The sequence below is a fragment of the Mirounga leonina genome, unplaced genomic scaffold (assembly GCF_011800145.1).
Source record: "Mirounga leonina isolate KUSES-001 unplaced genomic scaffold, KU_Mleo_1.0 Mir_115, whole genome shotgun sequence".
NCBI lineage: Eukaryota > Metazoa > Chordata > Mammalia > Carnivora > Phocidae > Mirounga > Mirounga leonina.
This window is the reverse complement of record NW_023270268.1, coordinates 102,633,684-102,699,322: the sequence shown is the minus strand read 5'-3', so window position 1 is coordinate 102,699,322 and position 65,639 is coordinate 102,633,684. Positions and strand designations below refer to the sequence as shown.

The 65,639-nt window shown below is 38.7% G+C and overlaps 1 long non-coding RNA gene across 1 annotated transcript; it reads right to left on the bottom strand.

Annotated features, from left to right (window-relative positions):
• Positions 1–12,202: 12,202 nt before the first annotated feature.
• On the bottom strand, positions 12,203–38,716 carry LOC118007134. The gene is made up of 3 exons (XR_004678275.1): positions 38,142–38,716; positions 15,082–15,166; positions 12,203–12,357 (listed from the first exon to the last, which is right to left on the bottom strand). It is a non-coding gene; the product is annotated as an uncharacterized LOC118007134 (long non-coding RNA).
• Between the last annotated feature and the right edge of the window lie 26,923 nt (positions 38,717–65,639).

The window sequence follows — 65,639 nt, the reverse complement described above, 5'->3', positions numbered from 1 at the left end:
AAGAAAGGAAGAAAGGAAGAAAGGAAGAAAGGAAGAAAGGAAGAAAGAAAGAAAGAAAGAAAGAAAGAAAGAAAGAAAGAAAGAAAGAAAGGTTCTTTTCTAAGTAAGTCCCTGTGGCATTCTGTCCTATCTAAAGAAACTGAGCCTTGTAGCCCACTGCATACATATGCAGGAACTAATCTAGGGGAAAGGGGGAAATTCTGGGATGGTTTGTGAAATTATCTAAAAGGCAGTGAGATCTTTGAGATTAAAAGCACTGGTATTGTTATGATTCTCACAATAAATTAGAATTAAAACCTAGAGTCATCTTCATTATAATCATTATCACTTAGTACTTTGTATCCATGGATATTAAATACTAAAAACTCAAACAACAGCTTCAAAAGATGTAGCTCCTGTCCTGAGACAACTAACATTTTACAGATGTGCTTAGGCCCTGGGCTTGGGGGTTGGATGGGAGCCCTAAGAGAACATGACTGTGCTGGTTAATGTAAACAATAATACAATAAATGAACAGCATGAGTCCCCATTGAAGGCAGTCTCACATAAAAGTTTAGTTTCTTTTAAAGACACAATAGGCATTCTTTTACTATGACATATAACAGATTCGGGACAATAGAGCCTTAGTTTTGTTTGATATATCAAAAAAGAAAGGTATAGAGGTATAGAGCCTTGAACAGCGATTCTGGATAATGTATGAAGTACTTGAGACAGTAAATCACATTTTAATGGGATTTGTAATGAAAATGCCATGGAAGGATAATAGTCTAAGGGTCTCTGTCATACTATGTAACTAACAGTAGTAATTGTCGGTGATTATTTCTAGAGTCAATGCCCTATAAAAGCATGACATGCAGAAAGAAGTGTGCAATCCTGACATTATCCTTGGTAAAAGGCTGGTATCCAATACTGTGTGCCTGGCAGAGGGAAGAGCAAGTATATGAATATTTAGATAGGAAAGAGAGGAAATCATTCCATTTCTAAGACATTTTTTCCTGAATTTCTTTTCAGAAATAAATACTAGAGCTCTACTGCCTGTCCAAATACCTAGTTGCTGTCTATGGGGGAGGAGGGAGGAAACACTGCCTTGAAAATGGCCATCAGGTAAAGTCATATAAGTTAGGCTTGGCTAGAAACTTTTTTTTTTTTTTTTTTTTTTAGTTTTTCTGTTTTTAACCAAAGGAAAGTTTATTTTTCTGATGGTTTTATGGACACTGTTTTCTGCAAATATCATCTATAGCCCTGGCTTTCATTTTACATTCACTAGAAACAATTCCCACTTCATTTCACAATCATCAAAAAATACAAAGTGTCTTTTGGATTCACTAAGGGTTCCCAGTGAACTGATAAGTTCTAAATGAGTCTCTAGTAGTATCTCATTAGGTCAGTGAAGCTATTAAATAGATGACATTTAGACTGAACCAAAGAGCCAGAGCATTACAAATCCCACTTGGATTAAAGTTTCCAAGAAAGCATTAGTTAACCCATTCCTGAGTATCATCCTTGCAGAAGAAAGCTCACAGCTGATGATTCTGTGGTGGATTACCTCCAGCCCCTGACAGGAGACTAGGCCCTCAGGGCTGTGTAACTGAGTGGGCCTGTGGAGTCTCTAGGTTACTATCCACCTTAGAATTCTTAGACCAACCCTGAAATGTTCAAAAACAGGCAAAAGATTTCAAGAGAAAAAAAGCAAACAACTCAATATTAGAGACAAGACTATTTGTTAGCTAATCCAAGTGAATTCTTATTTTACTCTTAATATCATTGAGTAAGACTAGGTATTATAGGATGGAATAGTCCTAGCAGTCATCTTGCCAGTGCATATATAAGCTGTAAACACTAGATTTTTCATAAAGCTTAAATATTCAGCTTGGTAATTACAGTAATTGCATTGTTCACTCAAAGGAAAATTTCCATTAATTTGTCTTTCCATGTATGTTTGCCTTCCTTTTGTGCCATGGTTTTGCAGTGAGAAATCTTCGAAACAGTGCAATGCCTAAATACTGGAATTAAGAATTTAATTCTGCTCACTATTTCTCATTTTGTTATTTTCCCCATGTATTCCAGATATTCACTGTAATGCTTTTTTTTACCAGAGCCTTTTGAGAGCAAAAGGCAGGCTCCCATTTCCCAGCATTTAGTCACACAGTTTGATAAATGTTAAATCATCTTCCTGTTCTAAATAAACATTTGTTGTGTCCTAAATATAATTTAAAAATCCCATTTCATCTTATTATGAAGCTGACATTTTCAACATTTATTTTGTATCAACTATAAATTTTAAAATCACAATCCCATGGAGCAAATAGGACATGTATATAGTTTATTAGAATACAAAGTCAGCAGGCGTTTTTAGGAAAATCCAAAGTCCTTCCTTGTTCTAAGGTAGGAAAGCTTCAAACTGGTTGAGGAGCTCAAGATAGCTCACTAAGAACATCGAATTTGAGACAGGATTTGGAAACGGATTCGATTTCAATGCAATACTCTCTATGTATTTCATTTTTCTTATTTTGTATGATAAAAAGATTCAAACATCCTATCAAAAGATACAAAACAAGAAAGCAGGATTCACAGGTTTTATCTGGCCCTCTGTGGATATACAGCATTCATTAAAATTGTATACAGTTGATTCTATTTTTCACATAGCAGTATCACAAGATGAAGAGATCATGTTCATAATTATTGGGAAACAGGTACTACAAACGAACAAGTATTACCTTTACCTAAATATGCACTCCGTTGGCTGACTTGTTAGTTTTCAAAGAACATCCTGCTAATCTTTTATTGATTCCATTATCCCCAAAAAAAGAAATCTCTGACTAAAAGTGCACCTTACTGAAATGAGCCTGAAATAGAAAGATTTGCATGAATGGCCTCATCGAGACCTGCACACTAGCCACAGGCCAGGGGAACTCTATCACAATAATGCTGCTTCCCCTAGTTTCTGCTTTCCAATCTCACAAAACTCCAAAGTTACTGACAATAGCATTTACTGCAGCAAATTTATTATGCCCTTTAAACTCCCACAAGTCGGATGTACAGTACACGATACAAACAAAATATACACTAGACGTGTATTTACCTCATCCCAGAATGTCATATCCATTTTAAATATGATACCTCAGGGTTCCTAAGAAGACAATCAGGAATCAGAGGATGTATCACGCCTTATCTTCCCCCACATCTTAGCTGAGTAATCTCAGAGAAAGCTCAGTGGGGACATTTATTCAGCACAAAAATGTTCTGAGTGCCTGCTCAGAGCCAAGACCTGAAAATGCAGCATGAACCAAAGAAGCCGAAAACCCCCTCTTCCCATTTACACTCCAGTGGGGGGAGCTGACAGCAATCTACGTGCCTAGGTGAGGGTGCACAATGGGTACACATACAGCACAGCGGAAGGTACGATGAGCTGCAGAAAAAGCAATCTAAGCCAGGTAGGCAGGCAGGTGTGTTATGGCCTAGACAGGGCACAGGGCTCTCAGTAACGGGCTCCCTGTGTCCCCACACTGCAGAAAGTGAGAGAGTGGGCCTGGAACCCTGGGGAAGAGCACTCCGGTCAGAGTGGCACACTTTACGATGTAGGCAGAAAAGCAGGACAGCCGGGGGGCCAGGCCAAGTGAGAAGGCTGGGTGGGGGAGGTAAGAGATGGGGTCAGAAAGGAAGAAACAGATGTCACCACCCACTCATATTTGTATTTTGTTCTTTTTCATGTACAGTCTCACTAGTGTTACATTCTTCCAGACTCTCTTTACTTCTTTCGTTGTTCTCCTTCCTGAGTACAAAGTTTAATTAATCTGCAGTGAATATGAAAAGGTCTGAACTCATCCAGTGTGAGGGCAGAATTGGTAATGAGATGGAAGGAAACCACTCATTTATTCCATCTCTGCTTAAGCTTTGGGCAATGGGCTGCTCCCTTTTCAGGAGCCCCTTTCAAATTCCTGCCTCCTAGGCCCTCCCAGACCCTCAGCTAGTCATTCAGGTTTTGCAATCCAAGAAGAATATGTTCTCCAATACATCATGGCCCTGCATCTTTGGAAACCAGCCAGACTAACTAACCCAGAAATGAAAAAAAGACCTGTCTTGCATGGTATATACTTCAAAGACGGGCTGGCCCAGAGCAAAATGGAGGAGGAATTCAGAGGCCTCATTAGGATGGTGACTCTGCTCTCTGAAAAGGAGCCACTAGCTACAAATCATCAGAATCCTGCTCTTTCTGCTCCCTGTCAAGGGAGAGCTCTATTCCATTACCTGCACTGGACAGTGAGCAGGAATGGTGAAGGCAACAGGGAAAACAGTCAGAAATCCACCTGCCCAAATGCCACGAATTTCTATGTAAAAGAGAGACAGGAGATTTTTAAATAAATTTTAACGTGGATAGAAATGCAAATTTGGGGGCACCTGGGTGGCTCAGTCGGTTAAGCGGTTAAGCATGTGCCTTTGGCTCAGGTCAGTCATGATCCCAGGGTCCTGGGATGGAGACTGCATCTGGGCTCCTTGCTCAGCAGGGAGCCTGCTTCTCCCTCTACCTGCTGCTCCCTCTGCTTCTGCTCTCTCTCTAATAAAAAAATAAAATCTTTAAAAAAAAGAAAAAGAAATGCAAATTTTATTTGTGTTCTATTATCAGGTTTATATTAGATGACCCATACACAGATTGGTCATATAGCTTCAAATTTGTTTATACAAATGCTTGGGTCAATAATAGAGAAAATACTACTGTAGGAAAACATTTACAAAAAATGGATTACAGATGACTAAAGACCTAAAAGATAATAAGTGAAGCATAATAAAATATATATAAAGAGGAATAAAATAAAAAGTATTACATAATAGAAGTTAGGAGGGCTTCCTTAAATAAGATTCAAGTGCTTAAAATGGTTAAGTATTTTAAAATTAAAAATTTTAAGCATTTTAAAATTAAAATTTTTAAATTTGTAATCATAAAAGGCTCTGTTAACAAAGTTAGAAAACAAATAACAGATTAGGAGAAAATATTTGCAATGTATGTAGCAGTAGAAGGATTAGGAATCAGAATACATATGAAGAACTCCTACAAATCAGATCACTCATAAAAATGGTAAGGGGAAAGAAATATGAATAGATCATGGAAATGGAAATAAAGAGATGCTCAACTTCTAGTAATTAGGGAAATATAACAAGATACAAATTTTTAGTTCTATTAACTAGCAAAATTTAGAAGGTTTCATACTATTCAGTTGTGGCAAGGCTGTGGAGAAATGGACAAAGCTTTTGAAGGATAATTTGATAGCATCTATCAAAATATAAAATATGCCCCTTCCTTTACCCAGCAATTAAATTTCCAGGTTTTTTTTTTTTTTTAATCTAAAGTGATGTTAGTACAAGGAGGAAAGAGTCACATGTAAAGATGGGCGTATTAGGAGTCACATGTAAAGATGCAGTTTTGCTCCTAATGGTAATAAAATGGAAATATCCTAAATGTCCATCAATAGGAACATAGATACATAAACTATGATGGAACCCATACTCTGGATACCATACAGCAGTTTTTTAAAAATTAAGGATATCTTTTTATACCCATGGTTTTCAACTGAGAGCAATTTTGCCCACCAGGGGACATTTGGCAATGAACATCTGGGGACATTTTTGGTTGTCACCACTGGCAGAGGGGGAAGTGTTACTGGCATCTAGTGAGGAGAGTCACAGATGCTGCTAAACATTCTACAATATATAGGACACCTTGCCTCCAAAGAATCATCATACAGTCCCAAATACCTACTGTGCCAAGGTTAAGAAACCTTGCTTAGGTAGAAAGAACTCCAAGTCACCATGTTAAGTGAAAAAAACAAGCCAAACAACAATACATATAGTATTATGCCACTCTGAAAATACAAAATATAGGGGCACCTGGGTGGCTCAGTCGTTAAGCCTCTGCCTTCGGCTCAGGTCATGATCCCAGGGTCCTGGGATCGAGTCCCGCATCGGGCTCCCTGCTTGGCGGGAAGCCTGCTTCTCCCTCTCCTGCTCCCCCTGCTTGTGTTCCCTCTCTCGCTGTGTCTCTGTCTGTCAAATAAATAAATAAAATCTTAAAAATATATATATATATAAATTTAGAACTCTACACATATTTGTGTATAAATATTATTTATCGGGAAGAGTAGATATTAAAACAATAGTGTTTAACTTCTGGTCAGGGAGGAAACTAAATATAAAATAAAGGAGGCAACAACGCTTTATGTTTTTCTGTATAGTTTGAAATTTTCTCACCAAGTACATTTTAAGGTATTATCCATGTAATTAAAAGAATAAAATTAAAAATACAGGAGCAATATCCCACTCATTCTAAGAGCATTGAATAAAGTTCTCACTTTCTCTCCCGAGCTTTGGAATCTCTAACAAACCATTCCCTATTCTTGTGTTTTATAGTCTGAAAAGTGGTGATGGTGTTAACATTTGTTTCAGTAATGGTTATGATTTAAAAGTACTTTGAATTCCCTAGAATACAGCTGCTCCTACCGGCTGAATTATATTCAGCCCCAAATTCAACCGAGGTCCCAACCCCGGTTCCCTCAGAACAGGTCTTCAAAGAGGCAGTGAATTTAAAATGAGACCATTAAGGCAGTACCCTCATCCCACATGGCTGGTGTCCTTGTAAGCAGAGAAGGAAACACCAGAGATACTGCACCCAGAGGAAAAGCCCGCGAAGACAGAGAGAGAAGGCGGCCATCTGCAAGCCCAGGAGAGAGGCCTGAGAAGAAACCAAACCTGTGGATACGTGGATCTCGCACTTTCTAGCCTCCGGAACGGTGAGGAAATCGATTTCTGCTGTTGAAGCCACTCCGGTCTGTGGTATTCTGTTTGGTGGCCCTAGCAGACTAATGCTGTTGCTGTATAAGAACACAGCAAGAATAAAAGTATCTGCTGGTTCCTCTCCCATTCTCACTAAGAAAGTGAAAGGCAACAAGCAAACACAAGTTACTGAGCTGGTTTCATTTCTCAACTGAGATGACTACAGCAAGTGAAAGCAAATCCATACCTCTAGATGGCAACAGGGCTGCATTCCTGATCGCTGCCACTACGAAGTTATTGTCAAAGATCTCTGTGACAGACCCTCCTTCCATTCCCTGTGTTCCTTCTCCTCTCCCTACCAATCACCCGCTAGCATACACACCCCGGGCTGTACATCTGCGCTCACAGACGTCACACAGTCTGATGCCACAGCATACGGTAAAAACGGGAGAACTGAGATCAGACATGAATTTGAGTCAAGATGACAGGGAACTGATCACTGCTTTTCTCCCCTTTATATTTCCCATATATGAACGGCTCCTTCTTCACAGAATAAATAAGAGGAAAAGAGCAGTGGAAATCAGAGGTTACAGACCTACAGATCTGATTCTGGCATCAGATCGAAGGGCAAGAAATATACTCTAGGTTAGTTAAAAGGGAAGCCAGGTGCCACGTGGAACCCTGGAAGGCCACCCCTCCAACCAGCCTTGCCAATGAGGGGTGACTATGGAGGAATAAAATGGCAGGCTTTGACAGAGGGAGGGCCTGACATGGTACCTCACGTCCTCTGTAGCCTTGGTGTGACATGTAAGTAATCCAGAAGCTTCCTTTGTCCCAGAGGGAACAGCTGATGCTGCTGCCTAGAGAGCTCACCTGCTAGGGTAGCACAGAGAGAAAAGTGATACTGAGGAAGGGAGCCAAAGGGCCAACTATCAAGCTGGGGGAAGTGGGAGTCATCACCAAGGGAGTCATCACCAGAGCATCAGAAATGTACAGGTGGGGGGCACCTGGGTGGCTCAGATGGTTAAGTGTCTACCTCCAGTTCAGGTCATGATCTCTGGGTCCTGGGATCGAGCCCCATGTCGGGCTCCCAGCTCAGCGGGGAGTCTGCTTCTCCCTCTCCCTCTGCCTCTCCCCCTGCTCATGCTCTCTTTCTGTATCTCTCTTGTCTCAAATGAATAAATAAAATCTTAAAAAAAAAAAAAAAAGGAAATGTGCAGGTGGGGAGGGGAGAAATGCTAGGAACAGCCTAACCATTTAGAGCCCACTGCACTACTATGCTGAGAAAACAGTAGCAGACAAGTTAATGACAGAGGCAGCGAGGAAGACGTCTCTGCCCACACACAAGCAGAACGAGACACCTTCCCCCAGAGGCCTGGCTGGACCAGAGCTTCCTCCCGCCCCCAGTCCACTACTTCCCACCCATCGCAGCAAGTAGGACTTAGTCTCCTCCTGCACCGACCTCCCTTCCTGGGAAGGAAGAGATGGACGTGGTACCACCTGAAAGGAAAGAAACAGCCCTGATAGTGAGGTTGAGCTTTGAACAGATGGAATATTTATCTAAAAAAGGCTGTTATAGCCAGAAGAGACTTAATTATTGCTAATGATCAAGTTTAAGTTTTCACCTCACTAGCAAAAGGGGGTCATGGTGCCTGATAAAATCAGTTAGAGAAAAATCTCAAAGCTTCTCTTATTCCCCTCGTGAGTTGAGCTGCATGTTTCTACTTTCCCTTCTCATGTTTTAGACAATTTTTAATAAATAAAGGATAAATGTGAAGGACGCCCTGGCAGCCGACTGAAGAGACAACTTTATAAAATGGTGGATGCGTGCAGCACCCTGGCAGCAGGCACGTAGCCAAGGGTTACGATGCGTGTGTGAGCTGCAGGCCCACAGAGTCATCCCCCTGCACAGGCTGAGGGTGGAGGGATTCTGGCAGGGAACGAAAGAAAAGGAAAGACCTGGGCATCCACATCCCAAGAGGAGCCCCTGAACCTTAGCTTCTAGACCACCACTGACAGACATTAGTTTGTTGTTTTGGCTGCTTTATCAAGAGAAGTGCGAAGAATGTAAAAAAGAGGACACAAGAAAGGTTTCCCCCCTTCCTTATAAAAATAACTACGTATTTGCAAGGCACCCTTCAATATTCCAAGGGTTAACTGGGCATCTTGCTTGATTTGCATGCTCCTAACTTCCATTTGAATATATCATTATTGCTGTAAGTAGATGCAGACGCTTAAATTAATTTTATTGTTAATGCCTCAAGGCATTTTTAGGAAAAGTGCACAAAGCTTTTAAAAATCCAATAAATTACACAGAACCCTAATTTTAAACTTTGCGTTATACCTTCAACTGAGGAAGGACATAAAGTGTTCTTAAATTTAGATCTTGCTTTTATCACCAATTCAATAAGTATTTGACTTACTAAAGTGGACAAGACACTCTTGGTATGTTATTTATGTGCTAACAATCCCTCATTAGTTGGAAAAATAATTACATATTGACAAAATTGATAAGAAGCTTATAAACTATCTTATCAATCTGCAAATAATGATAACTTGTAGGCTATTATGTTCAGCAAACACCAATAGAAATGAAACTTTCTTTGGAACCATTCTATAAAAATGTCTATTCACCCACTCTACCCTCTAGACACAGACTCCCTGACTGCAACTGTCAGCAGAAATTTCCTCAATTCAGTTAATTATGCCCAATAACATTTGGGGGAGATTAAATAAGTATTTCATAAAGATAAACAAAAATGGAGAATGACTAAACATACACTATAAATTATAGAAGAATAATTGTATACAGCTTAAAATTCAATTTATTCACTTGTAATCCACATGAGACCGGCCTTCCTTTCTCTCCTCTCAAATGTGCCCTGGGGTCAGGCTTGATACGTCCCATCTCCACACACAAACGTAACTCCATATATAATGTCATTTTTACTGAAGTGTCCATGTGGAAATGAAAGAAAGTGTTCTGCCCTGTAAAACATAAGAAATGCTCTTCTTTAACCTGCTTTTGTATCACTCTCAGCTTCCTCTCCTATTAAAGTGCCTGGAACTCTTCTCTGCATCTGCGAACCCCTCTCAGCTCACAGAACTATCTCCCCCAAGATATCAATCTGCTTTCTTTAAACTGGACATTTTGGTTCCTCCTTAACTTCCCCAGTTTGTATCCTTACCCATCATCCACCTCAACAAAATAAAGGTCCTCCTAAAGGGTGTACGCTCATTAGAACTCGAGAGAGGTATTAAAAAATAAAGACATACCAGAAATTTTAAGAGTGAATTTGAGCATTTATCACTTCCAACAGGGCAGTGCCAAACGGGAAGTGGTTCAGGGACAGAATTACAGAGACAGAGAAAGTGCAGAAGCAAAGAAAGGAAATCCTTTGATTGGCTGTAGCTTAAAGCCTAGTTAGCAGTTTGTGATTGGTTCTCCTTAGCATTTTTTGTAACTTTGAGTCATTTGCAGATTTAGATTTTGGCTTGCTGACCTAGGCCAGTAGGCATTAGAGCCAAATCAGTCCAATGGGCTCTTTGTTAAATTAATTTCACAGGAGCTTTTGAATAACAAATGCTTTGTGACTGATACTAAAGCTTAAGATTCTCTCTTCCTCAAGCACACTCAACTTTGCACTCCCTCAGCTATAGAACAAGCAGCCAGGTCCTGGGCTGAGCATCCAGCTGTTCCTCCTGGGGAATCCGGGAAGCCAGAGGAAATGACACAACACTACTCTGCTTTGGCTTCTGGTCCCTGGTAGTCATCAAATTCTCTTTATCTGCAGACCCTGTCTGCATTTAATACTGATGATACCTTCCACCACAAATATCTAGTGGAATGGTCCCTTTTTTCTATCAATGCCAATACAATTCAAAAGAAATTTTTAGTCTCTTTATTACAGATGGCAAAATTCATCATTTCAACATGGTCTCCTCCGACTGCATTTCTGTGACTTCGCTTTCTTCCCAAACACTGCAAAATCCTGACTGCAAGTGTTTATTACCTGAGAAAATTTCTCTCAGCTCTGCATAATCTCCTCTGTGAGCCTCTGTTTTGTTTTGTTTTGTTTTTTTCCTTTTTTGCTGTATTACATCCCTTATCCACTGTAAGCCGTATCAGTGGAAGGATTTTTATCACACTCTTGCTATGGTAGAATTTTCAGGTTGCATTCACACAGAAAGAAGTTCCTCTCCTTGATCGGTTAAGATCTCTGTGAAATATTCTATTTGTCCGCATGAACTAATCCCTGAAAGAATCACTAGAGGATTTCTCTTTTGCTATTTCATCCCACTTGTGGGATGCTGAGGCCAGAGTCACCAATATTCTTGGGCCGAGTCAGGGTGGGGGGGTGCCTCCCCCTAGCGGTCCACATCAGTCATCCCAAATAGCCCAAGTTGCCTCAATTTGGTACAAAGCAAATACACACAGAAGAACTGAAACCATGGAGATAAATACTGATATTTATCACTCCTAATATAAAATCAGAGAGAGCTACTAGGCTAATTACCTTCTAATTATTGCTCTAAAACTAATGGGCGTGGGCGAAAGATCCTCCAAGCTGAGTGTTTCACTAAAAACTAACAGTTTCAGAAGACTTCTTATCACTTTGGAAGTTTGTTACTGACATTTATGCCAGGATTCCCAGCAGCGGTGTACCCCTGAGCTTCTTGGAACCACGCTCTTAGACACTCTTTAAAACTGACCATCCTATACTGCAGGACCCAAACAAAAACAGGCTACTCTTAAGAAGTTCATTCAAATTTTCAGTGCTTTAAGCCCTGCCCCAGAGTCAGCCTCAATTAGTTGTGTTTCTGAATACCATTCCATTTCTCCAACTCCCAGCTGTTTTTCACTGCCTAGTTTTCCATTAACAACCTTCAATCATTCAACATTGAGGGCTTTTACAAAGTACTTGAAGTTTTACATAACTGTCAGAAGCAAATGAATTTTTTTTAAAGAACATGCTTCGTAAATGCCCTTAAACTATTTCATCTACAAACATGGCTCAATTGAAGATGTTTCAATAGATACAGAATTTCAGTTGTTCCTGCTTTGGTGACTTTAAGCTCTTGGGCCACATAGTTTTCCTCATCAAAGAGCTTGCCTGCCAAAACAGTTCGATCCTGGTTCTCCCCTCCCCTGCCCAGGATAGAATCCTTAAGTAGCAAAGGAGCATTCCATTTTCATAGCTACAAATATCTGCTTAAGCCAAATACAGGAGCATACAATGCAGAGCTGGTGGTAAAGCTGGAAAATTATGTACAGGTGAACACAGCTCTTTGTCCCAAATCCTTTTTGTCAGTGTCAGTGTCAGCTGTGACCGTGGAAGGGTCATTAAAGTGCACGGCGGCTACTAGTCTTGATGGCAGACGTCTCAGAACAGAAGTAACATATTTTACTCATCCGCCCAGAAGTTCTTCTCTTCAGAAATCTAAAGAGAGCACTTTCATGAATAAAAATGTATTCTGAAACTTTTGTTTCTTTCCCAGGGGGCAAGCACACCTAGCCCAAAGAGGACAAAGGAATATATACCTGCAGATTTGTATTCAAGTTTCTACAGCTAAATGGAATCCTGTTGGAACCTGAAGAAATCAAGTAGTGAATATTAAAGAATATCTTCTGCTTTGTTTTTTTTTTTTAAAGATTTTATTTATTTATTTGACAGAGACACAGCGAGAGAGGGAACACAAGCAGGGGGAGTGGGAGAGGGAGAAGCAGGCTTCCCACTGAGCAGGGAGCCCGATGCGGGGCTCGATCCCAGGACCCCAGGATCATGACCTGAGCCGAAGGCAGACGCTTAATGACTGAGCCACCCAGGTGCCCCGCTTCTGCTTTGTTTTTATTGTTCTATGTTTTATAAGTCATTAGCATTTGATGAGTTTAGTTAATAATATACGCTAATTTTTGCACAGTCTGATCACACAAGCTTTAATGAAACTGTAAGTCAAGGCAGATATTATCAGCCTTGTAGAGCACATTGTTTCCATCTGTCTTCAGGTCATTTCAGCACAATATGGCAGGTGCAATCACAGTAAACAGTCCCGGATGGAAAAGAGAAACAGGGACGTGTTTCTCATTAATAGGAAAAATATCTTCTTTCTCCCTTCTTCAGATTACATAAAAATGTTTTATCTCTACTTTCATAGCATTTATTACTTATAAAAAAAATAAAAAAACATTTATTACTTATTTATGGAAGCAGTACCATCATATAAGATTTAGAAAATAGAGAAAATATTTTTTAAAAAAGAAAACTATCTATGATCCTGGTACTAAAATAACCAAGATCTCTGAAGCTAGACAGAGCTGGGTTGAAATCCTGACTGTCATGAGTAGATGTGTGACTTTAGGCAAACTGCGGACTTTTCTATGTCTTAATTTTACTCATATGCAAAATGAAGTTACTAATCAATGTTTAGGTATAATTCTCAAGTGAAGAATCAAAGCCTGATTCTCCTCTGTGTTAAAACCAGTTGGCCTGCATATGCATGCACTGGCACCATAACATAATATAATGAGTCTTAGGAGAAAATGGATATCCTAGCACAAACATTTTATTGCTGCCATTTACCCAATCCCTGAAATCATAAGTGAAGGCTGTTAGCTCAACAAGTGATACAATCTTTAACCCTTGAAATGTCAGGGTAGCTGACTGGAGAAGAGCAACAAAAGCAGAAGAATGGCAAAGGCAAATTCTAGAAACTGTGGGCTCCAATCATGCTGAGTCTTTTAGTTCTGCATTGGGGAAAATGGCTCCTCTCCAGTTCCTCAGGGAAAAATCACCGTGACTGGAACTCAAGCTCGAACAAAAAGACTACTCCATATTACTGAGGCAAAATGTTTTTTCTTATGGGAGCCTGAAGGTGTTAAGGAACAGACAACCTAAAAGCTACAGAGGGGACCAATCACTGGTAGGGATTTTGACGTCCACACATACTTGGCCAGTTTATACTTTAAGAACCAGGCCCAACAACAGCAGTTATCGCATCTCCTCCGAAAAAAAAAATTCTTAAAATCAGTTACATTCACTACATGTACATACTTAATTTCTTCCAGTACACAATTTACATGTCTCCAAATTGCTGACCTATGACTTACAACTTCTAAAATGATCTCCTGAAACTAGTCATCCAGGGAATCAGTCCTTGACTGTGGAATTTTCTAAGTTTCCCCAAATAATCTCACTGGGCTCCTGTGAAGATTAAATATAAGACCCTCAAAGTGCTCAGTGCTTTGCCTTATCCCATTCATTTGTTTGTCTATACAAACTAAAATTCTATTGTATATGCAGCTGGTTTTCTGGGTTTGTTGTTATTGTTGTTGCTGTTATGTGTTTTCTTTTTTTTTTTTTTTAAGATTTTATTTATTTATTTGACAGAGAGAGACATAGCGAGAGAGGGAACACAAGCAGGGGGAGTGGGAGAGGGAGAAGCAGGCTTCCCGCCGAGCAGGGAGCCCGACGCGGGGCTCGATCCCAGGACCCTGGGATCATGACCTGAGCCAAAGGCAGACACTTAACCGACTGAGCCACCCAGGCGCCCCAACTGTTATGTGTTTTCTCTTACATTAGAAAAAATGTCCTGTGCTTTTAAAACTTCTTCAAAAATATTTTTAAATTCTACCTAATAGTCCGTCAATGGAAAGGGTCACAGTTTTTCTAACAATATACTTATTGTTGGAGACTTTGGTAGTTCCCAATTTTTTATATAAGTAATACTGCAGTGAACATTCATTTAAAGAAGTCTTTATCTGCAAATTTATTGCTATATGTCTGGTTATTTCTTTCAATTTCTACTTTAATACAATCGACTTACAAGATTTTCTAAAAACCACACAAAGCCAAAGAAAACCAAAATGCAAAAAGATGTAATATATTCTTTGGAAAGTTGTATGACTTGTTTTCTATTCACTCAATAAATTTCCAACTGAAAAGAAAAACAACAATCTAAAAATTTAATTTCATTTTGTGGAGTAAAAATATGCTCAATTTAATAAGATTTTTGTTCAAACAAGATAATAACTTTATATGCCACTAATTTAAACCAGAACATACTTTATGCAGCAAAACACTGCAACTGCTATTTTTCTCTTGCATCATAGAAAATCAGATCTTCTGTCAAGTCATTCAGAGAAAGGGTGAGGTCAATGTAGTCATCTGCATAAGACTGTGTGTTTATTTTCTTATGGCATTTGTGATATCATGCTAGTTGACAGCAGATTAAAAGCTAACCCCATAAAGTCCACAGCCACAAGCCTACGTTAGCAAGCAGGCTCCAGAATCCATCCATAACCATGCTTCTACTTACCCAGAGGTCCTCCTGTTGATCTAGATCTAGATATAACAGAAATTTATGATCCTCTTCCTATCTGGTATTCAGTCACAGCCCTAGACTAACAAGAAAAGGAAAGGACTAATTGGTAGGCATTACTTAGAAGAAAATGTTTTAAAATCTTGTCAGAATTTAAATTATGTATTCTTGAATAATACTAATACCAAAGTCCATAACACAACTATGAAAATAATCATCAACCACTTTTCCAGAGAGAATATTAATTTATATCACATGTAACCTAAAGAATACTAATTTAATTTAAATGCTTATGAATAGTTTTGTGAAAGAATTCTGTTAAGAAGGAAAAATTGAAAATGGGAAGAGAAAAGATAATAATGCTGATGTCTTTTTATTAGTCTGTGCTAAAATACAATTATAATAATGGACTATTGTGAATCTAAGAAAACAACTAAATATAATCTCTATATAAAACAGCTTATTTTCTTCCTAGCTGTGTGAAGACAAAGGCACCTCTAGTAACCTCAAAGAGGTTTTAAATTTGGTCATAAATGAGCACTTTACAGAATTTCCTAGTGAATTACATTTGGCAATGTGCCAAAATGGAATAGCACACTCAAAAAATTATGTATTAGAATATATTAATTTTCCATTTAATATTTATTAAGAACCTACTATGTGTGCCTAACAATATGCCTGACATTAAGGCCCCAGGGAGCTTAATATATATTGTGAAAGTAAATTATTTCACCAGTATGATAATCATAAACTCGAGCATTGTAGCCTGGTAAGATAGATCTGTCTCATCAGACCAATTTTAAAGTTTTTCAGAAGACTTTAAATAAACATTCTCCAATAATTTACTAAGAAAACCTATTCGGATAATGGGTTTTGACTGGTTATGTTTGGAAGATCTAATTGCAGAGCACCAGAGAGAAAACTTCCAACTATTTCAAGGTTTTTGCCACGATTAGAGTCAAGAAGAGTTTGAAAAAGACAAATATAAAACAAAAAGCACAAAAAAAAAAAGGCATTCTTTGTTCCATTTAAAAAAAAAAAATCTGAAGTCATCTGTAATTTGGAAGGTCTGAGGTTGAGTTTGTTTGGGGAATACAAAGCAGCTTAAGCAAATGAGGACTGCTGAACCTGGTTTGTGGTAGTACATCATCCGAGCACAGTGCAGTAAACAGAAGATAAAAAAAGATGTGGTCCTTACTCTTAAAAAAGCTTTCAATCTATCAAGACACAGAAGTTTCAGAAGTTTAGAAAAAGGGGAAAAGTTGAGGAAAAGTAGCCAAAAAAGGTTCATTCAACTTTAAAGGTGAAGAGATGAAAAAGAATAGGTGAGGCATGAGAGATACTTCAAGGTGACGATGAACAAGGCAAGTGCAGGGAGGTAAGGGGGGCAATCTGATGTGATGGAGGTGTGAGGGGCTGAGGCCAGCATGCTAAATCCCACAATTAGAAAGGCGGACATAAAAAAAAAAAAAAAAAAAAAAAGGCAGACATCATCAAGAGAGGAGGCAGAAAGAGCAGTAGAGGGCTTACAGAATGTTGCAGGGTGGATATATGTGTAAACTGGGACTTGAGGGCCCACCCTCACATATCAGCATGTGAATGAGACCCACAGTGGTGTTTTGAGGCACAATACTCAAGCTTCTACTTCTATTTAATAGTTTTTCCACAAATATTTGTTGAGCCACCTAATTTTTTATTAAATATTCTTTGGGGTTCCTGGCCCCAATTCCAACATGTCAGGGGGAGCTTTCCCCACACCCAAAAACAGTCTCAGATACCAGCAAGGTATCCATAACTTAACCCGGTTCTGATGCTAGTCACCTGGAAATAGCATCAGATTTCATGGGTGAAGGGCTCAGTCCTACGAGACTGGCCCCCACGACCCTCCTTCAGATGGCAAACACAAGCCAAGCTTATTACTATAAATCAGAAGTTCCCACAACCCCCTCCCTGGGTTCAACTAATTTGCTAGAATGGCTCATAGAACTCAAAAAAACATTTTACTTAGTAGATCACTGGTTTATTGTAAAAGGATGTAACTCAAGAACTAGCCAGGTATCAGAGATGCATAGAGGGAGATATGAGAAAAAGGCATGGAGCTGCAAAGCCTTCTCCAGACATGCCACTCTCCCTGAATCTCCACATGTTCACCAACCTGGAAGCTCTCCAAACCCTATCCTTTTGGATTTTCGTGGATGCTTCATTACAGTGATTACATCACTGGCCACTGGCAATTGGCTCAACTTCCAGGCCCTTTCCCTTTCCCAGAGGTCTGGGGCTAGAACCAAAAGTTCCAATCCTCTAATCACATTGTTCATTGTCCTGGGATCCAAAAGTCACCTCATTAACATTAAAGAAACACCTCTGTCACTCTCAACACTGAGGAAATGCCAAGGGTTTGGGGAGCTGTGAGTCAGGAACTGTGGATGAAGACCAAATATATAGGAGAAATATGTTTTGGTCATCTGGATGGTCACATACACATTTTCCTTATAAATCACAACACTGCAAATACTTATAGGATAGGGTTTATAACCAAATAAACAAGTCCAATATTTTTCTTCTGGCGGCTAGCCCCACACCATCATCCTGAAATGTCCAGGAATCCTCTAAAACATTTACAGGGATTTAAGACCAACAGTTTGTACCTCTTATCTCAGTGGACAGAGTTCAGATGTTTCCCTTGAAGCTGGCCGACGTCCCGACCCCTAGGGGGAACCTGTTGCTCCTGTCTCAGGGCCTGCACACTGTCCATATTGTCAAAATGTCAGGCTTCAGCACACAGCTGAAATCTAGACTTTCCTGTGATATCCCCATTTCATGACTCTGGCCTTAACTGCATGAATAAAACTGATGCAGGGAGAAGACTGGCCCTCCCCACCCAGGGCTGCACACAGAAAAGGGTGTTCCAAACTGGACTAGAGTTTTTAGGGTCACAGGAACAAGCCTGACAGCTACATGGTGGGATTGGGACAGATTTTATGGACTGTCAATTCATAAACTCCAACTCACCTTCTGCCTCGGAACTCTGGATGAGGCACGGGGCAGTCCCCTCCCCAACTGTTATCTGTACCAATCTTGTGACTTCTATTAAAAGACTTGTTGACTTCCTTGAACCCAGGACTTGTTCACAATCACCCTTGTCTATTCCAACAGCATCAGTAATATTTCATCTCAGAGATAAGAGGTTGCAGAGTTTGATCTCTCAACTCTACCTCTTCAGAACAACCAAAGGGACCTGAACTCATGCAAATTTGCCCGCATTTTTCCAAATGCCCTTCAGTTGCCACATTTCAATAGCTCCATTAAAAAATGTAAATCCCGGGCGCCTGGGTGGCTCAGTCGTTAAGCGTCTGCCTTCGGCTCAGGTCATGATCCCAGGGTCCTGGGATCGAGTCCCACATCGGGTTCCCTCCTTGGCGGGAAGCCTGCTCTCCCTCTCCCACTCCCGCTGCTTGTGTTCCTGCTCTCGCTATCTCTGTCTCTGTCAAATAAATAAATAAAATCTTTAAAAAAAAATGTAAATCCCACTTTACCAGATACTTGTCATAGTTAGGAAAAGACAAATATTTTGATTGGTAGCTAGAGACAGAGAGAGAAGAGAGAGAAAGAGCAGACACAGAGACTACTGAAATCTTAGGTTGTTATTACACTGATTCTTTTCTATCACGTTAACAATGCTTCAACAAATACAATTTAAAGTTAAATGCAACTAATTTGGTGACTATAAAAAGAGTCTACAATTGATTGGGGCAATAGCATGTTGAATAAAAACATTTATTGTCATTTCATAAAAACTGGCATTTACCACTCAAGTGTTCCCAAATGGATGCTGAATAGATCTGACATATTTTTAAGGTAATTTACTCCTCAGGCTTAATATGTAGATGTTTTCAATTATGATAAAGCATTACAAAATATTAAGTGCTTGTTGGCTAATCTTTTCAGGACAGTGACAAATGAAATATGATGCAAATATGTCTTCCCAAATTAGAACAAAAATAAAGGATGCAATTCAAAGAGTGAGGGAAAATTGGCATATCTTAATGTTTTAAACAGAATCCTAATATTTTCTGCTCAAAATCTAAAATTATGATAAAAACAGAAATTTAGAATGGAGTATTCAACTATCAATATAGGTGAGTATAAAAGTCTACAAATCACCAAAGATTTTACCTATATCTAAACATCTAAACTTAATATTAAAGTAGGAAGTGATTTAATACTGAGAAAGGGACAGGAACGGTTAGGCTGCTTGAGCCCCTCAGGACAAACTGAATACAGCTGTGCAAAAAGTGTCTCAAATGTTTCCAGTTTCCAGGCCACTTAATATAACATTCTGGTGTATTGTTTGCTTTTTGATAGCAAACAAGATAGACTGATTGATTGAGTCACTCACAGGTATTCATTCCTTCAACAAATATTTATTGAAGGATCATCATGTCAGACACTGGGATAAAGGATTCTCTCACATCACTTAACTGAAATTCAACAAGTATTCTCATGTTATAATGAGGATTAAATGAGTTAATATTTGTATAGTGTTTAAAACAGTGTGGAGCACACAGAAAGTGCTATATCAATGTTTGTTAAATAAATTATGTTGAGGAGTCAGTTGTAATAGGATCTTTGTACAAGATTTTGGCATAAGAGTTAGTGGTAGGGGCCTAAAATACCAGCCATGGAGCTGAGTGCAGGAAACACCTAAGTCAGTATGTGCCCATAAAAAACTCACCTGATGGCGAATTTCTGTGGAGAAATAAATATTTTATGGGACTGGAATAACAGATTTTACATTGCCTATAAACATTTATTTAGCATGTACTTCTGAAACACTACATACCAAGAGTCCTGTCTAATTGCTTTACATATAATAACTCATTTAATTCTCACAGTAACCCTATGATATTACTCCACTTTACAGATGTGGAAACTGAGGCACAAAGAGGCTGAGCACCTTGCCAAAGTCATACAGCTAATAAGAGGCAGAGCCTAGACTCATACACAGGTAGTCTGGCTCCAGAGACCAGGTTCTTAAACCTCAAGTTAAAATGTGACATATATGGGCACCTGGGTGGCTCAGTTGGTTAAGTGTCTGCCTTCAGCCGAGGTCATGATCCCTGGGTCCTGGGATCGAGCCCCGTGCCCAGGTCCCTGCTCAGTGGAGAACCTGCTCCTCCCATTCCCTCTGCCCTTCCCTCCTCCTCCGCTCATGCTTTTTCTGTCTCTCTCTCTCTCTCTCTCTCTCAAATGAATAAATGAAATCTTTAAAAAAAAAATAAGTAACAAAATGTGACATATGAAGGGGCTGGCATTTATTGGGATCCTCACAGGCTCTGTCTCCCTGAGTCAGAACTGTTCTGTGTGCACTGGCTCACTTGTCATGCACTACCATAATGGAAAAAACAGTAAGCACAGATGCTACCCTACAAGATGGAAAAGATTTTGAAATACCCCTTGAGGGGTGCCTGGGTGGCTCAGTCATTAAGCATCTGCCTTCAGCTCAGGTCATGGTCCTGGAGTCCCAGAATCGAGTCCAGCATTGGGCTCCCTGCTCCCCAGGGAGCCTGCTTCTCGCTCTCCCTCTGCCCCTCCCTCCTCCTTGTGCTCTCTCTCTTGCTCCGTATCAAATAAATAAAATAAAATCTTTAAAAAAAAAAAATACCCCTTGAACATACAGAAAGTCAAAAAGGAGAACTGGGGATAAATGGGAGTCTGAAGTTAAATGAGTCTTAAATTTCACAGGATCATAACTAATCACTTTTGGTATTCACATATATTTTGCAAGAAGACTTAGAATCCTTTGAGTGTTGGTGAAGAACACAGTAAGCATACCTATATCCTCCTCAATTGAACAGAGGATTATTCCAATCTCTTTGCCCTCATCCCAGCACCCCCACCCTACCTCAAATTGGTCCACCACAAATAAGGACATATAAGCAAACTAAGACCACAGGGGTAGTAAGTACCAACTACACAAAACACAACTTTCCACACAAGAGAAATTGCAACAATTGTGGTGGAACACTTTTGAAAGTTATCTGCAACTTAGAAATCCTGCCTAAGGCAAAGGATGCAGACTTTTTTCAAATAGCCCAAGATAAAAATGAATTTTTAAATATGATAAATTTATCCCCCATCCTGAAGACCAAAGAGACACTTCGGCAACTTACCAAGAACAATTAAAGCTAGAACACTGTCAATAATTTCTCTGCCTCAGAGAGAAAGATCAAGAAAGACCCAACCCAGTACCTCTCAAGGACATGGTGCAATTTCTCAATTCTTCCTACGGTTCAGCTCTGATTAGTGAAATAAGAGTTTAAGAGCGCAGAGGCTTTCTAAAATGTTTGCAATCACAGATCCTGCCAACTGCTGCTACCCCATTAGTTGAGTACTTTTGCAAGCTTCTAAAGCGGGGATGTTAGCTCCTGGTTTGACAATAATTCAGTGAACAGAAAAACTTCAATATGCTTTCTGCCCAAAATGGTCAAAACAGACACAGAGGTTTCAGGAGCCTGATGCCTGAGCCTCCCACAACTGCTCAGACAAACCACTCTATCAATCATGATTATTTGGTGCCCCCCTCTGGCCTCTCTGCAGCAATTTTATTTAGCTCCTCTAAGAAACTGAACAAAATTTCTAAACAAAAGTCCAGAGTGGAATCACAAAAATCTGCCTGTGAGAGAAACCTCATTTTTGTCTGCACTTACAATATAATTATTCCCATTCTCCAAGGCAAAGGAAAATCTGTCAGGGCTAACTGTGTGCTTTTAAATTCACAATGTACTTAAGGTGATATAATTTTGCTTTATGTATTTTTAAACATCCCTCAAGGAGCTAGAGAACTCTATCAGTTCCTCACAGTTAAGATTAGGCTACCTAGGCTCCCTTCAGAAGAGTAAGACAATTTACTTAGGAGAAACCATTCTGTAAAACAGACAGCCTTAGGACACTGGGCAGTTAAAAAAAAAAAAAAAACCACTGGGCAGTAGAAACCTGTATCAAATATCAGGTTAAATAATATTATTAATTAATACTTATACAATATAATTCCCATCATTTCAAGCTATTCACTAGTCTTCCCCCAAGTCCTCTGGGGTTCTTAACTAAAGAGACACGAGTTGTGTCTAGTCACAGAAAGCTTCTAGTGAGTCTCTTCTCTGTATCCAAGGACTCCTTTGCTATGGCCACTCGTGGGAAGACCACGCTCCTTCTGTTAGGTTAACGTGGTCTGACTTCTTTTGGGGACAGCACACACATTGGTTTCCAGTTTATGCCACTGAGGAGCTGGGCAAGGGGACAGGGCCATTCATGCTCATAGTTAGAGCTGAGCCAGTGCACGGGCTGGAGATAAGGGGAAGAGATCATGCCCCATGGGGTTTCCAGAACAGTGCTAAGAGTGTCAGATCCTGACAGGCAGGATGACAAGGGGAAGTAAAGCTATAAAGGAGCCAAGGAGGCTCCTTGTGGGTGACAAGAAGGTTATCATGGAGGAAGGCTAGGTACATGGTTGGTTTTAGGTGTTAGCGGCAGTCCCTGACGTAGCAGGCATGAAGAAGATAGACCTAAGACACAAACAGAAGATTCCCAGGAAGCCCTAATTCTTCTCTCCTTTTTATTTATTTATTTACTTTTTAATTGAAGAATAGCTGACACACAAAGTTACATGAGTTTCAGGTGAACACCACAGTGATTCAGCATATGTGATGCTATGCCCACCATAAATGTAGCTCCCATCTGTCACGTACAACGCCATTGCATGACCAGTGACTCTATTCCCTGTGCTGTCCCTTTCATTCCCTTGACTTATTCATTCCATTACTGGAGGCCGGTACCTCCCACTTCCCTTCACCCATTTTGCCCATCCCCTCACCCCCTTCCTCTGGCAACCATCAGTTTGTTCTCTGTATTTATGGATCTTTTTCTGCTTTTTGTTTACTTATTCAGTTTTCTCAGATTCCAAATGTAAGTGAAATCAAATGGTGTTTGTCCCTGTCTGACTTACTTCACTTAGCATAATGCCCTCTAGGTCTGCCCATGTTGCCACAAATAGCAAGATCTCATTCTTTTTTTATGACTGAGTAATATTCCATTGTGTTTATTTATCACATCGTTTTTATCAATCCATCTATTGATAAACACTTGGGTTGCTTCCATGTCCTGACTGTTGTGAATAATGCTGGAATAAACATAGGGGTGCATATATTTTTTTCAAATTAGAGTTTCTGTAAATAGTAGTGGAATTACTGAATCATATGGTATTTCTATTTTTAATTTTTTGAGGAACCTCCATACTGTTTTCCACAGTGGCTGTATCAATTTACATTCCTACCAACAGTGCATGAGGACTCCTTTGTCTCCACATCCTCACCAACACTTAAATTGTCTCTTTTATTCTAGCCATTCTTGATAGGTGTAAGGTGATATCTCGTGGTTTTGATTCACATTTCCTTGATGATTAGTTATGTTGAACATTTTTCCATGTGTCTGTTGGCCATCTATATATCTCCCTGGAAAAACGTCAATTCAGGTCCTTTGTCATTATTCAGATTATTTGCTTTTTCGGTGTTGAGTTGTATAAGTTCTGTATGTTTTAGATATTAGCCCCTTATCAGATACATCATTTGTGGGTATCTTCTCCCATTCAGTAGGTTGCCTTTTCATTTTCTTAATAGTTTCCTTTGCTGTGCAAAAGCTTTTTATTTTGGTGTAGTCCCAATTGTTGGCTTTTGCTTTTGTTTCCCTTGACTGAGACATATAGAAAAATGTTGCTAAAGCTGATGTCAAAGAAATTACTGTCTAAGAGGTCTCTGGGTGGCTTGGTCAGTTAAGTGTCTGACTCTTAATTTCAGCTCAGGTCTTGATTTCAGGGTTGTGAGTTCAAGCCCCGCATTGGGCTCCATGCTGGGTGTGGAGCCTACTTTAAAAAAAGAAAAAGAAATTATTGCCTATGTTTTTTTCTAGGAATTTTATGGTTTCAAGTCTCATACTCAGGTCTTTAAACCATTTTGAGTTTATTTTTGTGTGTGGTGTAAGAAAGTGGTCTAGTTTCTTTCTTTTACATATAGCTGCCAGTTTTCCCAGCACCATTTTTTGGGAAGACTGTCTTTTCCCCACTATATATGCTTGCCTCCTTTGTCATGAATTAATTGACCATGTAAGCATCAATTTATTTCTGGGCTTTCTATTCTGTTCCATTGATCTATGTGTCTATTTTGTGCCAATATCACACTGTTTTGACTACTACAGCTTTGTAGTATATCTTGAAATCTAGGATTGTAATACCTTGAGCATTGTTCTTTCTCAAGATTACTTTGGCTATTGGGGTCTTTTGTGGTTCTATACAAATTTTAGTATTATTTGTTCCAGTTATGTGAAAAATGCTGTTGGTATTTTGATTGGGATTGCATTGAATCTATAGATTGCTTTGGGTAGTGTGGACATGTTAACAATATTAATTCTTCCAATCCATGAGCAGGGAATATCTACCCATTTGTTTGTGTCATCTTCAATTTCTTTCATAAATATTGTATAGTTTTCAGAGTACAGGTCTTTCACCTCTTTAGTTAACTCCTAGGTATTCTTTTTAGTGCAACTGTAAGCGAAACTGTTTTCTTAATTTCTACTTCTGCTACTTCATTACTAGTGCACAGAAACACAACTGACTTCTATGTATTAATTTTGTGTCCTGCAACTTTCCTGATTTCATTTATTACTTCCAATAGTTTTTTTGGTGGAATCTTTAAAGTTTTCTCTATATGTCATCTGCAAAGACTGACAGTTTAACTTCTTCCTTACCAATCTGGGTGCCTTTTATTTCTTTTTCCTATCTGATTGCTGTGACAAGGAACTCTAGTACTATGTTGAATAAAAGTGATGAGAGTGGACATCCCTGGGGTGCCTGGATGGCTCCATTGGTTGAGCATCCAACTCTTGGTTTTGGCTCAGGTCATGATCTCAGGGTTGTGAGATGGAGCCCCACCTTGGGCTCCACACTCAGCATGGAGTCTGCTTTAAATTCTCCATCTTTCCCCCTCTCTCTGTCCCTCTCCCTGCTCATGTTCTCTCTCTCTCTTTCTCAAATAGATATAAATAAATAAATAAATAAATAAATAAATAAATAAATAAATAAAATCTTAAAAAAAAGTCAACATCTTTGTCTTATTCCTAATTCCTAATCTTGGAGGAAAAGCTCAGTTTTTTAGCATTAAGTATGATGTTAGCTGTAAGCTTTTCATACACGGCCTTTATTATGTTAAGGTATGTTCCCACTAAACCCATTTTCTAATTCTTCTTTTCTTGCCCTTTATTCAGAGTTCTGAAATTCAGGGACTTCCTGGATTGGAACATGCAACTGTTTCTTTCTTCTAAGTGGTAAAAAATAAAACTGAAAAAGTCTCTGAGGAAAAAAAGATCAATTAAATTTTAGTATTAGGATAAGGAGCAAACCATGGGCACAGCCACAGTACTTTTTCTGAAACCTATGATGCAATTAAGTTTATACTCAGTAAACATTCTCATTTGGGGAAAAAAAAAAAAAAATGGCCCAAGGAAGAGTGATAAAATTAATCCAGTGAGGACTTGGCTTTAGTACTATACTAGATCCTACAGAAAACAAAAGACCAGATGGGCAGGAGGCTACATATGCACCATGTACTCACTAAACATTATGAGTATCACAGTTAAAAAGCCGAAGATGGTTCTACTAAGAATAGTTTTATTTTCCCTCAATATCATCTTTAAAGCAGTACCTGGTAAAATTATCCAAGGAAATGACAACTTAATAAATAGTAGTTCCCAGTGGTGAACTACTCACTACAAAAATATTTTCTTGGGCAGATGAGATTAACTGAATCAGAAATCCATTGACACTGAAGTCACACAACCAAATTCCCTATCATAGCACTTATCACATTGTGTTAGAGTTGCTTAATATCTTCATTTAATTTGTAGATGGTATAATGTTTACCTTTTTCTCCCCAATGCCCTTCACAGAGTTCAACATATAATAGGTCTTCAAATAATGTTTTCTTGGACTCAACTGAATGTCCCTTTACGGTCATTTTGCTCACTGATTTAATAAGGAATAGTACACTGCAAATACACATTCTACTCTTTCATAGCTGGGTGTTGTTTTTAATTTAATAAAGGAGGGTCTGATCTGGGAAATACTGTGTTATTTTAGGTCAAATATTTTAGTGCCATCTCAGAAAAAAGGTAGGAATCCTGGGCCAGGTGGACAGCTCCAAGTGTCCTGTCAATGATCCTATTCTAGCACCCACAATGGGGAACAAAATTTATTATTTTACATTTGTCAAATGAAAAAGTAAAAATATAAAGCTATTTAAACTGTGAATACCCATAAAAAAGGAAAAATATTATAATCCTCAATCTTAGGTTTTAACAAGGATTTCAAAAGAGTTCTCTAATACTTCCATGTCTTCTCTGGAAAATATAAGTGAATATGCAGTAACAATTTCTTCCAAAGTATACATATAGAAATCAACAAACACCCTTTATTTGTGTCACAATTGAAACAGTTGGGGGGGGGTGCCTGGGTGTCTCAGTTAAGCATCTACCTTTGGCTCAGGTCATGATCCAGGGTCCTGGGATTGAGCCCCATATCAGGCTCCCTGGCTCAGTGGGGAGCCTGTTTCTCCCGCTCCCACTCCCCCTGCTTATTCATGTGCTATCTCTCTCTAATAAATAAAATCTTAAAAAAAAAAAAGAAAAGAAAAGAAAGAGTTGGCTCATTTAATCAGACAATTATTTGAGTTTGTCTGTTTTCCACCTACACAGTCTAGTATGGCAGGACAGACAAGACCCCAACAGGCAGGTTGAAAAGAATGCTTTAGTTCTATCTGATTGAGTGATCCTCTTCCAACATTATGTCAATACTGAAGGGGATAATAATGAGTCAGATAGTTTCAGGTAACTCATCTCCTGCCATCCTTTCTACCCAGCAAGTAACATAACTCACCTGTCTTACGTGCAAAGAGGACACACAGCCTTGAATCACGAGTAGGTCCAAGAGCAGACACGGTGAGGCCTCTTAGAGCAGCCCTGTCATATCCAATGGGCAAATCCGTTCCAGATGACCAACAGCCCCTCAGTGCCCAGACCAAGAATTCCAATACTATTCTCCTATCTAAGACATATTGCCTATGGGAGCACAGATATTCTTAGGAATGATAACAACTATAAAATCATGTTTGATTTGATTCTATTTTCTGGCTTCCTGCTCTATGATGTTTGTACCAAATCAACCATCACCTTTTGTAGGGGAAGAAGATGTCTGCAAGACTGAAGATTTCCTTATCTCACTGCCCTTTCTATGTTGAAATTAATAAGAAAAGAAACCTTCAGTCATTAAAATTCTTCATGCAAGCACAGTCTCTTCCTGCTCTCCACTTCACACACTTGATCGCCTGTGAACGATTGCAAACGTGTAAGTTTCCAATCTAACTTCCTCAGGAGAGTCAATGCTACTGTCTATGGCATGGAAACTTCCTCTCTTGAGACATTTTACACAGTTCCGAGGATGCAACAAATCTCATTTAGGAACAGCACACCATCACCCACATATTAACTTGTCACCCTGAGTAATAAAGTTCACAAACTCCATTTCATTTTCTTCTTCACCATGTTGCCTGATAATATAAAAAGGTGTCACATCCCTTTGATTTGTAGCTTGTGTGTTTGTGAAATAGCATCTCCACAAACAACCTGATGAAGTCAAGGAAGCTGGATGACTTTTTTTCTTTAATGCCCAGGTCTATTTCCCAGTAAATATTTATGTGCATAAACATAAAAGTGTTCAATGAGGTGCAATCTTGGTAATTGCACAAATAGGAAAAAGTCAAAGCATGATTGTTCTGAGGTGGGTAGGATTTCTAGACTCACTGCCTCTATTAAAAGCAGTGACCCCAATGACGTAGGCAGGTATGGCATTTCCAGACCTTTCAATTACTGAGTAAGATATCAAAAAATACCACATTGGTCATATATAATTGAAAAGTAGCTATCTGCTCCTCCACAGCTTTCCTTAATTTAGGTGTCTTTTGTGATGTGCAAAATATATTTATACTCGATCTACTTTAACAGCCTGTTTTCTAATGAACATATTTGTGGTTCACTCTGACAGACACTTCACTACCAGTCATTCTTTCACCAGCATTATATGGGGAGAAAAGAAGAGCAATCAATCACAGATGCTGTGTGGATTTCTAGCAACCATGTCTGCAGATAAATAATGGAGACTTTGTGTGTGTGTGTGTGTGTGTGTGTTGAGATCATCAGCTGTTCTCCTCATTATTCATCATCTTAAATCTACTTGGGAGTATCCTAGCCTCTATCAAAGATATGATAAAATCCGACACTTTTTCCCTGAAATGACCACAAACACAGTTTTTTGTCTATAATTCAAAGGGCTCACAGACTTTTAATTTCACCAATCATGGATGATTTCAGGTTAAGAATCTCTGTTCTAGGGTTATACCTACGCCTGATTTGAAGCCATCACTATGGCAGCAGTGTGGGGAACGGGTTGGAATAAGCCAAGAAAGGCTGCAGTGCAGGTGTGAAAGGTATTTGCCATTTGCATCAGAACAGTGAGCAATGAGGGTGGTTTGACCAGGGTACAGGCAATTGGAAGTAAGAAAACTAGGAAATAGAATCAACAAAACATGAAGACTGAAAGGGTTTTCTTTTTTTATATCTAAATGGAAAAAAAAAAAATTTAAACCTTAATCCTTGGGGCGCCTGGGTGGCTCAGTCGTTAAGCGTCTGCCTTCGGCTCAGGTCATGGTCCCGGGGTCCTGGGATTGAGCCCCACATCGGGCTCCCTGCTCAGCGGGAAGCCTGCTTCTCCCTCTCCCACTCCCCCTGCTTGTGTCCCCTCTCTCGCTGTGTCTCTCTCTGTCAAATAAATAAATAAAATCTTTAAAAAAAAAAAACCTTAAGCCTTAGTCACATCTGATAGCAAATAAACAAGACAAAAATATCAAGTGGAAATTTGGTCTTTGAAAAATGTTAAGGCATGTATTGTTGTGTCTTTATTTTACATGAAACTAAGCTGCTGAAAACTAGTAAAAAGAGATTCCTGCACAGAATTTTTTGTAGTGATTGGGTAGTTTGGCTATGTGATTTTTTCCAGAATTCCTAAAGAAGGCTCGTTTCCAGTTCATCCACAGGCTGTGTTCTGCAGAGGTGGCAATGCCAACAACACATTCTATTGCATTTATAGTGACCAGAAAGGACAAATTCAAAGAAAGTTTATATACAAAGAGGTTAGATCCACAGGCCTTTCCCAGCCACCCCTCCCAACCTGGTGGTTATCTGCACCACCACCATCCCTCCTACCACCCTCCCTAAAAGATGAGAGGCTTATTATCTGGAGAAATCAACCCTGAATGCTTCAGACATAACTAAGGTGTAGGAGGTGGGGAACATGGAATAGACAACAGGTAGAAGTGAAATTTCACAGTGAATAGTAATCCCCAGCCCCCTTCTTCTAGAATGCCACAGGCTGGGCTTAAATCCTCACCCAGGGCAATATATTAGAGGATTCCTCCATGCCCCTCCCAAAAAATCCAATAGTCCCAAAGAGAAGACACCACAAATTGGAAGGCTCCTAATGAAAAGGCTGAGTCCTCTCAGAATAAGCCATCAGCAGATAAGCCACTCCAACCCAAGGCTTTCAATCAGCTTTCTATTGCCTCACTCTTAATATTAAACAGCCAAGTAACACCAGCCTTGAGAGAATCCTCTAACAGGAAAAATAAACAGAGCAAAGTATGACTACAGAGACAACAAAGACAGTGCAGGATAGAATAAAGTGTTTTTAAAAACCTATCATTAACATTTTCTGAGAAATGAGTTTATATTAATAACAAAGAGTGCCATTGAAAAGGAACAATGGGAGACAAGAAGTTCTTTAAAATTAAAAATAGTAGGGGCACCTGGGTGGCTCAGTCATTAAGCGTCTACCTTTGGCTCAGGTCATGATCCCAGAGTCCTGGGATCAAGCCCCGCATCGGGCTCCCTGCTCTGCGGGAAGCCTGCTTCTCCCTCTCCCTCTCTCCCTGCTTGTGTTCCTTCTCTCGCTTTGTCTCTCTCTGTCCAATAAATAAATAAAATCTAAAAAAAAAAAATTAATTAAGAATAGGATAGTTAAAATTTAAAACAAATCAATGAAAGGAAAAGAGAAAGATTCTGTTGTGTATTTCAGATAGTATGCCTTTTTGGGTTGTGTTTGATAACTAAGAAGTTAAATACCTACAAGACAATAAAAAATGCATACAATGGTCTCTGCCTCTCCCTCCTGCCGCAGAGCTCCTAAAACCCTAGTAATTTCTTGTGACAGAAGTACCAAGAGCATCCTTTTTTCCTAATATTTGGTCTTTGATCCCAGTTCCTGATTCGGGGTTCATAAAAGCCTTTAGTTTCCTGGGTGATGCAAATGTCTTTGGTTCTGATCAGATTCTGGATGGCTCCCAGATGGGAACTGGTCACTGGAAAAACCACACCATGACTAGAAGCTTAGAATTTTCACCCCCAACCCCTCATTCTCTAGGAGGGGAAAGAGCTGGTAATGGAGTTAATAACTGATGAGCCTACATAATGAAGCCTCCATAAAAATCCCAATAGTAAGGTGCCTGGGTGGCTCAGTCGGTTAAGCATCTGACTGTTGGTTTTGGCACAAGTCATATCTCAGGGTCATGAGATAGAGCCCTGAGCCCTGCACTGGGGTCTGCGCTTAGCGAGAAATCTGCTTATCCCTCTCCCTCCTCGTCTCCTCCTCCCGCTGCTTGCATGCACATATGTGTATGTGTGTGTGTGTGCATGCGTGCACACTCTCTCACTCTCTAAAATAAATAAAGACTTTTTAAAAAAATTCCAATAGTATGGGGGTTCAGAGTGTTTTCCAGTTGGTGAACATGTCGATGTACCAGGAAGGTACACCCCAATTCCACAAGGACAGAAGCTCCTGTGCTTGGGACCCTCCCAGACCTAGTCTAGCAAATTAATCAAACCTGGGAAGGAGGTAATGGAAACCTCTGGTTTATAGCCTATGAGTCAGAAAGCACAGGTGACAACTTGAACTTGTACTTGGCATCTGAAGCAGGATGGAAACAGTCTTGTGGGACTGAGCCCTTAACCTGTGGGATATGATGCCATCCCTGGGTAGATAGTGTCAGAATTAAGTTGCAGGGTGCCCTGATGGTGTTGTAGAAAATTGCCTGGTGGGGGAAAACTCCACATATTTTAGGACCAGAAGTGTGGTCAGTGTGGTAGTTGTGTAAGAGTGAAGGAGAAACATAGGAGGTAAGGTAGGGGTTTTTTCCTAATACCCCACTCTATCCATCTCTATCAGCTGCACATTTTATATGTTATAGGAAGAGATCCTCAGGACAGCAGATTGTATATCCATAATTTCGATCTTTAGTTCTCAGATTCATGTGCCAAATGAAATTCTTAAGAAAATATTCTGTGGTTAATTCTACACACTTACCTCCCAGCTGGACTGTAAATTTCTGGAAAATAGAAGTCAAATTTCCTTGGTTTATACCTAGTATTTCACAGTACCTAGTACATTTTTGGCCATAATTAGGTGCTCTAAGAAATCCTTTTTTGAAAATACACTGAAGTATTCCAAACATCTCCAAATCTTTGGGGACAAAAGAAACAGGGGAGAGATGTTCTAATGAGTGTTAAATATATGATGGTGGATCTACTAAAAGAATAAGAAAAATCATCACTACTTTTGAGTTAAATAATGGCAGTTAATTAGATGTGGAAAATTAACACATTTTATTTCAAAGTGAAAACAACAGAAACATTTGACTAATATAATTGGCAAAGTATTTACGATAGTCACTAGAGCATTAAGATAGATGCCATGAGTTTTTTCTAATACAGTACAAAGAATCTTTATCAGTGGCCTACCATGTGCTAAACACTGTGTTAGACATGTCTGAGATAAAGATGCAGAGATGAACAAAACAAAGTTGTCTCTCTTCAAAGAGCACAAAATGTAGCAGGACCACATTAAAGTAGACTATGGTAATCCCTACAGATAAATTTCAGCCCACAGGAAAAATGGAGTTGAAACAGGATTTTAGAAGAAGTCAATATAAGCACTCTTGAAGAACAAATCAGGAAAACTGAAGGGAAAGTAGTATTCTGAGCTACAGTGATAAACCATCCTTATTTGCCTGAGGCTGAGGGGCTACCTGGCAAAGAGGAGACTTCAGGGCTAAACCTAGGTAAATTCTGGACACACTGGAACAGTTGACTATCCTATTATAAGCAGATGGAACAACCTCACTGAAAGGTAAAAGAAAATATAGATATTTGGAGACCTAAAGAATTCCAGAGTTCCAGAGTGTACATAAAGGAGACAAGCAGAAAACAAAAACGGAGGGAGCTAATATTTCTAAGGGGCACATGTGCCACATAAACAATTTGGAGTATAATTCTAAATCAAAGGAGAACCACTGATGGGTTTTGCTGAAAGGAGTGAAATGTTCTGATTTGTCTTTGGAAGGATCATTATGAATGCCCTGTGGAAGATAAATCAGAAAACTAAGACAAGGGGGAATTGAACTGGTTAGGAAGCTGCTGTATCAATTCATGAAAAAAAAAAAGACAGAAATATGGTAACTTTACCAAAAACATAGAGATAAATTCCAGAGATATTTAGGCAATTGAAACAATAGGATTTAGCACATATATGAAGCATCAATAATGACTCCCATGATTCTGGTTTAATAGCTCAACAGATGGAAGTTTCATTCATCAAGAATGGCAATAAAAAAGAAAGAACAGACTTTAAGGTGGAGACACTTGGGGAGGGGAAGATCATGAATTCTGCTTCATTTGCTGAATGAAAGAGTCCCATAGAGGGTCCTAATCAAAGCAGCAGCAGGAGAATATTTTCAGTATAGTTCTTGTGCCCATGACTGAGCTTTAATACAGAGACAAATAGAAACTCCAAGCTAGAATGGTATCAAGGAATAAGGGAGCAAAGAGTTTTAAGAAGGAAACGATGGGTCAGTATCAAAAGCTTGCAAAGAAATCAAAATAATGAGTCTGAAATGTGTTAAAAGATCTTGGTGATTTGGAGCAAATTAGAGACCTTTTCCAGAGCAGGTTGAGCGAAGAGATGGTGACTAAAACTTTACAACAGTGAGTAAAAATGCCAGAAAGCAGGGAAGGAAATTATAGGCTAATCTTTCAAGAAGCTTGGCTAAAACAATACAACATTTGGCTCCTGCTTCAAAAAAGTGACATTCTTTTGGAAATTAAGAGTCATCTAGACTCTGCCAACAAAGTCAGCATTTTTAGGCATCCCCCAACCCTTGATCATATCTGTGGCTGTAAAATTCTACATCAATAAAATGTGTTTAATGACAGACCCCCCAAAATAAACCTATCAATTTTTGCATCAAATTAATATATATGATAAATCAAGGTTATGTTTAGTTGAAGCTTCAACTTTGCTAAGAAAAAAAAGTAGCATTGCTTAATGGGGTATCCTAGGCAGTGGGAACTGGTTTCTACTACTGAAAACAGTCCATGAACAACTCTAGAGGCAAAAATGAATTTTCCAAGTGATTTATGCAGCTTAAGGTCTAAAATTTTCACAGTACAATAAACTCTGTGGAGTCCTAGTCAAAAAACAAAGTACAATCTGTAAAAATGGAAACAACTGACCTTTATTTCTAGAGATAGCAGCTCCAAGTATCAAATGGGATTTTTCTCCAACCTAAGTCACCAGAATTATACTTTCGGTAAATTGTCCCCAAATCTGCCCTTATGATAATTACAGAAGTCTGAGGAGGCTCAGGTATGCTGTGATAACAAACAACCCCAAATTTTTAATGATTTAAAGAGAAAAGATTTATTTCTTATGTTACATATCCGTAACAGCTTAACCAGGCGTTCTGCTCTTCTTAGCCATTCAGAAACACAGACTCACAGAACTGCCACCATTTCAAACATCACAGAGCAAAATGCCTTGCAATCAGCCAGAATAACAAATGTCATCTTTGCTCATAAATATTTAGCTAGAACTACTCACGTGGCCCAAACCTAAACATAAAAGGACCGCAGAATTAGGGAATTCAATCGTACCATGTACCCAAAAGGTGAAGAGACAGACACACTGGGAGAATTTTGTTAATGACTACCACATATATTATACTGATTAGACTCACAATTATGTATGATATATTTTCAAGTTTTATAAGTCCTGTGTGGGGACCACCCTTCGTGTATTCTTTCTATGTCACCATACTAACATCTTACTTTATCGACTCACATGTCCTAATCAAACCAGAAACTCTCAAGAAATCCAAAGCAGAGTTTAAATATTACTCTAAATGGGGTTATTTGTACACACTAAAAGAATAATCACACGCAAGGAAACATCATGTTTTTAAAGCGTTAACAGAAAAATAAAATTATTTTCTATAAGGATAATTGGATACCATGTTGTTCGGGAGATGCAAGTTCTACATTTCACTGGCAAATGAGTACCCTTCTTTAATAAAGGGCTAATCAGGATTTATTCTTCACTTGGGAAGACAGAAAGAGAAGGGAATGTTTTCATGGGCTGCTACTGCCACAAGCCTTCTCCCTGAACAATTCCCTCTAGCTATATTTTTAATTGATTGGCTCCTTTCCAGACATCTTTACATTATGCAGTGAAGCAGAAGAAATGCAATGTTTTGACCTTGACCTTATAGTAAGAATTTCTTTACAAGTTTTTCTCCTAAGCCTGTTGCTCCCCAAAGCCAGACAAGCTTTATTTTGCTGCAATGAGATTATTTCTTCAATAAATTCAGAATTGTTAGCAGCCTACAAATTAATTATCAAATGAAACTATTAAGAGCACATTTGGAAATTGTGTTTGTATGCTCATACCAATGCTGTTTGTATAAAACATTTTTTTCCATGTAATTCCTTCCAATCTCTCTTGTTCTATCATCCCATTCACCATGATTTTTGCAACAACTAAGTCCCACTGATAGCTCTATGATAACACTGGTTTCTCCTTACTAATTTATTCAGAGCCAATGACTATGAAGCAACCCTCTTCCTAAACCAAAAACCTGCCTTTTAGAACAAAGCTTCTTTTTTGTGTTTTTTTTTCTTTCTAAACCAGGACACTTCTCTGAGCATCTTCAAAGAACAAGTTTCTAGAGTCAGTTTTCCCTTTTTTTTTGAACTTGTAAACTGAATCAGTTCTCCTCTTAGCTGCCCATTTGGTATTAGATGTTTGTGGTACTTGAATTCGTGTGGATTCAGGCATAGTCTAAATTTGTATAAATCCCTCAAGCTAACATTGAACAAATGATTTGACCAGGTAGCTCTCTTCTTAAGGGTAGACTTATTTTCAAATTGAAGTAAAATAGCCAAAGTTAATCCCTGACCCCAACATTAAAAAGTTAAATAGATCTGTTCCCCCTGTGCATGTATTCACATGCAGCGATGCTAATTAAGCCTAAACTTCAGGACCTCTCATTTGCCCAAGGCCCAGAGAAAATCCCTAGCATTGCTGTATTCATAATACTTACTATTTTCCTTAAAGAGGGGCCTAAAGCTGTTATAAGCTTCAGCTCCCACAAAATCTGGATCTACCCTATATGTCCTATTAAAATTAGATGCAACTCCTTCTTGGTCATCATAAGACAGATAAAAAGAAATAGTCAAAGAAAGAGTTTTTTCTCATTTTTGAAAGAATATTATATAAAACGAACAAAATTATGGGTATGTCAATACCTGAGAATAAGGTAATCAAATTAATAAACCTAAGTATTATAAGAGTAGAATATTTTAAAGAAGTAGTTGCCATGGAAACTGGTACAACTATATATATATATATATATATATATATATATATATATATATATATACACAATTGTATATATAATAATTACACAAGCTGAATTTATTTATATTGCTGTTAGTGTAAATAGATGGCAAATTCCCTCTTTTGTCTACCTTTAATGTTGACTTTAAGGATTGCAAATATTTCTAATAATAGCAACCCACTGAAGGTTAAGGCTCAGACAGAACAAGCACTAGTCAAAGCAGCAGAACAGCTTTAGTGAAATCACAAAGACAGAATTCCCACAATGAAACTCAATGTCTTTATGGTGGTAATCTCTAAAACAGTAGTTCATAACCTTGGGGGTCAAAAGCCTCCCTCTGAGACTTTAATGCACGTTATGGATGTTTCATCCAGAAAAATGCATATTCATATTGATGCATATAATTTCAGGGAGTTCTTGGACCTTAGTTCATATGTCCTTAGAACTTAGGTAACAAACCCTTGATTTATCATCTAGAAATTATCGTATATTATATTCCTTGGTTTCAACAGAAATGCTATCTAGTGGCCATATCAATATTTGGTTATTTATATATGAAAGACACACCTTCCCTCTAAATAATTTATTATATAACTTAATTGCAAACAAACCTGACATGTGGCTATGACCCAGACTTTCAATTTAATTTATTTGTTTGCTTAACTGAAACCAAGAAGCACTTTTAACTGTAAGAAATTAGCTCTGTAACAGAAATGAACCTGAAAGAAAGAGAGCAGGGCAGGAGAGGCACAGAACATAACGGGATTCACGCTGCCCAGAGATGGGATAAAGGCAATGCTGACAAGACCAGCCTGCCTCATCAAACTTCTTTGATGTGTGTGTTGAGATTCCTGTGTTGAATGAAACTTTTGAAGTCTGTATGGATGCTGGAAGTGAGAAGGGAGAAAATAAAAAGCTCGATTAACTAAACAATTTACTTCTTTTGTCAGGACTTCATCTCCCTCCTCACTGGGCTGCAACCATCTTCCTGGTCTCATCAATGAGCACTGAAATGATCTACAGCCTGGAATTCGTCTGTGCTCTATCAAGAAGCATCTAAGTGGGTTTCTCCCTATAGCTGGCAGGTCATGTCTACTACCCAGGTGTTTGCTTGGTTTCTATCCTGATGGGGTGCAAGTGCTGATGCTGCTGGGTAGAGGATGACCTTATTCTCTCACCCAGCCCTACTGTTCTCATGATTTTTTTTTTTTATTATTCCTTTCCTTGACTTAGTCTACAATAATTATGCTCTCTTTGCTCCTGCCAAGTTAGTGACTTCCTTGCATTGGATTCTAACTTCACTGTGTCCCCTAATCCTCAAATGCCTACTTGATTTCAGTCCACTCCCTTGTCTGACTCCCAGCAGTACCAGTATGTGGACCGACACACTCAGTCCCATTCAACACATGCAGGGGCACATGCTCACTCACCCTCATAAGCAGCCACCCCCAGGCCCTTGGTTTTATACACTCACTCACTCACATCCAGTCCTGCCATTTACAATCACTCAGCCCCACTCATGCTTACTCATATAATCATCTACAGCAGTCCCATTCATTCACATTCCTGCTCACTGCCATAGCATCCTACTCGTACTCCTTCACACGTACAACTAGTCAGCCCACTGACTTCCATTCAGTCTTGCTCAGTCCCACTCAGCCCCCCACACTCACACTCAGGCTAGTCAGCTCACTCAGTCACACAGTCACTGGTCCCTCTCCCTCATAAACTCACCATCCTGCACACTCAGGATGGAGCCACATTCATACTCAGGGCCATTGATACTCTTCATATTCATACCCCAAGCTATACCCTGTCACAAAATGTTCCAGTTCACACCTAGTGACACCTAGTCCCACTCACACCTAGTCACATGCAGTTCCACTCACACGTAGTCCCACAAAGTCACACTCACACCTAGTCCCATGCAGTCACACTCATACCTAGTCTAACACAGTCCTACTCACACCTGGTCCCACTCTATCCTACTCACTCTGTCATTTGCTGTCACAGTTACCCAACCTCATTAACAGAGCCTCTCTCCTCTGCATGCACTCACACTTGCTCACCTGCAGCACTCATGCAGACTTTCCCCATCATATGCAAGCTTTCTTTGTCTGTCCAGGCTCCACAACAATATACCATAAACTCAGTGAATTAATAACAATAAACATTTACTTCTCACAGTTCTGGAAGCTGGAAGTCCAAAATCAAGATGCCAGCAGATTGGGTGTCCGGTAAGAGTCTCTTCCTGATTCATAAAAGATGTCTTTTGCTGTATCCTCACATGGTAGAAAGGTGAGGGAGCTCTCTGGAGTCTCTTTTACAGGAACACTAATCCATTCATGAGAGATGAAGCATCTCCTAAAGAACCCACCATCACATCAAGGGTTAAGTTTCAACATATGAATTTCTGGGGGCAGGGGTGGGGACACAAACATTCAGTCCATAACACAAGTTTACTCATACACTCACACCTAGTCCCTGCACTCAGGTACAGAAATTCCCAGCCCCATTCACACATGCACTCACCCACACTCACTTGGAGTCCCATGCATGTGGGCACACATATCAAGTCACACATACACACAATACACACATACACATACTACCAAGTCCCACTACACACAAGTTCCCATGCTGAGTCCTACTGACTCATACACAAACACCCAGTGCCACTCCCTCACACTGAATCCCACCTACCCCATTCCACCCTCCCTCTCTCACACTCAGTCACAGCTTCACCCACCTACCTTCCCTCTCCCCACCCTCACGGACACCCATACCCAAAGTCACTCACTCCTTCAGTGACCTGGTCAACCAAAGGGCTGCCACACTCAATAATATTTTTTCTTCCCAAAGTGTTATTTTTTCACTAAGCAATAGCAGAGAATGGCATAGTAATATGGTCTCCTCTTTTTTCTAAGGTTTTCAGTGGTATCCCTTTTTATTTAGGTGCTAAAGGAACAGGGCTACCTGTCCTAAGAGAAGGGTACTTTAAGTTCTGAATGACTTGAGAAGCTTCCTTAGAATAAAGTTGAATTCAGTTAGGAAAACCCACACTGTACTTCAAAAGAGAAAACTGAATGCGGGGAACTGGTTCACAAAGGAGCTGGAAGCACTAAAGAGCTTTCAGTGGAGAGTGAGGCAGTTCTAGAAATACCAGTTCTAGAAAGCCACTAAGACCCATAAGGAAGGGAAGATAATGGGAAGAAGTAGTGTATTAGCCAGGGTTCTACAGAGAAACAGAACCTAGGAGGGAGAGAAGGAAAAGGAAAAGAGAGAGAGATTGTAAGGAACTAGCTCACGTGACTGTTAGGGTTGGCAAGTTGGAAATTTTAGTGCTGGCTGGCAGCCTGTAAATTCAGGTACGATTTGATGTTGCAGCCTTGAGGGAGAATTGCTTCTTCTTAGAGAAATCTCAGTCTTTGCCCACTCACATTATGAAGGGCAATCTGCTTTACTTCAAGTCAATTGATGGTACATGTTAATTACATCCACAACTACCTTCACAGCCACATCTAGTGTGTGACCTAACAACTGGGCACCACAGCCTAGCCAAGCCGACATGTTAGGTTTACCCTCACAAATGGTGTTACAGGAGCTCAGGGTAGAGGTCACCCAGCAAGAGCTGTCTAGAGAGGAGACATAGCCAGCGCTGGACACTGATGCAGGGAGAAGGGAAAACCTGCAGGGGCTCCCTCCTTCTGCTCTCCAGTCTACTCCAGTGCCTCACACTGGCGTAACCCAACTGAAACTAGTTGGCAAGAGATCTGGGAAATGTCATTTGCAAGGGTCAACACCCTTGGAACACAGCAAAGGAGGGAAGGGTGGGAGTGGGACTAAAAGTATCAGGAAAGACTAGCAGGGTAGGAATAGGAGTTTGAGGTCTGTGAAGTGTTTGATTTCTGAAACCAGGTGCCATTTGACCCAGGAAGGAGATGTGTACATGAATTGAAAACATTCAGACTAAACATAAAGCAACCTCAGCCATGCTCTGTTCAGAACACTGGAACTACTGACCCTCAAAAAACTCCTGGGGCCTGGGTTACAAAAAGGCTTTTGGTACCTGCAAACAATGGTATTCATGGGCCAACCAGACTCCAGTTCACTCTAAGCCTAAGTTGTAGGAGGACAGACATGCTTTTGAACCAAATAAGCCTCCTGTGGGGCCATCCTTGATTTCACTGGCAACTGGGTGAAATGATCCCCCAAAATTGCCATTCCCCCAGGGCCATCAGAATGCCAGGAATACAGGGGATATACAACGAAAATGGGATGAATGATTTCTTGCGGGTTTTATTTTTTATTTTTAATTTAATTTTATGTCAAGATGCTTGCTCGGGACTCTCCAGTGATTCCATTATCTTCCCAACCATTCTGGAAGGACTGGGGTATGTTCAATCTTTGGATGTCATATTTATGAATCCATGTCCTGCAGTTTTGTCTTGATGAGGTAAAGATCTCTTTTATCATTAAAAGAGGGACTTAATTATGCTGTTAATTATATAGTCACATTTATCTCCAGGTAAATAAATGTAAATGGGACATTAGAGGCTAGCCAAGGAGAATTTCTTCTTCAAACACTCCAGAAGCTATAGAAAAGAATGCAGCAGGATCTTACAGTTGATAGGGAACCCAATTTTCTATACTATGCAGAAACCTTTTATATAGGAGATGCCTGGCTGGCTCAGTTGGAAGAGCATGCAATTCTTGATCTTGAGGTTGTGATTCGGCCCCACGTTGGGTGTAGAATTACTTAAAAATAAATAAATAAACTTAAAAAAAAGAAATCTCTTATATAGGATCTCAGAAAGTGATCATCTGTCCCTTCATAATACTCAAAATTCAATTTTTTAATTCATAAAACTCAAAAAATACTCGAGGACCTACTATCTACAGGTACTCAAAGTGCCAACATATAGGGATGAATGTGAAGAACAAGTTCCTCTTCTCATAAAGATATCATTCTAGTGATAGGAGACAAAAAGAGAAAGAGAAAGAAGCAAAAAAAGGAAAGTAATTCCAGATCATGATAAATGCTCAGAATGGGGGCTGGGACATGCTCTTGGAGAAAGTGATATGGAGACTGAAAAATGAGAAGTACTACCAAATGTCATTTAATTTAACATAAAATTAAATAAAAAATAAAAAATAAAACAACATCCAAGGCAAATGTGATAGCCCTGACATGGGAATAAGCTTGGCATGTTAAAGTGAAGGAATACCAAAAAGCCACAGAGCGAGTCTCCACTGGAGTATCAGAAAGGTGGAGGGGCACTTTTGATTGTCACATGATAGCCTGGTGGTCTTGCTGCTAGTTCATAAACAGGGGCCAAGGATGCTAAATTTCTAGCACTATTCAAAGTGGTCCTGCTCCAGAAAGAACTTTCCCACCCAAGATATCAGCACCTCCTTTGAGCAACCCTGACAGACAACAGTGAGTGAAATAGATAAAGGGGAGGTCAAGGAGTTAGATTGGGGGCACATCAGAAGGGCTTTGGGGTCACAGTAAGAGTGAAGAAGTGCAACCGAAGTCATTAAATGCCCAGTAAGCAAGGAAACATTTTCAAAAGTCCTAGAGAGAGGAAGCATAACACCTTTTATGCAACATTCTATTCCATCACAGAGTCCTGATTTAGAGGATCCTCTTTATACTTAAATTGAGTCTGACTCTCTGTAATTTCCACTTAAATTTCTACTAACACAGAAGGAAGCCCCAGAAGGTTCCCTCTTGGTCTGAATCTCCACCTTCAGACTCCATTACACCCTGGTCTGGGGCCAGTTCTATAACCATTAGAGCAAATTCCACAATTCACAGGTCCATATCTCAAGTGAAAATGAAATCCATTTTTCCCATTTCTTTGTTGTTCCCACTTTATCCTTTTCCCTAGCTCTTCTTAGTAACTGGCTGTTAGGACTCAGTCCCCATGTTCTATTCCAGATGATTACTTCTACTTGGATAGAGGGCCTGCAACTTATAACTGCTAAGAGCCCTCATTCTCCTAACACTGGACCCTACTTGGTTTTTGCCAATACTTTCAGCGTTCAAATCCTGCCCATGAACCCTAAACCCATAGCAGATGTTCTATCACTTCCAACCAGACTTTCCTAATGCCCACCACATGGCTACCTGGCTGCATTTCCATGCATCATCTTGTTGCCGACATGTCTGTGTTCACACTATGCCAATCTGCTAAGATGCCCACAAGGGAAGTAGACCATTATACAAGAGCAATGACTTGGGAGTCAAACCTGGGTGTGAATCTGATGCCATAGTTGACTAACTGTGGAATTCTTTTTAATCTCTTAGAGCCTTAGTTTCCTAAAGCACTGATGATGGTGATGATGATAATGATAGGGCCTCAAAGCTCTGTAATAAGTAACTGAGCATGACATGGGTCTTCAAATGCAGCTATTGTTATCTTCATTTATTATCATTGCTGGGCCTTTCTTTTTTTTCTGAGGGGAGGGGGAGAGGGGCAGAGGAAGAGAGGGAGAGAGAATCTTAAGCAGGCTCCACACCAAGCGTGGAGCCTGAGGCAGGGCTGCATCTCACAACCCTGAGATCATGACCTGAGCCGAAACCAAGAGTCAGATGCTCAACTGACTGAACCACCCAAGCATTCTGGGCCTTTCTAATAAAGGCTAAAAGCTTCCACTTATCACCAGGCACGTTGGATTCTTTGCCCTCACTGCCCTTTTGCCTCCCTAAACCTCTGCTCCATGCTAACAAGTGTGCCCGTTTACTGGTTCTGGTCCCATCATGAAAAAACTGCACTACAGGCATGACTCCAAATCAGTGCAGCTACTTGAGTTAACCAAGTCACAAAAGACTATTGAGCAGGAAGGGGTGGGTGTACACAGGAAGAGGTAGATGCAGAGAAGTATTCTTGGAATGCCAAAAAGGTAGGGCAATTGCTGAGGATAAGGCTAAATGGAGGTTTGAGACAGGAGAAAATAGCAGGGAGTGGGAAGGGAGAACAAAGGAACTCTTATCCTCAATTATCCTGACAGTTCTGGGCTTGGCCTACATTAGCAGAATCTTTGTTTAGACGTTCATTTTGCTTTGGCTGTAGAGGCCCCTCCTGGTGGGATTGCGGGGAGTTTTATAACCCATCGTCCCACTGCTCTCTCCTGTGGTTTTAACTGATTGGGGAGGAAGGGAACCAGTCAGTACAATTAGGTCCCTTCCATACAACACAGCTGCATTTCTTCATAGATATTTACTTTTGACAAGTAATTTATGATGCTTTCAATGACTATGGGCTGTTACTGGGGCCGGGGGAGGAAAGGATTGGAGACAAGATTGCTGGGAGTGTTCTGAGGTCGCTTGTTGTAACAGGTGGCCTGAAGAAACTGCTCACTTGAAGCGAGGCCACAGCTGCTCTCAGCTGGCTTGACTGAGGCAGAAGCCTAACTGAACCCGGACCAGGCATAACCCAGGTGCACCAAGGGAACAGCTGCCCCTATTTTAACTGGGGGAAGGAAGTGGCACAGATTTGAAAAGTAATATTTTAAGAACCAGAGTGCAGAGGGATGGCTTGATTCCACTCCTTTTTATTATTTGCCATAAAGAGTTTATTAACACATACTGAGTGAATGATGGTGTCTCTTTAGAGGGTTTTCACCAATGTCGATGACCAATGCTTCTCAGACTTTAATGTGCAGAGAAATCCCTGGGGACCTTGTTAAATTTCAAATTCAGATTCAGGAGGTCTGGGATGTGCCTGAGATTCTGCATTTCTAACAAGTTCCAGGCAATGGCAGGTCTGCTGGTCCATGGATGACACTATGAGTAACAAGTCTGTCAACCACACAGCACTTCAGAATACAAGATTGCTAAGAACACTGGTAAGCTGTCAAATGTTAGAAATGGGCTATCAGTAGGAAATGAAAGTAAACTACACACTGATGAGATTTTAAAGGAAATTGAATGACTAAAGTGCTCATTAATATTAATGATCTAAAATTGCTCTTTTGACCTCTTAGACTTCTGATCATATACTGTGGGCTTAAAAGTACCCATTACAATTGTATCAGAAATGGCTTAGTGTATGAATATTTCAATTTCTGAGAAATTTAACTACAGCTTTTTTTTTTATTACTCTGACCATACAATCAAGCAGCCAAGGGACTCTTTTAAATTACTGAATTTAGCAATTTAACTATATGCAAAGTTTTAGAAAGGCTTTTCCTCCACTTTGGCAAAATGTTTAATTCTGATGCCTAAATCAGTAAAAATTCAGGGCAAATATCAGTGAGAATGCACTGCATGGAGAAACCTGGGAGCAGAGACCCATGCAAATGATTCACTGCATGTGCCGTAGCTGACAGAGAAAGAACATCTGGCAGTATTAAGGCAAGGCTCTTTCGACCTTCTCCCTGTCTCCCAATATGAAATTGCACTATTGCTGTTCTGTAAGAGAAGGAGATGAAAGGAGAAAGCTGCGGTGAGCCAGGAGGAGGAACCTAAGAGCTGGGCCCTGCAGCCCTGGGGAGTCTGTGAGAGGAAGAAAGAAACAGAGCAAACATTCGCCCTGCCCTCCCTTCCAGGCGAGGCAGGAGCCACGTTAGAGAAACTGAGGGTCCAAAAGAAATACAGAGAACTGGGGACTGCCAGTGGGGAGTGTGGTGAGGGATGGACACAAACAGGTGAAGGCGAGTGGGAAACACAGCTTCCAGTGATGGAGTGCGTAAGTCACTGGGGAGAAAAGGCAGAGCATAGGGAATCCAGTCAATAATAGTGTGATAGTGGGCCTGGTGACAGACCATGGCTACACTTGTGAGCACAGCATCACATATAGAGTTGCTGAGTCACTATGCTGTACCCCTGAAACTAATTTAACATTGTGTGTCAGCTATACGCAAATAAAACCTTTTTTCAAGAAAGACTGAGGATCAAGCCAAAAATCAGCATGCTTTGACCTCACTTCTGAGATAGGGAGGTGATGCAATCGGCCATCCTCAGATCAGCTTGTGGGATGGCCATTCCAGGGGAAGAGCTGAAGTGTTGTTGGTGGTCACAGAGGCCTGCACCTGACTGTCTGGGAGCCTCCTCAGCTCCTGAGAGACAGGGACAGTAGGTAGAGGTCTCCACATGCACTGTGGAGGGACCCAGAAGGCAGCTAATAATGCCGGCTTGCAAGAGAGGTCAAATGGCCCAGAGACAGGAAGCAGGAGGGAAGACCAGAGCTGAAAAATCAAATTAGTTGCCAGCAGATTGCTCGGAGGCCCACAGGGCCATCAAAGGCAAGGGGAAGCTGGGTCTTCAGGAAAATCCTTGGAGACATGATGGAGCCAGAGCAGACAGACCTCAACCTGCCCTGCGCAAACCTTAGCAGCAGGTGAGAAATTGCTGGCAGAGGAGAGGAGGCAGTACTGGGGCCTGCCCATGGCTCCTGGGGCCCCCACTGTCCTTCCCTAGCACCAGCAGGCCAGATCACATCCACCTCCATACACCCCAATATTGTTCTGGAAAGAAAACACGAGGGACTGGAACTTCATCTAATAAGACTCTAAGTTACCCTAAGAGCCTGCATAAATTATTGCATTTGAATGACTAAATTCAGGTGTTTTATTTCTACCTCCTCACTAACTAGACAGAAGGAGGTTCTTAAAGAAAATCTGATCTACAGAAAATAAAGCTATTACTCCTTTGCACAGCTCAGTGTAGTGTTCCTCTCTGGGGATTTCCTCAGCCAAAGTCACACCCTTTTTCTGGAGGGTGCCCCTGTATCCCAAAACTGGTGGGTGCAGGGGGATAAAGGCCAATCCTATTGGCCTACACCAGAAAAAATTCTGAAAGGTCTTTCCAACATCAGAGCAGGGCTGGCCAAGGGAAGCTTTGTGGTGACTGTATCACAGCCCATCTTTTCCCTCAGCTCAGTCCTGCTTCCCCACCTTCTTATAGATACCAATCCTAAGAGCCCTCCTTCACAAACATCCTGCATGGTAATCTCTGCCTCAGAGTTGGCCTCCTGGGGACCCCATCTGGTGACAAGTTACCACATTCCCTGCTCAAAACCACTCACTGACCTATTATTGTTGACACTGTGCAATCATTGTAACACAAAATTTGGTAAAAATGAGAGCTCTTTGTCACTATTTTTGGACCCCCCCCCCCACGGGTCATAGCCAGGGTAACCCTTTAGTCCTGGTCCTTCCTTCCTAAGGGTCTTAGTTCGGCCAACACAAACCAGAGAGGCCACTACTTCCACAGTAGCTTTAGAATACTGGCCACACTGCAGTGCTGGCCAACACAGACACAGCCTTTAGCCTTGCCTTGATCCAGAACAAAAACCTGCAACTACCACAAGAAGGTTTTTTATCATTGTCTCCACACTATGTGAATAAACAATGTCTAGCTGTAGGAAATTGTCAATTCCTCTATACAAACTAAGCACCTGCTTGTATTTTGCCCTGCTGTATACAAATGGACCATTTTAGGAAATGAGTAGAACAAATACGCTCTAGAAACTGCAATACAAGCAGTGCCCAATTTGCAGATAGGCTGTGTTGCCTGAGCTGATTTGCAAATTGGCTATTTGGAACTCAGAATGCATTATCCCAAAAGCAGTGTTATAAATGATGGCCAGCTTCATGTGTTGTCCACAAAACCCTAGTAAATTCACAGCTTTACACTGCCTTTAATAATGGACCGTTGGACTGCTCTGCACAGGGAAAATACACTCCACAGGGCATAAGAGGGAAACCATGTGACACCAGGAACATGAATGTTCTCTCACTCATAGCTATACTCTCCTCTCTGCCCATGTTTGCTGTAATCACCAGTTTTCAAGGTGGCATTGAGGCCTGACAATGAACCCGGCCCTTTTCCTCTCTCTCTCTCCCCTCTAGAACTTGGGCACAAATACAATGTAGACTTGATGAGCTCTGGCTTTGAGTGGATGATAAGGAACATACAAGGGCTCTAAGAATGTTTCTTGATCCATAGACCACAAGGAGAATCTTCTTTAGCACAGTATTATACATTTGTAGATTGAAAGTATGAGTATTTTTGCAAAAGAGTAAATCCCAAAGGAATATCATTACTTTCTATGTATCACCCTAACAAAGAAAGGTTGAGGCCAGAAAGCCTAACCTCTGGTTTTAATGCATTCCCCAACAATACTATCTTGTCACACATATGCAAAACAATATCCTTCTAAGTATTTTCACAAGGTTCCCTGAAGCAGGATAAGTATATCTGTAACCTAATGCAGCATTCCAAAATGTAATCCCTTAATTGACAGCATCAGTATAAGAAGCACACTTGTTAGAAATGCTACTTTGGGGGGCACCTGGGTGGATCAGTCATTAAGCGTCTGCCTCAGGTCATGATCCCACAGTCCTGGGATTAAGCTCTGCATCGGGCTCCCTGCTCCTCCCTCTCCCACTCCCCCTGCTTGTGTTCCCTCTCTTACTGTGTCTCTCTCTGTCAAATAAATAAATAAAAAATCTTAAAAAAAAAAAAGAAAAAGAAATGCTACTTTTGAGTATCACCCCACATCTATTAAATCAGAAATTTTGGGATTGGGGCCTAGCAATCTGTGTTTTGACAAGTCTTGTAGGTTATTCTATGTACACTAAAGTTTGAAAAACAGTGATGTAATGATTTTGGAAGAAATGATGTAAGAAAATCAAGACTCATTTCTTTTTAAAGAGAAATGGCTAGAAATACTGTCAATCTAATTATTCTACATATAACATATTACTTTTAGGAGATACCCAACACTTCAACTCAAAAATATGTTTATTCCATGTCTAATATGTAAAGGCTATACCTTGTCTGCTAAGGAATATTAAAATGTGAGATGGAGCATAAATCAAAGACTCTTCAACCTAGTAAGGTTGAAGGGAGAAAGGAAAGGTAACAAGAATTAACTAATATGAGACAGATTATTTGTAGTTTTATAGAAAATGTAAAATAAAATGTCATGGAAAAAATAAAATAATTTTAGAGGAAGAAATCAGAAAAGGTTTTGAGCTACATCAGAGTTAGGCCTTGAAAGACCGGTATATATTTTGACAACAGAAGCCATGTTGGGAGGAGGGGATGAAGGGCCCCACGGAACTGGTAAAGGATGAAGTTTCCCAGGAAAGAGGACATGAGCAAAAGCATGGTACAAAGCTTCCTCCAAGGTGTATCATAAATAGGTTATGCTTGTGATTAAATAAATTTTCCTTAACTCTTGGGACAGCTGGGTGAAGACTGGAACAGCCAAAGACCACAGGCCAATTACCGTTGTCATAAGTAATTGTGTGCAGTTACCCCAGTGTGACTTACTAATGTTCTTTCTATGTGAACCATGACACCAAAGAGCTTGTTCAAGGAATCAAGATGAACACATAGAGCAGATAAGGTAAGCAGATAGGTGGGTCTTGGGTACCTTACTCAGTAGGCTGGATCTTATTTAGAAGGTAAACAGTATGTTTGGAGCCACAAAAAAAAATTACCACACAGGGGCGCCTGGGTGGCTCAGTCGTTAAGCGTCTGCCTTCGGCTCAGGTCATGATCCCAGGGTCCTGCGATTGGACCCTGGGATCGAGCCCCACATTGGGCTCCCTGCTCTGCGGGAAGCCTGCTTCTCCCTCTCCCACTCCCCCTGCTTGTGTTCCCTCTCTGGCTGTTTTTCTCTCTGTCAAATAAATAAAACCTTTAAAAAAAAAAAAATTACCACACAATATGTAGATTGATTAGATTAAAAATAGATGGAATCAGGCAAATAGGTTAAAATATTATCAAATTAGGACAAATAGGAAGTATCAATAGCCCAAACTATTGTGGAACAAAAAAGGAAAAGAAAAGGTTGCAGGATAATCAGTTCAGTTCACTAATATCTGGTCATCTATGACAGACAAGATATATATTGTTGCTTTAGAGAAAACCAAAATTGCAAAAACTACCCTTTATTTTAAATAAATTAAAATCTGTTATACAGAGGTATAAGACCACTATAAAATTATAATAAGTGATAAAATAATTCTAATAAAGAAAGCATAAATGCTATGGAATTTTGAATGGTTGCAAGGTCACATTTTTATGGAAGTATCAGGAGTTATTTCATGGATAAAGTATTGATTTAGCCATGAGCCTTCAAGGATGAAAAGTGTTAGCAAAGAGTTATAGATAGGGCATTCCAGGTATAGAAAAAATAGGTCAAAAAAATAAAGGCGGGGTGCCTGGGTGGCTCAGTCAGTTAAGCCTCTGCCTTTGGCTCAGGTCATGATCCCAGGGTCCTGGGACTGAGCCCCAAGTCGGGCTCCCAGCTCAGCGGGAGTCTGCTTCTCCCTCTCCCTCTGCCCATCCCCCTCTATAAATAAATAAATAAAATCTTTAAAAAAAATAAAGGCAAAGGTAGACAAGCTTGTACTGAGTTAATAGTGCAATATATTTGGAAAAGGTGGGAGATTAGCTCTAATGAACTCATTAGAGAAGTGCAAATCAAAACTTCAATGAGATACCACTTCACTCACAAAAACTGCTACATTAAAAAAATTACAAGTGTTGGTGAGGATGCAGAGAAAAATCAGAACCTTTATATACTGCTGGGATTATAAAATAGTGAAGCATCTTTGGAAAACAGTTTGTTAGTTCCTTAAAAAGTTAAACATAGACCACAGCCAACATCATCCTTAATGGGAAAAACTGAGAGCTTTTCCTCTAATGTCAGGAACAAGACAAAGATGTCCACTCTCACCACTTTTATTCAACATAGTACTGGAAGTCCTAGCCTCAGCAATCAGACAAGAAAAAGAAATAAAAGGCATCCAAACTGGTAAGGAAGACGTAAAATTTTCACTACGTGCAGATAACATGAAGCTATGTATAGAAAACCCAAAAGACCACCAAAAAATAACTAGAACTGATAAATGAATTCAGTAAAGTTGCAGAATACAAAATCAATATACAGAAATCTGTTGCATTTCTATACACTAATAATGAAGTAGCAGAAAGAGAAATTAAGAAAATAATCCCATTTACAATTGCACCAAAAAGAATAAAATACCTAAGAATAAATTTAACCGAAGAAGTAAAAGACCTGAACTCTGAAAACTATAAAGCACTGATGAAAGAAATTGAAGACAACACAAATGGAAAGATATTCCATGCTATGGACTGGAAGAATTGATATTGCTAAAATGTTCATACTGTCAAAAGCAATCTACAGATTTAATGCAATCCTTACCAAAATACCAATAGCATTTTTCACACAACTAGAACAAATAATTCTGAATTTTGTATGGAATCACAAAAGATCCCAAATAGCCAAAGCAATCTTGAAAAAAAAAAAAAAAACAGGTATCACAATCCCAGATTTCAAGATACATTACAAAGCTATAGTAATCAAAACAGTATGATACTGGTACAAAAACAGACACATAGGTCAGCAAAACAGAATAGAGAGCCCAGAAATAAACCCACACTTATATGGTCAATTATTCCATGACACAAAGGAGGCAAGAATATGCAATGGCAAAAAGATAGTCTCTGCAACAAATGGTGTTGGGAAAACTGGATAGCTACATACAGGAGAATGAAAATGGACCACTTTCTCACACAATACACAAAAATAAACTCAAAGTGGATTAAGGACTTAAGTGTGAGACCTGAAACCATAAAAATCCTAGAAGAAAGCATAGGAAGTAATTTCTCTGACACTGGCCATAGCAACATTTTTCTAGATATGTCTCCTCAGGCAAGAGAAACAAAAGCAAAAATAAACTATTGGGACTACACTAAAATGAAAAGCTTTTGTGAAGTGAAGGAAATCATTAAAGAAACAAAAAGGCAACCTACTGAATAGAAAATATTCATAAATGTATATCCAATTAGGGGTTAGTATCCAAAATATCTAAAGAACTTACACAACTCAACACTAAAAAAAACCCCAAATAATCCAGTTAAAAATGGGCAGACATAAACAGACATTTCTCCAAAGAAGACATACAGATGGCCAACAGACACATGGAAAGATGCTCAGTATCAGTAATTATCAAGAAAATGCAAATAAAAACCAAAATGAGATATCATCTCACACCTAAATGGTTAAAGAATGGCTAAAATCAAAAACACAAGAAATAACAAGTGTGGAGCAAAAGGAACCCTCATGTATTGTCAGTGAGAATGCAAACTGGTACAGCCAATGTGGAAAACAATATGGAGGTTCCTCAAAAAATAAAAAATAGAATTACTGTATGATCCAGTAATTCCACTACTGGGTATTTACCCAACAAATACAAAAACACTAATTCAAAAAATATGCACCCCTGTGTTTATTGCAGTATTATTTACAATAGCTAAATAATGGAAGCACCCCAAGTGTCCATCAATGGATAAACAGATAAAGATGTGGGGTGTGTGTGTGTGTGTGTGTATACACACACACACAATGGAATATTACTCAGCCATAAAAAAGAATGAAATCTCACCATCTGCAACAACATGGCTGGATCTAGAGAGTATAATGCTAAGTGAAATAAGTCAGCCAGAGATACAATTTCACTCGTATGTGGAATTTAAGAAACAAAACAAAGAAAAAAAGAGACAAACCAAAAAACAGACTCTTAACTATAGAGAACAAACTAGTGGTTACCAGAGGGGAGGTAGGTGGTAAGGTGGGTGAAATAAGTGAAGGGGATTGAGAGTACACTGATCTTGATGAGCACTGAGAAATGTATAGAATTGTTGAATCACTATATTGTACACCTGAAACTAATAAAACTATATTAGTTGTTAACTGTACTGGAAGTAATTTTTTTAATTCTAAAAATTAAAAATAAAAATAAAAGAGCCAGTGCATAACCAAAAAAATAAAAGAACTTAAACAGAGTTGCCATATGACTCATTAATTCCACTAGGTACATAAATGATAGACTTAAAACACAGATTTACCAAAAACCTATACATGAATATTCACAGCACTGAAAAGCCAAAAACTGGAAACCACCCAAATATCCATCAAATGATGAATGAATAAATAAAATATGGTATATCTATTCCACACAATGGAATATTATTAAGCTACAAGAAGAAATGAAGTATTTTACAGTCTGTAACATGACATTATGCTAACTGAAAGAAGACAAACACAAAAGACCATATATTTTATGTTTCCATTATACGAAATATCCAGATAGGCAAAGCCATAGAGACAGAAAATAGATTCATGGTTGCCAGGGGCTTGAGGGAGGGAGAAACAGAGAATTAATACTAATGGGTATGGGATTTCTTTCTGGGGTGATGAAAATTATCTATAATTAGATAATGGTGATGGATGCACCACCTTGTGAAAATACCAAAACCCATTTAAAAAAAATGTACACTTTAGGGCACCTGGGTGGTTCAGTCAGTTAAGTGACTGCCTTCAGCTCAGGTCATGATCCCAGGGTCCTGGGATCGAACCCCACATCGGGCTCCCTGCTCCGCGGGAAGCCTGCTTCTCCCTCTCCTACTCCCCCTGCTTGTGTTCCCTCTCTCACTGTCTCTCTCTGTCAATTAAATAAATAAAATCTTTTAAAAAATAAATTAAAAAAATTAAAAAATGTACACTTTAAATGGCAGATTTTATGATATGCAAATTATATATCAGTTTTTATTTTTTAATTAAAATTCAATTAATTAACATATAATGTATTACTTGTTTCAGGGGTACAGGTCTGTGATTCATCAGTCTTATATAATACCCAGTGCTCATTACAACACATACCCTCCATCATCTCCCCTCCTCTCCAGCAATCCTCAGTTTGTTTCCTAAGATTAAGAGTTTCTTATGGTTTATCTTCCTCTCTGATTTCATCTTGTTTCAATTTAAAAAGAATAAAGAAGGAGGAAGGGAGGAAGGAATGGAGAAGTGCACCACTGGATGAGGCCTATGGAGTAGGCCCCAGGCCAGATAGAACTCAACTATGATAGATCAGTTTTAACTGCTGGTAACCAAGAATTAAACCATCAACTTTTAAATTTGTTCTGAGGTTTTGAGGACCTTAATGAACTTGCCCAAGGTCACAAAACTAAGTTACCCAGTTGTGAAGTTAGGATGAATTCTGATTACAAAGTCACATACTTAACCAACTGAGCCACCCAGGTGCCCCTACAAAGCCACATACTTAACTATGGTATCTGCTGCCTTTCCTGGTCTGAGCGTAAAGCAATTCCTCACATTAGACAAGACAGTTATTGTCCAAAGAAATGGAACAGGATAGAGAAGAATATCAAAAATGGGGAGATATGTTTATGTAGAAATAAGGATGAGAAATACTCTTGGGTTATAGGGTTTGTCTAAAAATAAGAGTGATCATTACCCAGCCATGGAAAAAAAAAAAAAAAAAGGATGAGATCTTGCCATTTGAGACAACATGGATGGACCTAGAGGGGATTATGCTCCATGAAATGAGTCAGACAGGGAAAGACAAATGCCATATCATTTCACTTGTATGTGTAATCTTAAAAAAAATGAATAAACAAACAAAAAGCAGAATCAGACCTATAAATACAGAGAAAAAACTGATGGTTGCCAGAGAGGAAAAAGTAGGGGAATGGAAAAAATGGTGAAGGGAGTGGGAGATACAGGCTTCTACTTTTGAAATAAATCACAGGGATGAAAGACACAACACAGGAGATATAGTCTATGGTGCTGATAGTGTGGCATGGTGATAGATGTTAGCTACACTTTGTGGTGAGTATAATGTAACCTACAGAGTTGTTTAGTCACTACAGTTGTACACCTGAAATTAATGTAACGTGTGTCAACTACACTCTAAGAATAAAATAATAATAAGAGTGATCAACAAAATAAGTTTTATTTGAGAAAGTAATACATTTCATCTGAATAAATTTCATAGGTAATGAATTTTCCTTCATGACCATGTATTCCTAAGAGTGGATAGGTACAACAAAATATTGAGTGTAGTACCAAGAAACTGAAATAATCTATGTATGGCAAAAAGGAACTTCCTGACCCTATTGCAAAGCCCACCCAGTTGACAAAAATTCTGTATACTATAATTCAGTATCCAGCCAGCTCAATCCAGATTCTGCTTTGAGACTAATAGCATCTTCAAATCTCATATGACTAGTTGGTCTATTCTAATTCTGTTATTCCTGACAGCTACAGTTATATCAAAAACATGTCAGGGCACCTGGGTGGTGCCTGGGTGGTGCATTCAACTCTTGGTTTCAACTTTGGTTATGATCTCAGGGTCATGTTGTGAGATCATGCCCCATGTCGGGCTCCATGCTAATCATGGAGTCTGCTTAGGACTCTCTCTCCCTCTCCCTCTGCCCCTCCCTTCCACTCTCTTGGTCTCTCTCTCTCTCTCTCTCTCTCAAATAAATAAATAAATAAATAAATAAATAAATAAATCTTTAAAAAAAAAAGGGACAGAACATACAAATGGATAAAAACTAATCCTTCAACACTAGAAAAAAAATATGTTATCCAAGGGGACTCCATTCTCATGGGATAATAAATCCTTTCTATCATTGTATATGATGGCTAGCACATAATATAATATATTGTCTATATACAACAGTATTATTTTGACATTTGGAGAAAAAATTAATCCTATTTCTTATATAATGACAATGACTAATTCCTTCTATTTAAGAGAACTAGGAAGACTTGTGGGACCAAGAAAGAAAAAACTTTGGAATAAAAATCAAAGATTAATGATATAAAATATAAAAAGAACAAAACTTATACTTAGAAAAAATAAAGGTCTAAGGATGGATAGGTCCTTTTTGGGGGGGAAATGGTACAGTGTTAACAAATAACAAAGACCACAGACCTTATTCAACTCCTAGTTTTCTTCCATTTTCACCACTGAAATGAATATTATTTTAATGATACTATCAATGCAATGAATGATACTATAGAACACTAGCAAAAAGAATAGTCTGGAATGGTTAAAGCAAGAGGGATATGCACATCATGAAATAAGAGTATATCTAAATGATGCAAGTCCCCATATTAATATTATATTGCAATGCATAAGATACAGAATTCATATAGTTTTTAAAGATCTCAAATGATGAAATACAAGCAAATTTCTTAAATGAATATAACAGTTCCAGAAACTATGAGGTTTGACTTTGGACTTGGAGGAAACCTCAAAAGTGGCTTATTGGACTACTGAAGAAAACAAGAAAAAAGTAATAATAATCACTGGAAACAACATGAAATACAGTCTTCTCTAAAATATGTCTTTAATTTTTACCGAACCATAAATTAATATCATGATAAAAACCTTTTAGGATTTTCAAAACATCTTAACAGCCATAACACCAAATGTTGAGGAAAAATGTCATACATAGCAGGCAGGAGAAGGAAGGCAATTATTCCTATGTCAGAGGTCAGTTCCTAGATTTAAAATGCATAGTGCATACTAGACAAGATGCCATATTCTCATTTCTCTTTGCTCCTTCCCATTAAGTACAAATATAAACCCTGGAAATAATGCAAGAGGTAACCAAGAGAGAACCCTGAACATAGAAAGAGGAAGTACACTGATTATGGAACCCAGGACTAGAGAAATATAGCAGTATGGTTTCTCATGACCTTCAAATCAACAGAAGAAAACAACCCAGGCCTAGCATTTCCCAATGTCCTACCTATCAACAGAAGGTGACCCATACAGATTCATTTTTCACCCATATCAAATATGGGTGTTGTTAGGAGTCCTAACAACAATACCAGAAGAATCCAGCAATACTGACAGAGGAGACTGATCAGAAAACCCACTGACAGTAAAAGGCTAGACAAAGCACTCTCCTCTGATGAGTCTGAGGCTACCCTTCCCTATCGAGAATCACCAAACACCAGCAAGGGTAATCCTACCATGTTCAGTGGTCCGGTTCAGGAAGCCTCTTAGTCCCCAGAGGCTAGAGAATCTCCTCCTTCAGGAAGCACCAACAGGGGCAAAAACAAGTGCCTGGCCTAGAAAGTGGTTGTCAATCCCATGAGCTGTACTCCCTTCTCCCAGCTAGAGGCACCAGAAGTCTGGACTGGAGACGCTCCTTGACACTTGAGGCAGCACTATCAGAAACCCATGGAAACCTAGGCAGCACCAGACACTAAACAAATGAAAAGAGCACCATAAAAGCTCTGAAAATTAAATATCCACCAAAATCACAACCCAAAAAGCAGGTCAGGATCTGAAAACTAAACCTTAACAAGATGACTGCATACTAAAATAAAGATTTAAATAGGACCCAGAGTCTCCTAACATAATAACCAAAATGTACAGAATACAGCAAAAGAGAAAAAAAAAAAAAATCACTTCTCATACAAAGAACCAGGAAAATCATAACTTGAATGTGGAAAAAAAAAATCAAATGACACAAACAACAAGGTAAATTAGATAATGGAATTATCTGACAATGATTTTAAGGCAGCCATCATAATAAATACTTCAACAAACTACAATTTAAAAAAAAAGAGAGAGAGAGAGAGGAGTAACATGAAACTTAATATAAAGAACATGAAAATGTCCCCAAACAAGTGACAAAAAATACTTCAACAAGCAATTACAAATTCTCTTAAAACAAATGAAAATTTGGAAAGTCTCAGCAAATAGAATCTGTAAAATACCAATAATAATAACAACCAAATAAAACAAAACTGAGAAATGCAATAACTGGGGGTAAAAACCCGATGAATGGTTATGAATGGGCGAAGTGGTATAATGAAGATAACACAGGATAAATTCAGTGAACAGTGGAATTTACACAATCTGAATAGCAAAGAGAAAATAGAAATCCACCCCCCCCCCCCAGCAGAAAAAGTGCCTCAAGGACCTGGACAAATAGCAAAATATCCAACATTCATGCCATTGGAGTCTCCGAATAGGGAAGAATGGGGCTGAAAAGGTGCCTGAAGAAATAATGACTGAAAACTTTCCAATTTGACAAAGGGCATAAACCTACAGATCCAAGAAGCTGAGCAAACCCAAATATGATAAATCCAAAGAAATTCAATCTAAGATACATTATATTTAAACATCTGAAAACTAAAGACAAATAACAAATCTTAAAAGCAGCCAGAGAGAAATAACATATGTATAGGGAAAACTAATTTGAACAATAGCTGATTTCTCATATAAAAATCACTGAAGTCAGAAGAAAGTGGCAAAATTTTTCCAAGTGCTGAAAGAAAATAACTGTCAACTATGGATTCTATAACCAGTGAAACTACCCTTCAGGAATAGAGAGAAAATAAAGAAATTCTCAGATGAAAGAAAACTGAAATAATTTGTTGATAGCAGACAGAACTGTAAAACATGACTAAAATAAATTCCACAAACAGAAATAAAATGATGAAAGAAAATCTTGGAGCACTGGGAAGTAAGAATGAACAAAAGAAAGAGCACAAATATAAGAACTACAGGGGCACCTGGGTGGTTTAGTCGGTTAAGCATCTGCCTTCGGCTCGGGTTATGATCCCAGGGTGCTGGGATTGAGCCCCACATCAGGCTCCCTGCTCAGGTGGGAAGCCTGCTTCTCCCTCTCCCACTACCCCTGCTTGTGTTCCTGCTCTCACTATCTCTCTCTCTGTCAAATAAATAAATAAAATCTTTAAAAAAATATATAAGAACTACGATAGACTATCTCTTCGTGAATTTTATAAATCATATTTGATTATTGAAACAAAAATTGTAACACTATCTGATACTCAAGACAATAACATTTAAAAGAAAGGAAGGTAAAGGGACCTAAACAGCAGTAAGATATACATTGCAACTAAAGTGATAAAATATTGGTATCACTGTGATAATAAACATATGTACATTGTAATACACAGAGGAACCCCTAAGAAATCTATACAAAGAGATGTGTTAAAAAACACTAAACATAAATCAAAATAGAATCCTAAGAAATGTTCAAGTAACACAAAGGAAGGTAAAAAGAAACATAAAAATGAGAAACAAAGGAAACAAACAGAAAACAATGAAATGACAGACATGTCCTAAAATATTAATAATTACCTAAAATATAAATAGTGTAAAATCAATTAAAAGGCATAGATAGAAAAATATGATGCAACTATATGCTGTTTATAAGAAACTTACCTCAAATTCAACATAGGTAGGTTGAAAATAAAAGGGTAGAAAATGATATAGCATGCAAAATTAATTTTTTTTAAAAATCAGAAGTGGCTGTATCAGTATCTAATAAAATATACTTCAGAAAAAGGAAGATTAACAAGGAATTACTAAGGATAAAGAAGGATAATATATCATGATAAAAAGATGAGTCTACTGGGAGGAAATAATAATCCTAAATGTGTATGTATCAAACAAGTTTCAAAATACATGAAGCAAAAACCAACAGAGATTAAAAAAAAAAAAGTAGACAAATGATAGGGATGTCAACATCCCACACTCAGCAGTTGAAAGAACTACTAGATAGAAAATCAGCAATGATATAAAATATCTGAACAACACAGTAATTCAAAAGGATCCAGTTTACATATATAGAGCCTTCCATCCAACAACATAGAATACACTTTTTTTCCAAGTGCCCATGGAACAGTCACTGAGATAAACCAATCCTAGGTCACAAAACAAACCTCAGCAAGTTTAAAAGAATTAAAATCATACAGAGTATGTTCTCTGACCACAATGGAATCAAAACAGAAATTGATAACAGCAAGTCAACATAAAATCTCTAAGTCCATGAAAATTAAATGACACATCTCAATAATCCATAGGCCAAAGAGGAAGTATCAAAGAAAATTTAAAATACAAAGAACTGAATGAAAATGAGGATACAATGTATCAAAATATGTAGAATACAGCTAAATATTGCTGACAGGAAATTTTATTTTTTTAAAGATTTATGTATTTATTTTAGAGAGGGGGAGGGGCAACTGGAGAGGCAGAGAGAGTCTCACGCAGATTCTGCACTGAGCATAGAGCTGGACATGGGGCTCAATCTCACAACCCTGAGATAATGACCTGAGTTGAAACCAAGAGTTTGACACTTAACCAACTGTGCTACCCAGGCAACCCTGAAAGGAAATTTTATAGCACTAAATGCTTACCGAAGAAAAGAGAAAAAGTCTCAAATTAAAAACCAAAGTTGTTACTTCAAGAAACTAAAAAAAAAAGATCAAAATAAGCCCAGCTCAAGCAAAAGAGAGATAATAAAGATAGAGCAGAAATAATGAAATTGGAAACAAGAAAACAATAAAGATCAATGAAACAAAAAGATGCTTGTTCAAAAAAACTTTATAAAATTGGCAAACCTCTAGCAAGACTGACAAAGATAAAAGAGAGAGAAGACACAAATACACAAATCCAATATAAAGAATAAAACAAAAGATATCAAAACAGATCCTGATAAACCATTTAAAAATAATAAAGGAATGCTATAAACAACCTTATGTTCATATATTCAACAATTCAGATGAAATGTACCAATTCACTGAACACCACAAACTACCAAATTTCAATTAAGTATATAATCTGAATAGTTATATAACGAATTCATAACTTAAAACTTCCAAAAAAGAAATCTCCAAGCCAAATGTTTAAACTCCACCAAATGTTGGGGCGCCTGGGTGGCTTAGTTGGTTAAACTCCACCAAATGTTTAAAGAAAAATTGCATAATCTCTTCCAGAAAATAAAAGAGGAAACACTTCTAAGCTCAATTTACAAGGCCAGTATTACCTGAATATCAAAGTCAGGCAAGGATAAAACAAAAAGCAAAACTGCAGACCAATATTTCTCATGAATTTAGAAGCAAAAATCCTCAAAAATATTAACAAATCAAATTGAGCAATGTATAAAATGGATTAAACACCACAACCATCTGTAATTTATTTCAGGTATAAAAGGCTTTTCAACATTTGAAAATCGATGTAACCCACCACAGTAACAACTAAAGAAGAAAAAAATTCTAAGCAAGTTAGGAATGGGGAGAAGTACCTTAGCCTATAGCTAACAACATACTTAATAGTAAAATACTGAATGCTTTCCTCCTAAAATTAAGAACAAGATATCCACTCTCACTTCTCTTATTCAACATAGTTCTAGACCCTGCAATAAGGCAAGAAAAAGGAATAGAAGGCATACATTATGGAAAGTAAAAAAATAAACTTTATTTTCAGATAACATGATTTTTTGTATAGAAAATCCCAAGAAATCTACAAAAACACCTGTAGAACTAAGAAATGAGTTCAGCAAAAGTGGAATATACAAGATCAACACACCAAAATCAACAGCACTTCTATATACTAACAATGAATATGCAGAAACTAAATTAAAAATGGTACCTTTTACAATTGCTCCAAAGAAACTGAAATACTCAGGTAATAAGCTTACCAAAACACGTACAAGATCTGTATGCTTAAAACTACAAAATGCTGATGAAAGAAATCAAAGATCTAAATAAACAGAGAGACAGATCATGTTCATGAATTGGAAAATTCAACATAGTAATGTCAATTCTCCCTATATTGATTTATAGGTTTAAAACAATTCCTATGAAAATCTCACTAAGGTGTTTTACATACATAGACAAGCTTACTTTAATTTTTTTTGGAAAGACACAGATTCTAGAATAAACCAATTTTGAATAGAAGAATAAAGTGGGAAGAGTCACTCTGTCAATATTATATATATCTACATTATCAAGACAGTGCAGGGTTAGTGAAGCAACAGACAACAGATCAATGGAACAGAATAGAGAATCCGCAAATAGACCCACATAAATACACATTTATTTTTGACTAGGGTGCAAAAGCAACTCAATGGAGGAAGAAAAGTCTTTTCAACAAATGGTCCTGGAATAACAGAACATCCATGGTGGGGAAAATAACTAAATCTCAACCTAAGTCACATACTTTACCCAAAATTAACTAAAATGTATCATGAACTTAAAATGAAAAACTTTTAGAAGAAAACTGGAGAAAATCATCTGGATCTAGAGCTAGGCAAAGGGTTCTTAGACTGGACACCAAAAGCACAACTCATAAAAGGAAAAACTGATAAAATGAACTCCATCAAAATTAAAAACTTCTGCTCTGCAAAGACCCTGTTAAGACTTTGAAAAGACAAGCCATAGACAGAAAATTTACCAAACCAACAAAGGACTAATAGCTAAAATATATATATAAATTCTCAAAACAAAAACCGTAACAAACAATCCACCAAGAAAATGAGCAAAATACACAGACGTTTCACTGAAAAAGACATACAGATGGAAAATGACATATAAAAAATGTTCAAATCTTTAACCATTAAAGAAATGCAACTTAAAACTATAGCAATGTAGTTCAAACCTATCAGAATGGTTAAAATTAATAGATAGATAGATAGATAGATAGATAGATAGATAGATAGATAGATAGATATCTCACAACACCAAATGCTGGCAAGGATGTGGAGAAACTAGATCACTCATATATTGCTAGTATGAAACTCTGAAAAACAATTTGATCATTTCTTCAAATACTAAATATGCAATTACCACTCAACAGCAATTGCATTCTTGGTCATTTATCTCAGAGAAAAATCCATGTTCCCACAAAAAACCTGTACATAATTATTCATGTTTATAATAGCCTAAAACTGAAAATAACCCAGATATCCTTCAACAGATTAAATATAGCATACCACACCATATAATACTCTCAGCAATAAAAAGAACAAACTCTTGATACACACAATAATTTGGAATTGTATCCACATAATTTTACTTAGTGAAAAAAGCCAGTCCTCAAAAGTCTACATACTGTATGATTCCATTTATATAAAATTTATGAAATGACAAAAATTATAGAAATGGAGACCAGATGAGTGGTTGCCAGAGGTTAAGGATGGGGTTGGGGAAGGTAGCAGGAGGAAAGGGGATGTGTCTACATAAGGGCAAAACGAGAGATCTTTCAGGTGACAGAAATGTCCAGCATCTTGACTGTGACAGTGGATATACACACATGATAAAACTGCATAGAACTTGATGCACAAATGCAAAGGTTTACAAATCAAACTGGGGACATCTGAACAAGAAATAGCATCAATATAAACATCCTGGTTATGGCAATATACTATAGTTTTGCAAGATGTTACTATTGGAAAAATTAGTAAAAAGCATGTGGGATCTTACTACTTACTACAATGCCTACTTTAGAAAAAAATGTAAGCTGTTACTGTTTTTAACCAACATGTGCAATTTGGGCAACAACAATTTAAAACAACTGTGATATCAGGAGAAGATCTTAATGAGGGTGCTTTACAAGACCTCTGGAAATCATGTCAATATTTTGGGACTGAAGAAACTGCAAATATTTACCATGGACTATGGAAGACTGACTGTAAAGGGAACAAATCAGTCATTAAAAGTGTCAAAATAATAGAAGTTGCATACTCTACTAATTCTTACGGCATTTTAAGGCTACTGCAAGAGAGGTTTTACTTTGATATAAAAATAAAACTGTAACCATTCAAGTTGTCTCTTAACTGAAAAGTTGATCTCACAATGTTTGCAATAAACACACAGATTCATTAGGTAGGACTTAAATCAGGGCTTTCTTGCTGCAAACTCCAGGGAACACATTTACGATCCTGGCCCAATGCCCAACTTTCAGAGATGCCAAGAGGGGATTCATGTTTGCAGTCAGAACCTAAAACTTTAAAGGTCATTTCCCATCACAATTCTGTGATTCTGCATGATGGAAATCAGAAAACCTTGGCAAAGCTACAGTTAAACCTAATATTAAAAAGTAAGAGAAGAGTGCATGGGGTTAGGAATAAAACTTCTGATGAAAAGAGCCATCTTTTAGAGTGAAATATCAATGAGTTTCTAAATATTATAGTTCAACTGAGCATCAAATATTCAAGTTATGTAGTTATGGGGACCAAAAGAGATTGATTAAAATGTTAGCCTCTTGAAAAGTAACCAAATACTGGAGGAACAATAAATAAATATGAGCCACTTAGCTCATAAGGAAATTGTCGTGATCAATTAGTGAATGACCACATAGCCTTTCATGATCTTATAATAAAAGTAGCTACAGAAGCATAAATCACCATTATGATCAAGCCTTAAAGCCCAAAATATCTCATCACACTGTCTAATGGGCATATTTATTAGCTGCCTACAGGAACTGATAAGATTCTTGAATGTTTTAGTCATGTTTCAGCACCCAGGCCGGCATAATCATGTCGCAACAATTCACCACAATTAAGTAAATGGAAATTCTCTCACTTTAAAAGCCGGTCTATTAGTAGCTCTTAATATTTATTACACAAGTTTACGTATTACTAGATCCTAGAACTAATAAAGATGGTTTTAATGCTTCCAACTAATATTTTCAATATTCACTAAGGTAATCGATTTGTCCGATTTTAAACAGCATAGCTCCATAAATGAGATATTTGGCATGAAACCTGATTTAAAATGCATTCTTTTCTCAAGTGATTGAATAGTTGTAATGAAAAATTATAATTTGTAGTATATTATAGACGGAAGTGAATTGAATTTCTCTATCAAAATTATGCATGGTTCAAAATCTTTTGTGCTCTAACACACAGAAACTGGCAGACAAATGCAATTACATTAGATATGCTGTCATCCAGAACATCTGAAGAATGCTGTTTATCCAATCTCATCAATTTGAACTTACTTTACTACCATAGCTGAGTACAAATACCAGGGCATGACCACCACATTAATACCATGAGGCTAGCCCAAATGCCATTTCTGGAAATCAATGGAGAGAATTTTATTGGGTCCAGGCTATTTCACTTAAAGGCAATTGTCAAAATCAATCTGTGTCTAACTTAGATTTCTAACTTAATTTGTAAGTTGATTTATACCTACAATGCTTGCAGATTAGATAGCTGATTAAGAAGCATTGATTTATTCTCAGAAAAATGGACCTTTCAAATAAATTGCATTATTACTTTTCACAAAAATTAACACACAATATTTCCAAAACATATAAATTATTCATAGAAGTAATACAGGAGAGCCCCCTTTATGTTAAAAGCCATTTCAGTGATGGTATTGCTTATGACAATTTTGTAGCATTTAGAAAATCTTTGACTCATCAGAATATACAGGTTGTAAATTTATGTAAAAGATTTCACTATTGAATGTAGGGTTCAGTTTATATAAAGATATCATGCTACTTTAGCTCTGAAATGATCTCTAATATAAATTCAATGAATTGTTTGTTAAAAGACAAACATATGGCTCATTTCACCTACCAAGACTGTTTAGGTATAGTCATAAACCTGCATGTTATAAACTGAACTTCTTTGAACTAAAGACCTTCACGTGTTCTGCCCCAGAGTATGGAAATCAACTTCTGTTCTCAATTTTAAAAAAATAAAAACTGGGAGCCCTGGCCAGGGAACCTAAGGAGTAAGAAAATTTGAAAGGGCCTCAGATCATGGGTTTTTTAACAACTTCAACCTACCACTGTACTTTTGAAATGAATACAAATTTTATAATTAGCTGCAAATTAATTTTGTATTTATCCCCCAAAAGATAGCATTAGAATTAACTGAATTTTTTTTTATTACAGTAAAAGTGGCCCTCTACATGAGGCTGAAATTATAAACAATGAATAACTACATATTTTTTAAAATATTATTTTGAGGGCACCTGGGTGGCTCAGTTGGTTAAGCATCTGACTCTTAATTTCAGCTCGGGTCATGATCTCAGGATCGTGAAGCTGAGCCCCGGCTGTGCTGGATGTGGAGCCCACTTGAGATTCTCTCTCTCCCTCTGCCCCTCCCCGACTCGTATGCGCTCTCTCTCTTAAAAAAAAAATATGACTTTGAAGTCTCCCAACTTGGTCAAGTGATCTCTGTCCTATCCCAACCATAAATATTCACAGCAGCAGATTAGAGGATAGGGGCAGGCATCCTTCCAGCCTTGTGCCTGTTAACTGTCTGCATTATACTCACACCACATATCATTTGTGACATTTATTTCATCCCCTTAGCAACCCCCTCCTATGGCGTCAGTTTCTTCACTAGAACCAGAACCCAGAGTGCTTCATCACACCCACCTCCTGCAATTATCCTCACTGCCACAGCTCCTTTTCCCTTACTTGCTCTATTCATTTATCCACCCAAACTCTAGCACTCCTAAAATAAATCAAACACTGTCTCCAAATTAAGGCAGACCCTAAGCACTACTGCTATACAACTCCGGTTAATTCCCAACAGCATCTATTACAAATGTCTCTTCGAGACCCCATCTCACTATAACCCACTCTGCTCTCAACAGAAAGCCTTGTCTGCTACTGCACACGGACAGTGAAGCTAAGGAACAGGGGACTCTCTCAGCTTTCTGCCCATCTCACCTCCTTTCTATCCATCTCGGGGTAAAGTAGGCCTTCCCAACTTTCCATTCTACTGCTCGAGATTAATTGCACTGCACCCGCTCTTGAGCTGGCCCCTTCCTAACTGGTGAATTCTCCACTGCCCCAGTTATTCTATCCTGTATATTCCCTCCATTTCCTAACTGCCTCCATATAGTCAAGTAGAAGGGCCCTGTGTCAATCCTCTTCTACCTACCATACATCGCCTCCTTCTCTTGACAACTGTATTTCTTGGAAGAACAGTTACATCACTTACCATTTGCTATACCGCATCCTCATTTCCAATTATTTTATTTATTTTCAATTCACTAAAGCCATTTTTAGCCCCTAATTCCA